Below are 72,089 nucleotides of genomic sequence, written 5' to 3' on the forward strand. Positions count from 1 at the left end.
AGCATGTGAAGCAGGTCCAGATAGTCAGAGCTCACTTTTTGGCAGCATTAGAACTGAAAGAAGGTAAAAGTTCAAGTTGGGTGGGAGCTTCCTTAACTGTTAATTGTTCAGCCTGGACCATAAATTAACTTCACTAAGACTTCCTTAAATGTTAGTAGAGTTGTTTCAGGTACCTCAGAGAGAGTCTATCGCTTTATGCAGTATTTTGGAATTGTGCCCTTTGTTGTCAAGGTATGCCTTTCAAACTTCTAAATTAAAAAAATAAAAAAAAAAGGCTGTGTTCAAGAAGGAAAATAAAAATCCTTGTAGCCCTCCCTGCATGCCCTTGAAGTTTGTAGATCCTGACTTTTTGGCAAGCCCACCTGTCCAGCTCTATTTGCATCAAACCAGTAAAACATACTGTTCTGTTTGAAATGACTAATGCTATATTTTGCTACACCTCTAGTCCCCCATCCATGTTAGACCGTGGCTCATTACTCACTACCATCTCTATTCCCTCAATTAGTTCCAAATGACAGGTAAAGCAAAGCACATGTTTGTAGTGCTAAATGTTCCTGGAAGGGCAGAAATGAATAGTGGTACCAGCAATTCAGTTAATCTCTCCTGGGTTCAATTGAGCATGGACATGTCGTCTTGGTAACCTACCAGTCTAAACGGCGTGTACCTGCTGGCTGCCATTGTTCAACCGGACATCAGATCAGTGACCAGCAGGATACAATGATTGAGACAAACTGAAGATTTGAGACACCTGTTGCATGACTGTCTCATAGCGCACAAATTTTGAAGCCAACACCCAACCTCGTAATGTTCCACAGTTGTAGTTGTGCCTCCTTGGGTGTGACAGGCGACTGAAAAAAATATCTGTCAGTAAAAAAATATACATTCCAGAAGCTGAGTCCTTACCACCAGGGGCTGATGTGCCACAGCAAAGGTGGCAATATCTCAACTACCTATGTACCAGAGTCAGATATTTTAAGGAGCTAATGAAGCAGTGGGGCTTTACCCTTGGTTCAACCACCTGTGACTATGGCACAGAGCACCAGAAAATGCAACACCTGATGTAATGCCTGTTGCTCAAAGGCACATGTACAATGAAAGATCTTGCATAGTACACTAAACAAGAACAAGTATTTGTAACAAAATGGTCAAATGTGGTGTAAAGACACAAGAAGATGATCCTGGTAACAGTGTCTTAATGCCAGTCTGGTGTGGGTATACAGATGATCAAAGGTTAATCAAGCCACAGGAGATTAGTTTATTTTATTGCCTGTAGCTGACTTTGGAAAAGATGCAATTGGTTTTTCTCCAAGTTGGTATGTAATACAAAATACTAGATGTATGTATTCATCAGTTGCACTCATATTTTATTGTACCGTCATAGTTAGAAAGTTCTTCCTAATATCCAACCTAAATCTCCCCTGTGCAATTAACATCTTTTTCTTGTCCTGTCTCCTGCAGCCACAGAAAATAGCCTATCAACAACCTCTTTATAAAAACCCTTCATGTATTTGAAGACTATCAAACCTCACTTCAGTGTTCTCTTCTCTAGGCTAAATAAACCAAGTTCTTCCAGTCTTTCTTTTAAAATTGTGTTTCCTAGACTTTTAATAATTATTGTTATTTTTCTCCACTGGATCTTTCCAATTTGTCTATATTTTAATTGATGTGTAGTTTCCTAAATAGGACATGCTACTCCAGATGAGGCATCACCAGTGTTGAACAGAATAGAAGAATTACAACTTGGTATGGTATTGGATTTTTCTTTTCTTCCAGCAACAGTACACTGTGACCTCATATTCAGCTTGTGGTCCACTATAACCTCTCAGGTTTTTTCCTGACGTGCTGCAGCCTAGCCAGTCATTCCAGTGTGTATTTGCGCATTGGACTGATCTGTCCCAAGTAGACTACTTTACACTTGTCATTTTTATTGAATTTAATTCAATTAATATATTGATCTTTAGTTTGTTGAACAGCTTTATTTACTTTATGAACCGCCTTATTGCTTTGATAATGCTATGTTTGGTTATATAGTTCATACATGAAAACTTAAAAAACTGTATGACCCCTGATCCTGATATGTATGTATATGTGTGTGTCTGATGGAGTTTGTTTTTGTTGTAAAATATTACATTCAAATTAGGTTGTTACCTGAATCATTATTCAGACCTGAGCAAAAAGTTGCATGGAGTGCCATGAAGCTCAAAATTAGTGCACTGAACAGTACTACATAAACCTGTAAAATCTAAGGCTGATTATTGACTGGTTGCACTTTAGATGTCACCTTTGTAATACAGATAAGTGTGGCTTTTCCTTGATCTTAGAGTTGTCAGAGACAACTTGCCATCAGAGTGGCTTTAAAAGAGAGAGATCTTCTGACAGAAAAACAGACACTGGAACTTCAGCTTTGTTTCTTTTGGGTATATCAAAAGCTTGATACCTATTAATCTTCAGAGCAACATATAATTATGTAATGATCTATTATGATTATAGATCCACTGTCACTCTTTCTATTTAGTGTAGGCTTTATCTGAAATTCATGCCACATGTAATTATGATTAGCCTGTTCTATATTCTCATCAAGAGTGACAATTTAAATATAATATGTGAAAAACATGTACTAGCTCTAATGATAGAAATATAGCCTTCCTAGTCAGAATTGAACAGTTTTCTCATAAACTGTACATTATCAAAAGTATTTTGAGGCATTTTTAGAGAGCTACACTATTTCATCAGGATACTACCAGCTACTTTAAATAGCAGAGGCAAGTACACACAGCAGACTTGTAAACCCCGGTAAGTCTTTCTTTCTAGCGACTTCATTAGACTTTGAATCAGGCCCTAAGTGCACACCCCATTCTCCTTGTGAAACTTGTGAAAATTCTGGCTTTTAGGAATAATGCCTTCAATGAAATCTAACCCAGCTATATTTATTAGAATATATGAAAATAAATAAAAAAGGAAAAGCAAAAACTCTGTACCATCAGTTTCAAAATGCAATGTTAGGTCAGTTTATCTCCTAGCTATTATAAAACAGAGGCATGTTTTGCACCTGAAATTAGTAGGGATAGAACTGTGTACTCAGAAGAGCTTTAGCAGTGGTAGAAGTGGTATACTAGTTCTGCACTTATAGCCAGAAATCATCTATTTTCAAATTGGCGAATGGCTGTTACAGTAGTAGGAGAGCTCTACATTTTGTCTGGGTGGTTTCCCCCAACTTCTATCTCTTCTCATTTCATAGCAAAGCATGACTTTCTTCTAACACATTCCAAGAATTTTAATTTTCAAGTTCAATAATAATCACAGTTTCAACCTCCACTGACTCATCCTCAGTGCGACTCCCAGGCAACCTTTTAAAATATAATACAACCTATCCATCCTCAGGAAAGGTCTCTGAAATTCAGCTTCTAGAGGGAAAAGAAAAGGACTATTCCTTTTTACCTCTTTGGCAAATCAAACATCTTCCCACTGTAGGATCAACATTCCTTGCTGTATATACACAAAATAATTATTTTTCATAGGCTATCCCACAGATATGAGCCATTTCCAGATGGTAAATCTCCTATAGCCTTTCCCAGCTTCATCTGTTAAAACTTTAAGACTTTTTTTCAGTGGCCTCCATTTTACCCATTGCCTACCTCCTTACCCATATTTTCTCCCCAGTTACCCCCACCAACGTTCTTTGTGTCAACAGTGTAAAGACGTACAATGCTATAATATCAAGTTTCTCTGTCCTAGAGAAATGAAGGGAGAAAGGACAAGAGAGAAATTTCAATTTAGAACAAAGATGATCTTTTTTGTTCTACATCTTGTACAGTGACAGGCACACTAGAGGTTTGTCATGAACCAAAATTTGTAGGCACAAAGATAATATTTCTCTTGTTAAATATGTGGAAAGCACTCAACCTGGATGGAAATAAGGGCTCTATTGTATTCCAGTAGACTCTTGACTTTTTATCTTGTCTGCAGTTCTTCCGTAAATCTGAGGTCCTTCAAAGTAACATGACAAAAAGCCTGGACTGCCTTTCTCTTCCACTATTGCTATGAGTTCTGGAAACCCTGTGGGGTTGGGTTGTCCCTGGCTGGTTGGGGCACAGTGTGCCTCAAGACAGGGGAGGAGGCAGCTCCCTGCTTCCCTGTCTCGAGGCACACTGAGTTCCAGCCAACTTCTGTGTCTGGCTGGGGTGCACTGTGTTTCAAGCCAGGGGCTTCACAGAGGAGTACTTGCACTGAGGCATGTAGAGACGGGATCAGCCAGTCCACAGCTGCCTGCTTCCCATCTCCAGGCACACTGAACCCCAGCCAGCTAGGGAGCAACTGGCTGGGGTGCAGGGTGCTGCCTGTATGGGGGCTCTGCAGCACACAGAGATGGGAGCAGGCAGCCCTGGGCTCCTCTGTCTTTGTGTGCCAGTCCCTGGCTGGCTAGGGCAAACAGTGCCTCAGCGTGGGGGCTGCCTGCCAGCTAGCCCTGCACAGAGGCACTCTTGTCCTAGCCAGCCTGCCTTGCAGTTCATGAAGTAGCAGGACAATGTGTTCAAGTGCAAACCACATGAGCAGGGACATACACTGAAGCACAAAATAGCGGCACAAATTGGCTGCAAACACACGCCCCTACTTGTGTGGATATGGCCTTAATGTGCAAAGTTTGTTTTTTTTTCAGTGCCAGCTGCTAGATACTATTTCTCTTACACATTTATCTCACATGTAGGTGTGGAACTTACTAGAGGAACCAAGGCCTACTGAAGGATTGTGGGAGGGGAGATGAAACATATTGTAGGTTTCATTAAAGGATGGAATAGAGGTTAGGAGAACCTCAAGAAGTCTAAATACTGAGATAAAGTTAAGCCATTAAATTTTTATGGGCATAATATGTAGCTGGTCTGAATGTCATCCTCCCTGAAAAGAATCACAGTTGGGAAAGGAAAGGCCAATTAGCTTCCATCCTCTTCCAGCTGGCCAGAGAGTGGTGGGCAGTCCCACAAGACAAGATAATAGGTTAGTCCAGGGGTCAGCTGTGTTTTTGGGCAGAGTGCCCACAACCTTGACTTGTAAGATGTTGGCATGCCAGGGGCAGATGGTGGAGGAATCATGAGGGGCCCAATCCTGGTTTTGGCAGTGCAGCCATTGCTCCTTCCCTGCTGTCCACCCCGAGGTGCATGCACCAACCAAAATGCCTTCATGTGCCACACTGTAGCACCCATGCTGAGGGTTGCCTACCCCTGGGTTAGTTCTTGTGTTCTCCAGTACATGCTCTTCTCCTTTCGGGGCTATTTCTCATGTAAAGTTGAATCAAGTCTCTCCTATGATGAGTGGGATAGGTGGCATCTTTTTTTTTAAATGCAGAAGAGAGTGCTCAGATGATTGTGTGGAAGGCTACCCATGTTCCTAGTTACAGATAACCAAACAATGCTGTAAAGCTGTTCAACAAACTAAAGATCAATATATTAACTGCAGTATATTCGATAAAAATGACAAGTGTAAAACAGTCTACTGGGGACAGATAAGTCAAAGGCTGGACTCGTATTTGTGTTGCTTTTTCTATACTTACAAGAGTTTAACATATGTATACATGTATAAATAACTTTCATTGCTCTTGTAGCTAAATACTCTATAGCAGGGGTTCTCAGTCCCTGTGCCATAGCCCAGTCCCAGGCCATGGTGGGTTTGCTGCTGGTCTGCAGCACGATTGGCTGCCGGACCTGAAGTGGCCGTGGACCGGCAAACTGCGGCCCTCCGGAGCTGGGCAGACAGGCTATAGCTCCTTCTGCAGGGCCTGCAGTAGCACAGGCTTTGGACCACCCCCTGCCTATGGGTGTGGGGGTATACTTCCCTATCTTCTGGCTGGAAATTCCAGCTGCGGTTGGCTGTGGCCGCTGGGCCACGGTTTGCCAGGCTGCGGCCAATTCTAGGCTGTGGTTTGCCAGGCTGTGGCAAAAAAACTTTGGGAACCCCTGCTTTATAGTGTTGTACCACTGTGGACAAGTATAGGTATTCACAACAGAGGTAATTTTGTAGTAGAGACACTCAGTTGCTTTCTACTGACTATCACTAGAAGTGTGTTTTTGGCCATATCTACTTGTCAGGAAGAAAATTAGAACTGAGAAACAACATAATAAGGTACAAACTGGGTGAGTGTCCCTGGTGCTAAGTTCATTGACACACATCACTTTCAACTATTTAATAGTGATGAAGAAATTGCAGTCTTTCCATTGCAGTTTTGGAAAAGGTCACCCCTAAGAACAGGGGCCAGGACTTGTTCTGTGATGTGTATGTTATATCATGCAATTAGCACTAGCATTTCATTTCTTTAATCAATTAATTGAAAAACTCATTCTCAATAAAAGATGCAGGAAAGTATTTTCTTTGCCTCCAAAGAAAATGAGTTTCACTCAGTAGCAGTTGCAGGATAATAATGTTCAGTTCTGTTTTATATTTTGAAGTGATTTGAGGAATACGGGCATTTAAACTGATCTTTTCAAATCTTGTCAAAGGATTTACCTGCCCATTTCCCATTAAATTAATGGGAAACAGGTGATAAAAATTCTTAGGTGGCTTTGCAAATTCTCCTTTCATCATTGCAGGATCATGCACAGAAAAGAGTGTTGCTTTCCCTTCCTCACTCATGGTAAATCCAAACAATTCTCCCTCATGGTAAAATCATGTGATTACACTTCATCTAAACCAGAAGCAAACTTATATATTTTTAAACTTTTAATTAAATTAAATATCTTTCCTTGACCCTATCTAGCATAAGACTATAACTTTGTCATTTACCAGTACTGAAAACTGTACCTTGACACAAAGCAATTGCTAACATTCATTCCCTTAACATTCATTCCCTTGGTAATTACACCAGATCCTGTACATTTCTTAATTGCATGAAGTAATATGGCATGCCCTTCTCCTGTCTCCTCGCTCTCTCTCTTCCCCTCCCCCCCACTTCTTGAAATGGCACCTAAAGAACAAATTGGCTCCTTTGTCTGAAGCTTTCTTGTTCACAGTGGGGCTCTTGATCTGACAAACCTGAAGATGTCAGGCTGTATAAACACTCAGGGAAAGATATGTTTCATAAAGGTTCCCTTTCTGGAAAATTATACGCTACTTTCAAAATGCTTTGCCACATTTAAAAGTGTAATTATAACCTTTTTCTTAATGACTGACACAGCATATGTTTACACATGTTTTAGCTGACTTATGACAGTACACAGAAACGCATTGTACTTCTGGTGGCAACATCTAAAACATGATGGGAGCAACATTTGAAACTGTCTGTTAACATTGCTGAAGTATTTTAGAGTACACATGTATCTACTGCCTGTGGAAGTTCCCCCCCATCCCTATCCCCATATTATGTAATAAATTAAATCAACTTTTTTCCCTCTACTCTGCAAATCCCTATTAGTTCAGCCCTTCTGATCTTATTTCAGAACGTTTTTGTTTTATTTTTGTGTTACTTCTTCTTTACCCTTGATATTTTCTGAATGCTTAGTTCCTTCGGGGGAAGAAATCTTATTAGTATAAATGTTGTGTGCCCACTGTAGGCCCGGTTTCAGCCTGGAGTGAATTTTAATGGTTTAGTTTTTAAGAATTGGATGGAACACAGGTTTAGTATCAAGATTATTGGGCCTTTCAACTTTATGCCAGTGACCGAATGTAAGCCGACATCCATAGTGGCTGAAAATCAGTATATTCTGGCTGCTTTGTGGCTATAGGAAATGAGTTGATGGCTACGATTTGATGTGGTGAACAAATGTAACTGTCACTGTTGTCGCTGTTCCTCTCAGCATCCTCAACAAGGAATTTGAGGACTAAATGGGCATGGAACTGATTTACCCCATTCATTTTGCTCATCTTCCAACGTCAAGGTTGAGATGCAATGAGATGTGAGGAAACCTAGTCTGTATTTTTTTTTTTTTATTTCTGGTGTTGGAAGCTTGCTTCATAAAAGAAAAAGAGAAGCACAGTCATTAATCATTTTTTTTAATTACCTGAATGGCATATATATACAACCAACAGAGGGTGCCGCAGAAACCTTGCTTTTAGGAGGCATTTAACATTCAAGCAGAAATAGAACAGGACACTGGTTTAATAATGGAAAAGAAACCAAATATTGGTATATACAGGGTGCATCTACATGTATTATTAGCATGGAGCAATAAACTCAAGGGCATATTGCGCTGGAGTTTATTGCTCCTGGGTACCACTTTTACATGTGTGTCCAGGACCACAGCATGTTGAGCTGGGTCAGAGCAGCCCTGGCTGGCAGGAGGCTTGTGGGGTCAGACTGCGTGGGGCTGCTTTAATCCGGTTCCATGTGCTGTGGAGGGCTGGCTGGGGCATGAGGGTACTCCAGTGCAGGGCTAGCCAGCAGACAGCCCTGCACTGAAGCACCCTCATGCCCCCGCCAGCCCCATCAGAAGCTACAAGTGAGTTGCTGCACACTAAATACCACCACCAAATAGTACTTCTATTTACAGGTACTAACCTGCACTAGTTAATTAGTTTCCCGTGGCCTAATAGGACTGCACATGCAGATGCTGAGACTTTACTGTGGCGCTAATTTAAGCAGCTCTGCAGTAAATGTTTTGTGTAGTTGTGCTCATAGTCTCCAAATTCCTAGGGCCTCAAGGCTAGCATATCTACTGTGACAGGGAATTCAGTCTCTTGACGGAGAGGTTTGGTCACCACTGCAGTTTTGTTGGCATAGCTATTTTGGCTAGATGCAAGAAAAGATAACACCCACATAGCAGACATGGCTATACTAACAGAAGAAGGCTTTAGCTTCTGTCATTCAGGGTGGTGATAAAATTATACCAGCAGCATAATTCTGCTAGCATATGCCACATCTCCATTAATAGTCTCTGCCAAAACATGTTATGAACAGGAATTCATTTCTAGTGCTGGAAATTTCTGAGAAATTTCCACTGAGATACCTTTTGATGGGGAGAGAGCAATAGAGGCACTCATCCTGCCCCTGCTCCCCTGGTCTCTGCACTTCCTCAGACAGAAGTGATCCCAAAGATAGTAGCTGCTGCACTCCTGGTCCCCAGGGGTATGGAGTGGGGATGAGAGGCATGGAAAGACCCTGCCCCCCCATCCCTTCCCCAGACTGGGGCTCCCAGACTGAGGAGCAGGTGAAAAGCAGCCTCTTTTGGGTCTTCAGGAGCAATGAGGCAAATCCCCATCAGTTTCCTAATCAAGGGGTCTGTGCTGTGGGGTACAGGTAGGGAGCAGCAAGAAGCAGGAGGGGAATGGAGTTGTGTAGAAGCATTTGTGGGGGTTAAACCCCATCACATGTCCAAGCACCCACAAAGGACACAGAAGTCCTAGGTGAGTGTCCTGACTCTGGGACTGATGGCTTTTTGAGCATCTCTTTATCAACATAAAATCTATTTTAGACTTCAGAAAGTATTGCCGAAGCTCAAGCATTCCCCTCTTTTTCCTCCAGAATTCTATCCTGGGGATGAGCCAGTTTTGTAGAAACATACATCTTTGGGTGAAAAAAATAGTTTTTAGCAAACCTGTATCTTGTGCCAAAAAGTGTGTTGTTAAAATTCCCAATCAAATCTGCTTTTGATGAACATGTATGCTAAGATATGTGCCTAAGAATTAGCATTCCTCCAACAAAACCTGTTCTGTTTTTCATTCATAGTTCACACACACAAATGTACCTTCTTAGAACCAAAGCAGCAAATGATTGCTTAAACTGAGAACGCACTTCAAAGCATAAGTAAAATAGGATATTAGTCTATGCAGGAGAATCAATGCCTTTTCACTCTTTGGCATTTCTAGATTTGTTACAAAATGTTTTCTTTTGAAAGATTACTTTAGAAAGTTTTTATACCTTATCTCCCCAAACCACTGATGCTTGAGTTTCTTTATAATGTCCACCCTAATGAAATACAAAATGCTTGGCTTCCTAATGATGATAATTCAAATGCACAGGGCCTTTCCATGAAAGAAAATATCCTATTAAGAGAGAACCCAATACAAATTCCTTCAGGATATAAACATCATCTAGCAAACTACTAGGAAATAACCAAACAATGATTTTCCGCTTCATCAGTGTAACTGTCAAGTAGCATTCAATGTAGAAACACAGAAGGATAATTTGGTGTGTGAAGATACAAGGCCAGATTCTTGGTGGAGGTAAAGTTAAGTTAATAAGAAAAATACACTTTAATATAATAAATGCTAAAAACAAAATTGTATTAAACTTTATACAGTTAATGTATTACTTTTATTTAAGCAGTACAGTATTCATGGCTTGCATTTCCTATCCTTCAAAAATACAAGGCCAGTAACAGAATAAGAGAACATTTTTTGTTTAAACAAATCAATAAAGAAAATAGAATTTCTTCAGTTATAATAGAGGACTAGGAAATCCTGTATTTCAATTGGTCAATGCCCATGGAATGCCTTGGTCTAACTTGCTGAACTCAATTGATTTTATTCACTGAACTATAATAATGAAAAAGAACTCCCAAATTAGTTTGAGACTATGGGCCTCTCTACACATGCAGGTAAAAGAGTAATGGGATCTGCTGTGAGGTCCATACATCCCTTCTCCTGCCATGCATTAGATCCCATCTCTCCTTATTGCTGGGGGAAGAACATCTTCACGCACAGGCTAGCTAACCTAGTGAGGAGGGCTTTAAATGATGTTCACTGGGGAATAGAGACTAATGACCTGAAATAAGTGGGGAAGAGGGTGATCTGGAGGAAGCACAAATAGGAACGAGCAACAGGGAGTTCTTATTCTTCCTGAGGAAGCAGGGCAATCATTTACTAACCTCAGGTGTCTGAAAAATGAACACACAGAGCCTGGGAAATGAGCAGAAAGACCTGGAAGTCCCTGCACAAAACTGACATGATTGGAATAACAGAGATTTGGTTAACAGGGATAGCTCGCATGACTGGGGTACTGTTGTGGATGGGTACAAACTGTACAGGAATGACAGGGAGGGGAGGAGAAGACATGGTGGGTATGTACAGTAGACCACCAGACCAGGAGGATGAAGCATAAGAGACCTTCTTCAAACATTTAATGGAAGTTTCTTGATCACAGGCTGTGGTTCTCATGAGATACTTTGAACACCCTGATATCTTCTAGGAAGGCAACACAGCAGTACACAGGCAATCCAGGAAGTTTTTGGAAAGTGCTGGGGACAACTTCCTGTTACAAGTGTTGGAGAGGCCAGCTAGAGGCTGTGTTCTTCTTGACCTGCTACTCAAAAACATGGAAGATTTGATGGGGAATGTAGAAATGGATGGCAACTTGGGCAGCAGTGACCATGAGATGGCTGAGTTCAGGATCCCAGGGAAAGGAAGGAAGGAGAGCAGCTGAGTAAGGACCCTGGACTTCAAAAAAGAAGACTTCAAATCACTCAGGGAATTAATGGGAAGGATGCCCTGGGAGGCCAGCCTGAAGGGGAAATTAGTCCAGAAGTGTTAGTTCTATTTTAAAGAAACCTTACTGAGGAGACAGGAACAAACCATCCCAATGCAAGTATGGCAGAAAACCAGCTTGGCTTAGCAGGGAAGTCCTTGGTGATGTAAAACACAAAAAGGAAGCTTATAATAAGTGGAAACATACAGAAACAACAAGGGAGGAGTATAAGAGTATTGGTCATGTATGCAGGGATTAAATCAGTAAGGCCAAAGCATAACTGAAGTTGCACCTAGCAAGGAACATGAAGGGTTTCTACAAGTATGTCAGTACCAAGAGGAAGATCAGGAAACGTTTGAGTCCGTTACTAAATGGGAGGAGGTAAACTAGTGACAGATGATGTGGAAATGGCTGAAATACTCAATGCCCTTCTCACCTCAGTCTTCACGGGCAGGGTCATCTCCCAGACTACTGCATTTGGCAGCACAGTTCAGGGAGGAGGTGAGCAGCCAACAGAGGTGAAAAAATCGGTCAGAGACTATTTAGAAAACCTGGATGTGTACATGTATGTGTGGCTGGATGCAATGCCTCACCTCAGACCCTGTAAAAATCATGGAGTTGGGTCCTCCAGGAATTCATTTCTAAGCATTTGGAGGAGAAGGTGATTAAGAACAGTCACCAAGGGCAAGTCGAGTTTGACTAACCTGATTGTTTTCTGTGATGAGATGACTGGCTCTGTAGATGTGGGGAGAGCAGTGGACATGATATACCTTGTCTTTAGCAAGGTTTTTGGTACAGTCTCTAGCAGCATTCTTACAAGGAAGCTAAGGAAGTCCAGCTTGGATGACTGGACTGTATGTTGGAATAAAAAAGTGGTTGAACCATTAGGCTCAAATGATAGTAATGGTAGTAACTGGCTGGACTGCTAGGCTCTAATGGTAGCTTGATGTCTAGCTGAAAGCTGGTATCAAGTGCAGTGCCCCAGAGGTTGGTCCTGGGGCTGTTTTTTTTCAATATTTTCATCAGTGACCTGGATGATGGGAATGGAGTGCACCCTCAGCAAATTTTCAGTTGACACCAAGCTGGTGGGAGTAGTAGATACACTGGAGGATAGGACTAAGATTCAGAGAGACTTCAACAAATAGGAGGATTGGACCAAAAAAAAAAAAAAAAAGAAATTTCTTGTGGCTCAGTAAGGATGGAACTTGGGGCTTGCATTAAGATGGAACACATTAAGATGGAACAATCTGGTGCACCAGTATAGCCTGGGTACTGACTGGCTAAGCAGCACCTGTGCAGAAAAGGACCTGGAGGTTATAGTGCACAATAGGAATATGAGCTAACAGTGTGCACTTATTATGAAAAAAGCTAACGTCATATTGGGCTGCATTAGTAGGAGTGTTGCCAACAGATCAAGGGAAGTGAGTCCATTGGTGAGGCCATATCTGAAGTATTGTGTCCTGTTGTGAGCCCCACAACAGAAAGGATGTGGATAAATCAGAGAGAGTTCAGCAGAAGGCAATGAAAATATTTAGGGGGAAGGGGTTACATGATTTATGAGGAGAGGCTGGGGGAACTGGGCTTATTTAGTCTGTAGAAGAGAAGACAATGAGGATTTAATAGCAACCTTCAACTACCTGAAGGGTGGTTACAAAGAGGATGGAGCTTGACTGTTTTTAGTGGTGTCAGATAGCAGAACAAGGAGCAATGGTCTCAAGTTGCATTAAGGGAGGTTTAGGTTTATCAAAACTTTCTCATGAAGAGGGTAGTAAAACATTGGAACAGGCTACCCAGAGCAGTGGTGAAATCTCTGTTCTCGGAGGTTTTTAAGACCTGGGTAGACAAAGCGTTTTCTGCCATGATATGGTTGAGGATGGTTCTGCTTTGATCTATACGTTGAACTAGATGACCTCCTGAGGTCCCTTCCAACCCCAATTTCCTATGATCCCCTATCAGAACACCAGTAGAAGGATGCTCTGGTCTCTAGCACCTGCCAAAAACCAGAAGGATCTCTGTTCCCCAGCTGTGGAGCCCATGCAAGTGGAGATGAGAAGAAAAAGACTCTGTCCACAGGAAAAAGCACACCAGTATCCAGGCAGTCTCTGTATCAGGAGCTTCTAGCAATCAAGGCAGCATTCAAAAAATGGCGGCACCATTTAGTAAGGTCTCTTTCCAGTGGTAGATACTAATTGATCATAAAAATCTGGAATACCTGCAGACCATCCAGAATCTCAACAGAGACAGATCTCATGTTTTCTGTTCTTCACCCGGTTTAATTTCACAGTTACCTACCACCATGGCACCTGGAAAGAGGTATATTTGGAACCTCTGCCTATGACTCGCTTCATGGTCCTAAGTCTAAGGGATTTTAACAGAGCTGTGTTGCTTCCTGTGAGGTTTGGGCTCACGCCCAAAGCCACTGAGCCTCCCTCAGCCACTACCAGTATCAGACCAACCTTGGCACATGGTATGTGTTAACTGTTACCACTGACTTGTCCCCCACTCTACCACCAGTACGCTGGAGTGACAGTGGATTTTTTGACCAAGATGTCTCATTTTGTGCACTGCCCTCAAAACATCACAGCTCCTGAGACTCCGTGGCCATTCATTGACCAAGTTTTCCAGCTGCATGGTCTCCCAGTGAGCATCATTTCAGACTAAGACCACAATTCATATCTTATTTCTGGAGGGAACTCCTGAAGCTAGTGGACATCCAGACACTCACCTCATCTGCCCACTATCCACAAACCAATTGACAGACAGAACAAGTCAGTCAGTCATACTTGAACAGTATCTTTGGTGCTTTCTAAATTGACACCCAAAATAATTGGGTTTCTTTGCTTCCCCTCACAGAATTTGCATACAGTAATGCTGAACATGCCTCCACCAGCTAGTCTCCTTTTTTTCTCTAATTATGCTTTCCACTGTGTCTTCAGCTCTTAATCCCCCACCCTAGCCCCCAGCCCTCCCACACATGAGCCGCAGCTAGATTTAGTTATGCATCATCACCAGGTCCAAAGGGAGTTGAAAGAACACCTGGAAACTGCCAAGGATCCCTACAAGAAATTCACAGGGGTCACTGAGAATCATCAGTTTTCTCCATGGGAGTTAGTTTGGTTGTCTACCTGCTGTATGAGGTCCACATGACCATCCACCAAAGTCAACTACTGGTACCTGGGTCCCTTCCCCATAACTGGATTAACCCAGTTACCCAAAGGTTAAGTCTCCCTAGGAAAATGAGAATACATTCAGTCTTTCATGTCTTATTATTAAGATCTCATAAGGAAAATTCTCTTCCAGGCTGTATACCCACTCCTCAACCTCCTGTGCAGGTCCAGGGACTGAAAGAATTCCTGATCCACCATATCTTGGATTCCAAGAGGATCAGGGGAGAACTGCATTATCCAGTTGATTAGGAGGGGTATGGTCAAGAGGAATGCTCCTGGGAACAGGCCAGTAATGTCCATGCACCAGAACTAATAAGGGAGTTTCATGAGGCTCATCCAAACAAACCTATCCCTAGGGCATTTGAAGGCCACCCTTGAGGGTGGGGCAATAGCTGTAAGGCATCTGTGCTGCAGCTGGGCAACTAGGTCTGAACCACTCAACTCCCTAAACAGAGCCAATTGAGCCTCAGCCTGCTGACTGGTTCCAGGGTTGCTATTGAGATCTTGCAGCACCTGGCCCCCGGCACACAACAAACTAGCTTTAGCCTGTGAGTAGCTCACACCCATGTGACTTTTTGGTGCTTGTTTCTGCGTTCCTGACTCTATCCAGTCCCTGAACTTCAGAACCCTGGTTTGACTTTGGCTTGCTTCATGACATCTGCTTCTCGTAGTGCCCTGGTTCAGAGTGTAAACTCTGGTTTGACTTCAGCTTACCCTCTGAGTACAGATACTGGTAACAGCCCTGGCTCTACCCATTAGGGAAAATGCCTCTGTGGACCCTGATAGCTATGATCTCCCAGCTCCAGGGGTGCATTGATTTCCCACAACTGGGAGACTGCAGCAGCTGTGGTCTTCCAGCCCCAGTGGTGAAGGAAGGCCCCCCCCCCCGTGTGACTGGGAGATCACAGCACCTGTGGTCTCCCAGCTCTGGCAGTGCATTGAGTTTGGTCTCCCAGGGGGCTTCACACACCGCATGGCTGGGAGATTGCAGTAGCTACAATCTCTGAGCAGTGGGGGCTCAGTGTATCCTTGGGGCTGGGGATTGCAGCCATACCTTGCAGCCACTGTGACCTAGAGTCCTGCAGCCATGGACTCTGTATCCCTGCATCTGAGGGGACTCTGGGTTCTGGCAGCTGTGGGGCACTGCTGGGACCCAGAGTCTACAGTTGCTGGGAGCTGCTAGGGTTGAAAATCCCCTCAGCTGCAGGACTCCCAGCCACCAGGGAGACCCTGCTACACATGCAAATTAAAGCTGGATACCAAGAAGCTATAAAGTTCAGACCCTTCTTTGAAGTCTAACTTTATATCTGGTTGCAGCTTTTTTATGGCATTATGGGTACTTTGTATGCGTAGCTGGTCCCAAGGTAATTGCACATTTAACTGGTTAATTGTGCAATATGTGTAACCTATAGACTAGGGACAGACATTACACACAAACTGGCTTAAGTGATCAGAAACTGGTTTAAACCCGTAACAGAACATAAGTTCAATGCACATAAACCATTTTGAAAATGGCTGAAACTGGTTTGAGATAAACCTGGCTGAATGTAGTTTCATACTTAACTGATTTGGGTCAAACCAGTTTGTGCAATGTCTGTCCCAGAACCCTTGCTGATTTAAGATAAATCAGAGTTCCCCAGCATCCAAGCATGCTCTCTGGCTGGGTGGGGCTCTCTGCTCCACAACAGGGCTAGTCCCTCTCCTCTGCTATCTCACTGGAGCTGGGCAGGCTCTGCAGTCATCTGCCAGGCTTCTGTTCCCCCCTCCTCTCCCCACTCTGTGCTAAGCAGGCATTCTTTCATCCCTCACAGACACCTCAGCATTAGCTAGCAGACCACATACTGGCTACAGTTTGTGCTGTGGGAGAGACAGAGGCAGACAGGCTTTTTGGAGCTAATTAACAGGTAGCTTAATGTTCTTCCTTAGAAATGCTGTGTAAGAGCTGTTTGGTCCCTGTCCTTCCCCTCACCACTCCATGCTAAGCAGGAATTCCAGCCTCCCCTCTGCCTTGCTGAGGAGGTATCTCTGTATTAGCTAACAGACCACATGCTGGGTTCCTACTTAATCATCAGGTAAAAATCAACAGTCTTAATGGAGTGATAAACACTGAGATAAGGGTGATAAACATGGTTATCAGCTTCCTACCAGCTCCCAGGCTTTCTTGCTTGTCAGTTTGCTGCAGACAGTATACAGAGGCAGGGAGGGAGAGTGAAAAACTCTGTATCATCAACAGATGCATGCACTGCACATACCCCCTTGCCTCAGAGTGCTAGCCCAGGTCTGCAGGTTGGCAACACTTCTGCTGCTTAAGCAGCCAATGGGGGTAAAAGCCTGGGACTGCAGGCAGGGTGGGGATTCACAGACCTCCCTAATTGGAGCTCTGCTGGGGCCTGGCCACACCCTCCTCAGCCCAGCCTTGCAAAGAAAGGGAGGGCTGTGCTAGTGCCCTCTGGCTTCCAGTATGAGCCACTGCAGGCATGTGCCTGAATTTCCTCAGTCCAGATGGATTGTCTGTATGGTTGGAAACCGGTTCAGCCTAGCCAGGTTAAACTAATGTGCAAAGACTGAATCAATTCAGGATCAGACTTTTTGTATGTTTGTCCCTAGCCATAGAGTGTGCTTAAGTGCTGTGCCTACTATCTAGGCAGGATACAACCTTCCTGAGGCTTTTTTGTTTGCTTACAATTTCCATTGACCTCAGTGGTATTACAGAAGTAGAGAAGCTGACCATGGGTCTTTTCAGACAAAAATACAATAATACAACACAAGTATGTCTGGGCATAGATAGTCTCTGTAGGCTCCTGGGTAATTAAAACTGGCCATAAGGCAATACTTTTTCCTTCAACACCTACCTGCCAGCATCTCCAGCTGTATGAGGCCAAGGATTGCAAACTAGGTCAAGTTCCTTTTGAAAGAAACAGAAGTAATTTCACTGGTAACGTGCCTCAGTTAGTGCATATGTCTAGATAAAAATGGTAATCTAGGAAAAGTTCTTTATTGTGTGAATACTGTTGCAGGTTAGAATTTAGTTTTATACTTTTGGGACTATATATCATGGCACTTTATGGAGGCAAATAGTATGTTCTGTATATCTTATATAGACCGATGAATATCAGAAACTTTTTCATACAAAGAGGGGATGCTTGCCAGGATTCAGGGTTTTCCCCAGAATGCACAAAAAATCCATGGAAATGTAGCTTGTGTTTCAACACAGAGACTTGGTCTCCTTGTATGTCCTGTGAAGTACCACACACTCTCTTAAACCATATAGAAATATAAAATATAGATCCCAAAACTGAGTTGTATGTCTGCTATCTTAGGCCATTCTAATGGCTCCAACCCCTGGAACATTTAAAGGAGGGGGCCTTGGGTATACCAATTCTATATATGGGCAGCTCTATACTGCAATTAGGCTAGCACATGCCTAATGTCCAATTTGCTTTTAGTTGTGGGACTTTCAGAACACAAAGCTTCAGTATCTATGTGAACATGCCCACCAGTAACTGAATTTCACTGTGTTCCTAATCGATTACCATTTTGTTGGAAAGTTACTTGCATGCTGAAAGAACATCCAAGTCTGTTCATTTTTCAGTTTACTTTGTCTTCCGTAGAAGCATTGAACAGTAGGGTTGGAAGGGACCTGAGAAAGTCATCGAGTTCAAACCTCTGCTCAGGGTAGGATCATCCATAACTAAACCATACCAGTCAAGTGATTGTTTAACTTGCTGTTAAAAAGGTACAAGGATGGAGATTCTGAAACCTTGCTAGAGGTAGACTGCTCCAATGATTAACCACCTGCATAGCGAGAAAGATCTTTCTAGTATCCAACCATGTTGCCTCGGTAGTTTTTGTACCTGTCTCTGATTCCATTGAATCTCCTTCTCTTCAAGGTTGAGTCAGAGATTTAGGAAACCTGTCTTTGATGATGAAAGCTTGTGATTTGACTTTATGTAATCATATATGAAAAAAAGACTTTGTGTCTTATCATATACTTATGTACAAAAGGCATACCATATTTACCCAAGTTGACTCTGAATTTAAGAAGACCCCCCCCTCCCAAAATTAGATTCTGTACATGAAAAATGTATAAATTTGTTCTAATTTTCCACATATAGAATGTAATTATTGGTGGATCATGTTAAATGTTTCACCTCCGCAGCAGCAGTAGGCAAGGTAGTGACAATGAGGCAAGTGGTAGGGTGACAGGTGTGTGTGTAAGGGGAGTGCAGGGGGCGGGAGGGAATCAAGCAGCTTGAGTGGAGGGTCAGTCTTAGAGTAATTTTGTTCCCCCGTGTTACTTCCTGGCTTTGCTATTTCTGTTAGGCTAGGGACTGAGGAAGCAGCTAGTATTAGAGCATTTAGCCTAGCTTTCTTCCTACAGCAGCTTTCCACCAGAACAGAGGTTTTTTTATGCAAAGAGAAAGCATCTCCAGGCATCTGCATCTGTAAACACCACAAAGTGGCCTTTTCAAACTGGAGTCTCCCATATATTTTTAGGATTTATAGCAATCTCTAGTAACTGCTGGCAAAAAGGTATCCTTCATTTGACATCTTAAAGACTTCAGCCACATAGAACAATGTCAAAGGACGTCTTATCCTAAAATGATGCTTTTATGACCACCATGACCTGTAAAAATGTCACATAAACAACTACCTTCATTTGGGTTTTTAAAAGTTTGATGAGCTGTTAGAATGCCAAATGAAGCATTCTATTGCCATTTAAGCAAATATTGGGTGCCTAAAGTTAGAAAATGATATCCACACAGTATCTAAACTTATACTAGATATTTTAAGATGATGATGCTTTCTTCTGAAATCAAAGGGAATCAAGAGTGCTCAGCATGTCTGAAATTCAGGCCACTGAGGTGCCTAAATATTGATTTAGGCACTTCACTTCAAACACTTTAAGTGGACAACTTTGCCCCTAAATGCTAGTTTTCCCCCAGATATCTAGCATTAAAAATGTCAGTACAAATAATCTTTCATTTGATTTTTTTCCCCTCCCACTTAGCTTCCTCTATCCCAAAATAGTTTTCCATGTTTCCCTGATGTCTCATTTTTCTTTCCACTCTCACTTATCAGTTTCTACTCTGAAGCATATTGTTGAACATATCAAATGAAGTTTATCCCTCACTTGAAGTGTTTATGATTCCCCAAACAAAATCTGTTTTCTCTATGGCTTGTACTATTGGTTAAGCCATATAGAAAAAAAAAATCCAATTTACTGGACATTTTCCTGTCCTCATTGCTAACTGCCTCTCTGGCTGCTTAGATTGGACATCAGCTTTGATGGTCACATCAGGCTGTGCACAATATGTCATTCCTAAGCAGTCAGCACTGTGCTGCTGTTACCAGAATCGAATATCTTTAATCTTCCATTCTTCTGACATGTAACGTTATGCACTGATTGGATCTGCCCTGCACTTTCGTCAATAAAAAGTGCTCTTTTTATTAAGAAACCTTCTGGTCAGCTCACTGTTCTCTATAGTTCTGGAGCAATGGAGAGTCTTAATTAGCCCTCAGGACCTTGAGGACTGCAAGAGGTAAGTTTCCAGGTTAAAGGATACCTTCTGTTGAGACAGATCTGAGCACTGTATGATGTTTCACATTGAACAAGTGTTGGCTTAAACAGTAAGTTGATAAAGAAGTTGGTACCTCTTCTATTCCTCAGTGATAACCCCAGCTGACCTGCTACCCAGGCTTAAAATCCATCTTGCATTGCCATCCTTATACCTATTTATATTGTAGGGATTTCAGAATATTCAGAATAAGATTCCCGGAACATTTTAGCTTTCAAAAAATTGAAGTAGTTGGACCCAAAAGAGTACTTTTGGATGCTGTTCTTCCACAGAAGGGAGGGAACCTTGTAACAGGGAGCTTAATGCTCCTGTTACTTTAAGAGCAAAAAGTCTTCAAGGAGTGATCAATCAGCATTCTGGGGAGACATCTGACCAGAAAGAGGCCAAGTTTAGGGTATATATATAGCCCAGGTCCTGAGCTGGGAAGGTAGTCTGGCACTGGAGGCTGATGTGAGAAGAGCACCTGAGCAGGCTATAGAGAGAGCCTTTTGATAGAGACCCAGAATGCCTGCAGGTAATACAGACTTAGAGTGGGGTAACACCAAAGGTCTAGGGTGGGACAAAGGGGAGGTGGAGGTCCCAGTAATTCATGGTTCAGGGGACTAAGGGGAGGAGGAGGTCCTAACAGTTCCAGGAGCAGGGCCAGATGCCTGGGAGTATGGCCAGAACCCAGGAACAAGGGAGAGGAAGGGCTAGAGAGCCCAGGGCCCAGGAAGGGGCTGAGATGGATGGGGCTACAGTGCTCAGCATCCAGCAGGAGGCAGGGAAGAGGCTAGTGGGCCCAGGGAGGGGCCAAGAGAGTGCTGTGGACCAGGGATGAGGTCCAATAGATTGATTGAGACTAGAGCTGAGGGCTCATGGAAATGGTTGGCGATTCATTGACTGATTGGTGATTATCTGTGAGGCTTGGGCTGGCTAGAAAGGATGATGATGAGGCTATAAAATTGCCCTTAAGGCAGTGAGCAGTAGACCATGGCTTGTAAGCAGATGAAATCTTGCTTAGCTATTGATAGGAGAACCTCCCATTTCTACATACATGTTAACATCAAGGCATGGCAGGAAAGCAGAAGGGGAGGCTGCTTAAAAGATGGGGTGAAACGGGCTGAGTAGCCACCAGTGGGCATCACGGGCCCCTGTGGGGCCACCCTTTGTTATAACTTACACAGCAGAGGATGCAAAGAGAGGGACCTACTGACCAGCTCTGCAGGGAAGCAGCAAAAGGGATAGGTTTGGGGGAACTTCTTGAACATCATGGTGGAATTCTTTTGAGGGGTATGAGTCACCTGAAATCATACAGTGGGAGATACTATGTAGAAACTCTGCCCTGTTGGAGTGTGAGATGCAGGGGGTAACAAGGTTGATCCCTTTAGCTGTTGAACTGGACCCAACCTCTGAACTGTTGGAGATGGATCTTGTTAAGTGGTAATTGCCTATAATAAAACAGTCCACATCTTTTTCTCATCTTTGCTTTTTCTTTAATATGTAGGCTAGATTTTAAGTTCCAAATAGTGAAACACATCAGCAAACTGTGCTTATTCTATATATAGAAATGTATGAATTCCTAGGTAAGCTGGTTTTACCTTTCTCCCAGCCTTTATGGAGGAAAGGCAAAGTACATGTATAACTTTTTGTAAAGTACATGTGCATGTATTTGTGTATTTACCTTCTTTCACTTAAATCCAAATGTAAATCCAAATTTAAGGAGATATTCACCTTGGGATATTAATTTTGAAGAAATTTCAGTATATATTATTTCCATAAAACAAAGATTTGCAGGGGAAACGTAAAAAAGGCTTACAGCCATCGCTGAAGGTAAGTGATACCGAAGGAATAATGCAGAATATATTCATATTTTGGATAATTCCATAAAGGGAGAAAAAGGTGTTCAGTGTGAAGTTTTCAAGCCATAAGATATAATTTAAAAATGCACTTCTTAAATATGCGGAAGTTCATAAAGTAAGGAGGTATCTTTTCTCTTCTCTATATTCTTTAATAATAATATTTACTACTTACTGCTTCACATGCTGAAAGCATTGTGTATATGAACAGTAGTTTTGGATGCAATACTTCTAGATAGGTAACTTTGGGCTCTTCTAATGCTCAACCACTTGAGAACTTCAATATGTTGTCAACCTAATGTAGTTAAAATAAAAAGGATTTTTCACATTTTTGGTATGATTCATCTTTTCTCTGTGCTATGGTATTGAATATACAAAACAGGAAACAACCCTTTCCACCTTCCCCATTAAATACAGAATCAGAGTAAAATTTATAATGTATAATTCTGTAGCATGAATTGAGAATGTTCCTTATTAAATCAGCCCTCTGGTCTGCAGAGAAACAGTAAATGCAGCACATGTCACTATGAGATATATTCCTTCAGTAAAATCTTCCTTAATGCACTGTTAAATTTAAGAATTTATCAGGAGATTTTCAAAGGCAGAAAGGGGAGTTAAGTGTCTCACTTCCTTTGTTAGGTGCCTAATATCCCACCTTATGCAGCTAATTCCCATTTATGTTTTTAAAAATTCCATGCTTACCTTCTCTACCTCAAAACCCTCTACTTAATTTTCCAGGTATAACATTATATTATGTTTAATAAAAAAAAAGCCCTGATTCCTAAACCTCTAAGAAACTTTTATGATCCTTGGCCCATCCATTTAGATGCTTCATAGGATATTTCACTGCATGACCACACAACACAGTAGCACAGACTGCTGTATCTGTACCATATGCAGCTATGGAAAAAATTAATTTTCTTTGAATTGTATCGTATTGACTAAGATGCACCAAGCATGGCAGGCAGAATGGCTTATTATCTGACTTCAGTTGTCTAGAGTTTCAAACTGATACCATGTACATGCATAAAAAAATCCTGTTGACCAATGTATAATGACCTAAAAGAACAGTTCATTTTTAAAGCTGGATATTTAGGTATGCTTCAGAAGATGTGAACCAATTTTGGGTGCCCTTCCTATTAGGAGTTCTTTCATGTATCTAAAGAGATAAATACCTCAGTTAGTTTCAGGGAAGCTTAGCTATAGAGAATGACTGAATAACCATAATATTAGTACATAAGCAGCAGCACATTCAGCTGCAACTGGTGTACAGTTTACACTTAATTTAGGTTTCGGCACTACCTTTCATATACCTTAGTCTGAAATAGGATATGCGTGCACACACGCGCGCGCACATACAACACAGTGGCCAGGTACAGACATCACACTTTTATCAGTATAAGTGATGGGAAACCAATCTCTGCCTGTAACAGAACAGAAGTTCAGTGTACAAAACCGGTCTATACCCATAACAGAACAGCAGTCTGGCACACACAGATTGGGTTCTGCCATTTTTAAAAAAGTCTAAGATTTGCACTCCCACCAAAGGGCAAATGTGTGTTCTGTTCACTACCAGTCTAAACTACACTACTTTTAGAAAACTGCATAATGGATCGATTCTTTCTCAGGCTTTTTGAATGCCTGTACCTACCCACAGAGATAGCAAAAGAGTATGCTTAACTATAGGAATAAATGCTTAGCTACTTTGGACGGAAGGAAATGAGAGAGAAGAAAAGTAAACAGGTGAAATAATAGTACTGGGAGTATAAAGTTGATAGGGTACAGAAGATAGAAGAATTAGTGGTCCAAAAATATATCTTTGAAAGTCAAGCATTCCATCATCCCTACCAGGGATGGGAAAAAAGGACTTGGAGAATCAGGCTCAGCTTCTTTGGTTGTTAAATTTCTAGCTACACAATGCATCCAACAAAAAAAAAAAAAGGAAACCCACTGATATCAGCCTAGTGGTATCATCTGCCTCCAGGACTCATGAATGGCAGTAATTGTAAAAGTTAGTGAGCTCCATGTTTGTTGGTGTATGTATATATTGAAAATCTGGCTCTTTGTTGTATCCTCCTTCTTGCTCTTTAAAGGAGTCAGTTGGGCTTATAAAAATCATAAAGCCCATTTATTTGTGACATTTGATAGTCTTAATTATTTTTCATGTACTGTGTACTTGAAATTTAAAAGAAAAGATTAATAGTAGCATTTTTATCTTGTGATATACGTATGGCAGCAAGCATGGGAGGCTTAAAATGAGGGCAAGAGACCAGGAGATTTCTTGTGTCAGTGATTTCCTTTGTCATTTGGCAAGTCGTCATCTCTTCGCTCCTCAGTTTACCTATCTGTAAAGTGTAGAATAGTAACAATAAAGACTGCTATTCATAGTACAGTTTTTTGAGATCTTTGGATAAAATATGCTATAAAACCCACAGGGTTTGTAAAATTTATTTTATCATAATTTATTTTATTACCTTTTTCTTTCTCTGCTGGAAAAAGGAAAAGACAAGAACACCCTAATTATCTCCTGTGCAGCTCTGATTGAGTTCAGTAAGAGGCACAGGTATGTATATACATAGATAAGTCAAAATATTGTACATTTCCATTACATTCTGTGTAAGACGCATAGAGGGTCACTGGAGCCAAGTCTGAGAGATGAGTATTACTTTGTAGTAATTTGTTGATATTCACGGTACATATAATTGTCAGTTAAACTGCACATGCATAAATTGGGAATAAAATTCAGCTTCTGCTATGGAATCACCAACCTTTGACTTTGGATTTAAAGAAGAATCTTGTAGATGGCTTAGTAATAATGCATTTCCCCAGCCAATAGGAGCTGAAATAATCTCAACCTGATAAACACCTGAAGGGGGTCAAGGCAATCCATTATAATGTCTCTGGGTACCCTAATCTCTTAGTGTTTCAGGTTTCAGACCTTGTGAAGATCTGTGACTTTTCTTTCTTGTTGTATGCAAGCATAACCTCATTTCTTCCCTGGTGGGCACTCTTCATCCTTCTCTCTCCTCTCTCTATGTATATTTAACCTTGAACCTGCTTTGCCATCTGCTCCTGTATAATTTCACTTATTTATTTTGCTATTGAAGTGGATGGCTTCTTCTCTGTGTGTTATGTATTGTGCTGTCCTTTCTATAATCCACCTTATCATAACCAGGGCTCTGCTGATCACATCATGTTCAGTAACTAATACTGATGAGTTTCAATAAAACTGGAAGTGCCTCCACCTATTATGTATATTGCCCTCCCTGTTGTTGTCTCCATTTCTTCCATTGTAGCCAAACATTCTTTCTTTCTGCTTGCATAATTTATTTTCTCTTGGCCATTTGGAATTTCATTTTTATCCTTCACTGGGCATATCTACACTGCCTCTGGAGTGAGCCCAGCAGTGTCACTGAGAAGATATCCTGCTTAGCACATGCCAGAGCACATGAATTAAGTAGTATAGTTGCTCTAGTCTGGTCCTCAGATCAGTCCAAGGATCACTTACAACATAGGGAGCCTGACTGTGGCCTTGGATAGATGCACAGAGTCACACTAAACTAGTCACACTGCCCAGTTTTTTTTTTCATTGAAAAGGACTGACTTATTTGGAAACTCTTACTGAAGAATAAGTCCCAGAGAGTTCAGAAATCTACTCCAGAAAGTACAGCATGGTAATGCAATTTCTTTACACATTCTAATTCAATAATAGTGGCTGTATACTGGAAACTAAAAGCAGAATTTCTCATAATGTGTAGAGGATCCAAATATCTGACACATTCACTTTCATAAAAACATATGCACCACTTTCTTTGTACCTGATACATTTCTACTTGTAGATGGCCTGTCTGACGCATGTCTGTTTGTGTGTGGCTATTTATGCATATGAGAGTGTGTTTATCAACAAAAGAAACTTCCAGGTTTTATGTATATCAAAAAGATTGGAAACAACTTTTTTCTTTAAGTTTCAACTAAACACATCCTTCTATTCAGCTACACATACTCGCACAGATATTTCCAGTCACTTGAGTCTCCAGGGTGTTTGAAAATGTCTGAAGTCTCTTTAAAGAGCAGATTAGCATGTATCCTAAAAGTTAGACTGTAATACTATTTAACTGCTCTATTTTTCCATTATGGGCCTGTCAGCAGGAATATGTTGCCCTATAGTACATGACAAGTGAAAACGCTGGTAACATTGTTTTTCATAGACAGAAAAAATACCAAAGAAGCAATTTCTTAGCTAAAATGTCACCTGTTAGATGTATGGGGCTCACTATATTTTGTTGCCCTGGTAACGAATGGTGTAAAATGACTCCTTTGCACAGCTCCATCAGAATGATTGCATCCTGTTTTTTCCATCATTTTACAAGAGGCTGTTTTCATTCTCCCTTCCTGACCATATTAAGTGTAAAGAGATTGAATTACTGTGCTGTACCCTCTCCATCCGATGTGGATTTAAGAGTTGATATTGATGTACTGAGAACTGCGTTCTTCTTCAAGAAAAAAAAAGCTACAAATTATAATGAATTTGACTTTTATGTATCGACCGCTCAAGTAGTGAAGTAGTGTTTCTGCACCCAGGGGATAGACATGGCATGATCAGCATTTTTCACTCGAACGAATCCAATTGATAAAGCAATATACTCAGTGTCACTTTGCTTGATCTCCAGGTTTAACAATAGTCATGCTAAAAGTAGATACATTACTCCATAAATTTTACCCATAAAAAATGTGCTAGCCATTGCTTTATACAGCTGCACTCCTTCCAACTTTTAACTGAGCAGGGCAGAAAATGGCACGTAGAAAAATTTGTGCTGAGAGCATGCAAACCATGGGCAAGTGAGATACACATGTCTGTGCAGCTAAAGAACCAAACACCGCGTTATTATATAGGTGGTCATTATTTTGGCTTTAAATACCTGCTCATCTGGTGAAAAATACTGTAATTATCACACCAAAATTCAGAATGTGCACCTGCGTGTAGCTGAAAAGCCCAATACAGAATCATCATATAGGTATTCACACGTGTGTATATAATATCTCAAAACAAATTAGTGTGGGAAATCTGTATGTCTAGTACCTACCTTGATGCTGTTGTAATTCTGAAGTTGCAAATACCTAACATAAACAAACAACCCCCCCCCCATGTGTGTCTAGGATACAAACACTACAATCTATTATTATTTTAAATAATAACATATTATTTAAGAATACTGAGAAATAGGATGCATCTATCATTAACTGAAAACTATTTTAGCACCTCATAAAGAACTTGAAGTCTAATATTTGTCTAATTACATATATTTTTTCCTTTTAACCACTCAATTTCTTAAAACAAAAAATTGCTCAAACTAATGCAAGTAGTTTAGTTTGACTGTTATCACATGGAGAATGTTATTTCTGAAAATATTTTTCTATGTAGAATTATGGTCCACAGGAAGATGGAGTGGGGGGTAGAGATTTTATGACCACATAGTAGTTGCCTTTTATATTGATGGGAAAAACAGACACATGATCTATTTTGCTCTCTTTGTTTGGTTAGTCTAGATCCCAGTCCTGAGGCATGTGGCTCCATAAATTCTAGATGACATTAATGGAATTTTAGAATACTTTCCAGAATTATACCTTATGTTTTATGCCTCTGGCAAATACAGGACAACTGTTCAAATTTTCTTTTTTCTTTAAGAATGAATTTGTTTTTGGTAATTTCATTTTTGAGGCATATTTAAGACTCAGATACATAAGTAACAGCACATAAAAGATACTGCTGCAATGAATATCCACAAGCCCTACTTTAGGTCAACCGAAGGCAAAAAAACCAAACTAAAAGAACCATGGATGTATTGCCTTAAGCCATACCAAAAAAGCATTATTTCTTTTATGAAATATTAATGAGCTTTTTTAAACGATGAGCTTTTTCTAAACAACCAGTGTGTCCTGAGATGTTCTCTTATGGGAGTCACTTTTGAGTGGAGTATTTATTAGCCATCAGAATCTGCAGTGCTTGTTGTACAAATATAATCACTAAGTTTGAGCTGGATCCACAGGCCTACCAGAGTTTTGCATAGTTTCTTGGGCAGCAGGGGAAAAAAAGAGGTAGATTATGTCACCTCATCACTTCTCCATTCCCTAACTATGGTGGTAGGTAAGGTCTGATTCAGATTTTGGTGTAATTTATGAGCTGCTGAGTGCTCTAACTTTCACAGGCTACAGGGTTCTTTAGAAGCATTTGGCAGAAAGCTGACTATGTGAGTTTTTTACAATGAAAGGGTTCCTTAGTGAAATAAGAATTCCCCAGCTCTCCCTTTTGAATGGCTTTAGGTCTACTTTCTATCACTAGAATAGCATACAACCTGGGACTTGAATCTAGTACCTCTTGAGGGCAACAGCAGCAGCAGGAGAAAAACAACAAGAAGACAGTAACATTAATTTGTTATTTGTTACTAGCTAAGTAAATTATTGTTGATTTTTTTGGTCCCCTTGTGTGGCTGCCTATTTTATGCTCATGCTGCCTTTCGAAAGAGAGGAGTGTAGATTGGAACAAAGCAGCCCAGTTCATGTTTTCACACTTGTGTTTGGTTTAATAAAAAATCAACTTGCCCAAGAAAACTTAACTCAGGCACGGCCTCAGCATCCAGAAGCTGATTCTAACCACAGACCATATTATCTTTCCTCCATGTGGAATCAGGTGTCAAGGGAGCTTGGACTATACCTTATGGAAGTAAACCAGTTGTCATACCAAGGCTAGCCTTCATCTCTGCAGTGAGCCTATGAAGGCTAGAAATCTGTTGCTTGGCAATACACTTCTTTCCTGTTAAACTGTTTATTAGAGTGTCATATGTCTTGGGAATCCCAGGTGAAAGATAGGAAGGGATACTCATTAGCAAAATAAGAGTAATGATAATGACTCCTTTTAAAGAAAGCAGGCATAACAGCTGCAAAGTGTCTAAATCACGAATGACTGATACAGTGTTCTTTATAGTATGTGCAGTTCTCTTCAAAAGCTGTACTAGCTGCAAAGTACTGTCATTTTTTTCCACTATGTTGTAATGATGACCTAGAGGACAATCCACTTTCTTTTGGGGGAGACAGTGTAAGAACTTTTTCATTTTGTGCTCAATCATTGAAACCATTCCTCATCCATATTTTAGGGAAGATGAAGGCTGCCACGCATTACTGCCCTGTAAAAATATTTCCTTTGCAGGATTACAGCACAAGGAGGAATTGACAACCATGGAAAGCCCTTTCTGGAATGCGTCACACCCAGAGGGTTCAGCCGGTCATCTGGGAAGTTTCAGGGTGGTCGGCGACCAGGAGCTAAGCTACATTATCGGGGGGAAAGAAAATGCTATAAGTCACTAGAAAAGCAGAAAAAGATAAGGCTCAGTAAAAGAGAAACACCTGGTGAAATCTCCTTTGCCTTTGAGATACTGTTCCTATTATTCTCTTGGCTGAGTGAAGATTCTTCCTTCCCTCTGGATTAGTATCATGATCATGAAGGCAATAATTTATATTTTAGGTTGGTGAACATAGACCAAATTGTATGTCAGCCCTCCTCAGAAACAAAAGGCTGAAAGCCTCCTTTAGATAGGCTAAGAGTTAAATTTCTATTTGCCATTTTTTCCTGATCTAGTTGGTGAGAAGGGGGAGCGGGAGAGGGAGAACAAGAGAGAGATTTTCCAGAGTAATTGGACCACCTGCCTACAATCATCTATGACCTTTGGATAAATAGAGTACTCCACTTTGTGTTCTCCCACAGTCCTTCAGTGTTCATGAGCATAAATAATATTAATTTAAAAAAAGGAAATCCCTGTGTAAGGGTAATTAAATGATAACTAGAAACCCTAGTACAACAAAACTCCTCACTGCAAAATGAACTTTGCCGTGTGTGTGTGTGTGTGTGTGTGTGTGTGTGTGTGTGTGGATATAGATGTGTATATGTATTCCTCATATAAACACTTTGACAAATTTATTCTTTCCTCACCTCTGTTCACTGCAATCTTTCACAGAAAGGCCATACAATTGTCTTCCTGAAACCTCAATATCTCCTCTCTTCCGCCCTTTTCCCCCTGGAAGGTCATTCTAAAATCTCCTTTGACAGCTCTAACTGATCTTATCATAAATCATCCAACACACACATGCACACGCAGCACCTAATCAGGATGTTGCTGGCTAATTTAGCCCTGCTGATTTGATATAACTGGATAGAATTTTATGATACTCTCTGATTGTAAATATGTCTGCTCTCATTCACAGCCTGGGAAGGCTGGAGACCCATTACATCTTAATTGGGTAATTTCTTTTTAAATCTCTGAAAGGAGAGTTGCTGCTTCTGAGGCAGCCCAAATCGGAGCATATATCTTCTGCTTTTGTCAGGTTTCAAAAGATTCTGGGTATATATCTCTCGACAGTTACTGGTATTTTGATTCTTTAAATATGTTACATTTTCTGTTCATTTTAAACTACTGTGATTGGCTTGGTTTTCTGAAACATCCTACTGTAGCGGCAGGGAAAAATATATTAATTTTACTGAGTTACTGAGACATGTGGCCTGTTCAATACCTTACCTAGATATAGGGAATATGAGGAGTTGGCTTTGAGGATACGGTGCTCATGAGGGAGGAACCTTTGGAGCAACCATACATAGGAAGTATTGGAGTATTGCTGTAGCGATGATGGTACAGGAAATATGCAGGAGGCAAGGATTTTTGTGAGTGATAACTTTTATTGGACGAACAGCATGTCTATCTCAACCATGCAGTTGGACCAATAAAAGATATCACTCTCAAAAACCCTTGCCTCTCGCATGGGGAAAATGTTTATCTTACAGTTTTCACACTGCCAAACCCCAGCAAATGATTGCACTTGGCCTTTACACAGTGTGAGGAGAATAGTGCTTTTAGGAAAGGAAGGGAAAGGCACCTGCTCTGAAAGATTTATCATTTAAAATGTGGATGAAAATTCCTCTTTTTTCTTTACATTTTGATTTTTAATAATTAAACAGAGATGTGAATGCCCAAGGAATTCAGGATCTGGCTCTTTGTTTATTACAGAGGAGAGAAAGGAAAAATAGAATATTTCTTTTAAAAAAGTTTACAGACTTTTTTTTACAAAAAGAGAACATAAACTTAGCATGAGTTATGAAAGAAGGGCTTTTTAAATAATTCTAATAAATCAGAATTTAATGCAATTTTAGATTGAAACAGCAGAAACCTGTGAAAGAGAGGTTTGGGGTATTTTTTGTTCAAATAATTTTGAGTTGATTTAGTTTTGGAGAAAGGAACCAGACTGACAGGTTTTTAATCTTCTGTACACAGGAAAAAATACAGCATACTACTTACAAAGCGGATTGGGACCTAGCAAGACCTGGGTCTATATAGCGTGATTTAGACTGCCTTTAAAACGGTACCATTACATTTGAGACTTGAAAAGGAATCACTCATTTGAGCTTAAATGGCTCTCCCCTTTTGGCTTCCCATGGGTGTCAACATTTTGTTTGCATCCATATCCCCTTTTTCGTTTCATGAAATCTTTGTGTGTGCAAGGAATACAGACCTGGCTCAACGCTTATCGCATATGTTCACTTTTCCCACCTTTCGAGTGCATTTTATAAATATTCTTTTAGGAAGGAATTAATCAACCTAAGGATTTCAGTTACTGATTTGTTACAGAAAATTTGTTTTTGGTACCATTTCATATTGAATGGATGAATCTTGAGTGTATTAACTGCAAAATTATTTTTTTCTAAGTAAATATAACTGTGTAGGTGAGAGTGGAGTAGGGGGCGACTATGAAATATGATTCCTTTCAAGGCAAGGAATGAAATCTATTCCATGTTGACAGTGGCTGAAAGTCCTTGCATCTGATGACCCTTTTGTGATTTCAGTCCAGTTCCCATATAGCATCACAAAAGCTATCATCACAATTTACACTCTTGAATAAAGATGATAAAAAACTAAGACTGCAGGGTTTGAAAAGTGAACATGTTACACCAAATGGTGATGCCCACTTCTTTTTCACCTTGTTTTAATATTATGGCAAATATTTTTTTTCAAACAAACAAACAACATATCTATTTAGTTAACTGTTTCAGAAAAAAAAAACAAACTTCCCTGATATTTCAGTCTAAATGATTGAAAAGCCAGAAGATGAGGAGGAGATTGTGTGCACTGTTTTCTTGAGGAGGAAGGCAGACAGAGCAGTGGGAAATCACTAGGTGTGATTCCCACCACCACTGAATCTGCTCAGTAAATTATCTGTCCTTTAAAAAGGCAGCAATCAGTGCTGATTTGAAATATCTTTGAATGCAGTTATAATGAAATTCCATTTCTCACCCACATCTAAAGTCACAGACCATTATTGGTAATGGTCTCCTTAAGAGCTATACAGTAGCTGTTGCATTGTAAGATACCATATGAAGCAGAGGCAGGGGATCCCTGAATACAAGTTAAAATAAGAGTTTTGCAGTAGAGTTATGTTTGGAATGATTTACTATCTTAAAAAGGAGAGAATAAGCTATACCATATTATATGGGAATAATAAAGAGGCACACAATACAGTTTATCTTTGCTCTGTAAAAAAAAAAATAAAAAAATGCAGTTTGGGTAATTGCATTTCGTTACCCAAATTCCCAATGTTGCCTTATAGATCTACAGGAATCTTTGTTTTAAATATTGATTGCCTAGAGTTATAGCAGGTCTTATGTCAGGTCACATCAAACACAGCTTGATATGATACGACATAACATGACCTGTTAGAGGAGTCAGAAAAACTGCTGCTGCTTGTACAGAGGAGGATCAGAAGCACTGTTCTTAGCACTGTAAACAGTTTCCTTGTGCTTAGAGCTGCTACCAACCTGCAGCAAGTCGCATGTGCTTTTTTATTTTTGTTGGGCAGGGAGGAGAGAAATAATGTGATTCTCTAATTTAGCATCAGATGTAAAGGTTACCACCTGCTGCTAGGATTTGTTGGTTTCCAATATGATTACAAGCACAAAAAGCTTGGGATGGCACTCCTTGTGAAGAGGTATATCCAGCTGTCAGATTTCCAGACCTGAACATATGAACGGAGTCCCTTGCATCAGCTGCCAGGCTTCCTCCTCCATGCTTTCTCCATTATGAGGCTTAACGGAAGCAGTGATCCTGTGTCCCCTTTCAAATCCAGTCACTGAAGAAGAAAGAAAATATATCAAAAGGAAGATTCCTCAGCCTGGTTGTTCCCAGTGTATGAGTGTCTCATTTTGTAATGGGTTCTCTAGGATCTTCTTTTTTTTTGCCTAATAAATGAGCATCTCTGGACTGAAGATTAATACTAATAATGCAATTTCCTGTTCAGCTGGACATGATCTTAACCAGTGGTGTCCAAATCATCTGATCCTGCTGGCCAGATCTGCAGCACAGAGCTGTCAGCTGGCCCATGGGGCTGGAATTTGGTGCTAGCAGTGTTATTCGCTGTGGCTCTTGAAAGCTCTGGTAGCTTCTGCTCCTCCCACTGCCAAATTTCTGGTCCTGTGGGCCATATCATAGACACAACTCTATGCTCCAGATCTAGTCTGCAGAATTCCTCACGGGTCGCGAAATTCGGTGGCAGGACAAGCAGTGGTAGAATGAGCAGTGGGGATTGCCACAATTAATGCTATCACTGCTTGCCATGCCACCAAACGTTTGGACCCATGGGAAGCCCCGTGTGCTGGATAATACAGCTTTGTGGACTGTGTTCCCTGCTGATCTAGTCCACCAAGAATTCACTAAGATGCTAGGACTCCTTTCAAATGTAAGGAAAGATCGAACTGGGACCAAGAATACAGAACAGCCCAAAGTTGATATCAATCAGAGGATGTACAAACTGAGGCTTCCTCAACAGGATTCCAAATGAGTGACTCCAGTTAAAGGAAACTGGATTCTCAGACTGAAACTCTGAGAATGCTCTGCTTTAAAGGCTGTCAAGATAAATTAGCACAGCTGAGAAAACATTTTTTATTGCAATTATGTTCTGTCTAAAATATTTTATATTTGGATCTGGTGCTTTAAAAGAATCAGACTGGCATATGTGTGTTTTAAACTAAGTGCTGCTACATTGACTTCTGGCAGCAAGAGAAAAAGCTTAGCATGAATTTTGAAAGGGAAGTGAGCATAAGCAGAGTTTGCTAGTCAACAGTCTTACGACTTTAGAGCAGGACCCAGGGTCATCACTGTACAGACAGATCATCTACAGTAGACTTTTGGTTTCATATTTTACTAGGTTTGGTGAAAGAACACTGAGCACCATACATATATTAATGAATATCGCTAAAGAGGTGGTAAGGATTTTCCCTTGTACATTTTAATAATCATGGTTGTGGCTTGCCTTCATGAAGCTGTGTTTTGAATAATGCTTGGAGAAAGGAATTACAATCACCAGTAGATGGAAGCTGAATTGGAGCAATTTAAGTTGGAAATAAGGTAGAAATTTCTAACTATAAAGGTGATTAATGCTTTAGCAAAAACGCAAGATTTGGTTTAGTCAGGCATAAAAGTTGTTTAGTTCAATACGTAGGTAACTGGGTGAAATTTGTGGACCTGTAATGTATGGGAAGTAGACTAAAAGGCTTAGATTAAATGACTTCTTTCTGGCCTAACACTGAAGTATTTTCCAAAAAAACACGAGTCAGTAACCTTAGGGAATGGACTCTGAGCAGATCTGGTGCTGGTTTCCTTCAGCTACTGTCATCTTGTTTCCCATTCTGCCAGTAGCTCCTTGTAAAATAAAATCTTGCCTCTTCTTGTAATAAGTCCTTCCATCTATGTCTGCTCCCTGGGTGATGCCCAGCTGAAGACAGTGGAAATCTATTTTCCATGTTGTTCTTTCAAGGATTTTGCTGCATGCCAGATGGATCTTTATTGATGATTCTCCCATATTTGTTTTGCTAGTACTCCTTGGCCACGTCTACATGATATTAATTCAAAGCAATAAACTCTGGCACAATTTGTGCCACAGTTTACTGTCCCAGGTAGAGTGTATATATGTGCACCCAGGACTGTAGCACATTGAGCTGGGGGCCTTCTGCCCCTGCTGGCACTGGGCCCAATGCCAGCCGGGAGCTACTGTGCCCTGGCTGAGTGTGCTGCAGAAGGCATGACAAGGGTGGTACAGTGCAGGGCTGGCTGGTAGGCAGGCCTGAACTGTAGCACCCTTGTACCCCAGCCAGGCCTGGTGACTGTCTATACGTGCATTGCCGTGGAGTAAATAACTCTGCCATAGGACAGTACTTGTGTCAGGAGGTACTAACCTATGGTGGAGTTAATTAGTTGGCTCCGGCCTAATAGGGCGCTTTTGGTGGTGATGCTTTATTACGGAGCTAATTAGGTCCACAGTAAAGTGTCTTGTGTTGATGTACCCCCTGACCCTCACAATCTGAGAGCTGGCCTGTGTGCATTGCTCTAAGTATCTTTCACTTCACTAGATACTGAACTGACATAGCATAGGAAAGGAGTGGGCCAAAGAATCCCATTCTGGGCCTTGACTTCTTGTGTTAATGAACTAACTTCTCTGTCAGTTCATTAATCATGCAAGGCTGACTCGGATCTTTCTACCTTGGAATGTTCAGCCCATGCTATATTTGAAGACTTAAGAGAATCACAGATCAGTTGCCCGTAGGTCAGTATAGAAAGCCATATAATAATGGATCATCACATTGCATTGATTTCTGTGGCATGCAAGTGGAACAGACCACATATGGTACAGAATCAGTTGCAAAAGCCTTTGACAAAAGAATAGCCTCTTTGTGGAGCTCATTGAAATGTGGCAAGTTTAGCTTTATTGACTCTAGCCTCCACCCCACAGTTCTGCAGAAGTAGTTCATAGCCAGTCTTGTGGAAAAGAAGTTGAGAAAATAGCATCATCCTCCCTGTGTCCCTTTTGGATTCTGTGAGCAAGTTGTTTCAGTCTTCACAGGACACAATGCAATGTATTCAATGTCCCTCCTCTTCTCCCCCCATATCCCTTATACCTTGTCCGCTGTTGTTCATCATGAAAGATAACCCAAATGAGAGGTGTATTGGTGTTACTGTGGGAGAGAATGATTAGACCTTAATGAAGCTTGGGAATGGTCTCTCCCATTATAGTTAAGGGGGAGGAAAGATCTATAAGGTTCAGACTAGAAATATTTCCATACCATCAGGAGGGCAAGGCTTTGAATGTGGCCTCATATGCTGTGGGTCCCCTTTAAAAGACTGGTGCAACTGTTGGAGACCTTGTTCTTTCATATCAGTGCTAGGCCATGGTGCACTTTTCCCACCTTGACCGTGACTTAAAAAGGGACCTATGGGATATACAGCCTCAGGACTAAATAAGCTTTCTTTTATATTCCCTGCAAAACTGGTAGGAGGACATCTCCGTAGCTCACTGCCCTTCTCAGCATATGAAGAACACTGTATGAAGAGTACTCTGTCACTAGATCAGGACTGGTCTACATTAACACCGCCCCTTCACTGTGCAGTGCTGAACAGCACAATCTGGTCCTAAACCTCTAACCAGCTAGATTACAGTTCTTAAAATTGATCTCACTCATTTCCTGTTGGATTTATGTGATTATTAGCCAATCTCAGGCCAGCTGTAGACACTTAGGTTCATCAGAAACAAAAGGCTAAATTTTTGGCTAAATTCCAGTTGCTTCATAATCTTATTCCTGTTTAACATTCCCCCTGCAATTTCTTTTGGATAAGGTATTTGTCTTTTTCCCCCTCTATTGCTCTTTTGTGTAGCTGTGAGCTGTGTTGCTCTCCATCCCAGAAGTGGCAGCAAATCCATGATAAATGAAGTCAGTTCAATGTTTTTGGTGTGAAATCCAGTGCAAGTTTTGCCAATGACTTGAGAAGGGCCAGGATTATACCCTTTGCTTACAATCAGCTTATGAAGTCTGCCTAGTACTTTGGTCTATTTTGATGAAAGGTGCTATATAAATGTCAGTGGATACAAAGGACATTTCTAGGGGTGGATTTGTGAGATTTCCAGAAGAACAAACCTTTTAAATCAGAGGATAGAGTACTTGCTGTCAGCTAATTAGCTTCCCAGGCAAGGCTTGGTGGTCAGTACTTTGTGTTCTAAGAGAAAATGCAACTCACTTGCAATTGAAGGATTGGTTTCCCCCTATTAAAAGATATTTTTAAGTAACATATGATATAACGCCTAAATTAGATTTCACAAGAATGAGGCACACCATGAGTAATCATATTACTCTAGGCATGATGGATGCTGTTCTGTGCAACATTATTTTCTTCAGCTTCATGGATTGTATACAGGCATACAATGTAATCTATAATTGAACTAAACCGTGTGAAAGGGCCTGTTACAAGGCTAATATGGTAATGAGTTTAATCTAGGAGTTTCTAGAAAAGACAGCATATTTTTTGCTTTTTTGTGACTTGAGGATAAAAAGGTCGGGTGGGGGGGAGGGATCCTCATTAAATGTGGTTTTAAAGGCGATAATATTTCCTCACTCTTTCTTTCAGACAATTTTCACATACCCAGATTATATAATTTGCAATTCTGGTGCTTTGATGTGGAACTGGACTGATCAAGGTATTCCCAGAACAGCAGAGGGCAGTACAGAGCTAAAACTGACACTGAAACTTAACTGATGGCAGTAAATTTTGCTTGTTATTAAATAAAATCATAGGGCTAACTTAGCCTCAGAGGAAATTAAACTGCTAATTACATGTGTATGAACCACTGAAAATGGGCCTGGTTGTTGCACAAAAATTCAAAGACACCCAACTCCATTTCTCGTATTTAAAACACATAATTATGGTTAGGAACAACACTTCCGGTAGAGGGTGTGTGTGTGTGTGTGTGTGTGTGTGTGTGTGTGTGTGTGTGTGTGTGAGAGAGAGAGAGAGAGAGAGAGAGAGTAATCTAACCATTTGCACAGCCCATCTCCTGCTGAGTAAACAATAGTGCTTTTTTTTCCCCTTTCATTTATCCAAGCCAATGTCTTTATAAATGCTGGATAATATGCCCCTGGGTAACATAAGGGCAGAGCTCTAATTGAATCAGGTCAAGACTCCACACATTATCTCTGATAGCACTTTTTAAAATGTAGCTTCCTCTGTCAAATCATCTGCCTCTGAATCACTAGATTGGAAGTAATTCTGATGTTAAGAAATTAGCACCAGGGATCTTATGAACATGAGACGAGGAAGAATTATTGGTTTGTGACGTCATGTTTGCACTGATCTGCTTTTAATCCTGACATAGTTGCTAAAAAGCATCTTACTGAGCTCAGTCAGTGTCTGGTGATTTTTTTTTCTCCATGAGTACAGTTAAATTACACGAGAAAATTAAGGATATTGAGTATTTTAGATCACTTAAGACTCTAGTACCATGATATGTCTAATATATATGTTCCTTTATGATTATAGGAGACCGAGTCCAATACAGAATCCAAAGAATTAAAATAGATTTTTTTTTAAATTGCATGCTGCATATTTAGTTTCTTGTATAACTGAAAGACTAGGCAATAAAATGCCTGAGCCCTTGTATGCATGCATGAACACTAAAATGCACAGGCACACATGTGCCTACATATACGTGTGCAACATACATTTCATGATGTTTGCCTCATTTCTCTCCCTCCCCCCCCCCAAAAAAAATTAAAAAAACAAAAATTAAAGGCATAATTCTGACCTCAGGGTCTCATTTTGATTGTCCTGTATGCCCAGATTTTCTCATAGATACCCTTGAGTGTTCTAGTCATGGGAAAGATTTGCTGTGTGTCTCTAGGAGCAAAAGTGAGCCTGTTTTGCTCTCTGTTTTGTTTGTAGATAAAATAAACAAAACCACCTTTGTAAGCATGTGCAAATTCATTCATTCGTTGGACAAACCACCCAGTTCTGTGTAGTTCAGCTAAGTTACATAGGCCAAACCATTCATCTGCCAGAAGGTGTTATGTGTGCACTGTTTCTTAGATAAAAAGATTAACATTTAACAATTGCTCATTTCCAAGTTGAGAAACTCTGTGGTCTGAAAAAGCAAAATATGATCTGTGCTAAGGCAGAATTCTGGAGGTACGTCACTCACTTTATGTATATTTTTCAGTTTATTCTACTAGGCCTTTTAAGGGTTTCTTGAAAAGATAATAATGATCCATTTTACTTATCCATCAAGAGCTTTGAACTGAAGGCTTTTTCTTGAGTATATAGTTAGAGCATTAAGGGCAGTATGGGTAGAACAGCCAATCAGAGTAATGAGTCTCCACTGCTTGGGAAAGCGAGATTAATCTAAATCAAATACTTTCCACTATAGCAATTTTAACTAATTCCCTCATGAAAGTACAAGAGATATGTGAAACCCCTACAGTCAGCATAAACCTCCTGGTAGGGCTAGACAGGTAATACCTTTTAAGCTTGTTAATGTCTTATCCTGCTGGTTTCTACAACTGACTCAAAGAATAGCTGAGTACTTCTCAACCTGTCATTACAGAGAAATGCAACTTTCAGCATGGAGGTGGAAGGGGCAATATTGTGTTTTAGATATTACAGCTTCTGCCTTTGTCTTGTCCATAATTTAAGTAATGCCCATGTTAGCTTTCCCCTACTCTTTCAAGACATGTTTCTAGCGGAGGAGGCTCTAAGATAGGAACCTGTCGTGAAAGGTGACATATATTATTTTTGGTCAAGGCTTTTTGTGTTGTTTAAGCTTATAGGAGAGGAGACTTCTTGGAAGAGAGGACCCACGTGCCTATCTGGCATCCAGAATAGCAAGTACTTTATATCTAATAAATGAATAGCTTAGATGTGGCTCCTTCTAGTTTTGTTGCAAAGGCAATTCGTATTTGGATTTATATGTGTTACAAGTCACATTCTGGTATTGTTTTCATGGCTTTAATTTTATAAACAGTTGGTGCCACATCCTCAGCTGCTGTCTATTAGGGTAACTCCAGTGAAGTGGATGGAGTTAAGTTGATTTGCATGGTTGAGAATCTGGCCCTTAATCTTTGAGGTTGCTTTATTCAGCTGTAGGAATGTACCAGTGAGTATGAACCCCCCTGCACCACAGACTTTGACCGTCACAGACCGTTCATGCTACCATTGGGCTCATCTAACAAGACAAGCCACTTAAGAAGTGTAAAAATAGCCAAGAATAATGCAGCTGTCATCCTAAATTTTATGTTCACGACCCCACATTTAAAAGTTCTAAAAAAAGTTCTAGTGTTCGTTTCAGAGTTGAAATATTTGGCTGTATAAGCAACAAACTATGCTATGTAAAAACCTCTGTAGTCATATTTCTGTGATATAAATGTAATTGGAGCAGAGCATTATGAAATTGTTGTTTTTAACGGTGGTTGTTGTTAGAGACGTCTCATGCTCCACAAGAAAGACTGGTACAGACACTTTGATGGTAATAATAATCATACAGTACTGTGTTAAAAGAAAAGGTATTATTAAGCACCTAGTAATTTATCACAGTAAACTCAACTACAGATATTCTATCTGTGTTTTACAGAACAGAGGACTTAGGCATCCAAATGCAAAAGATATTTCCCACCTGTCATCTCTCCTGACTCTTAAAAAGGTAAAAAATAAGAAAGTCTTTTAGAGGCCATGTCTAGATTATATTTAGCAGAGAATGTTAAAATCTTAAACCACCCACAAATTTCCTTCCTATCCAGTAATCACAATCACAGATTGCCAAACTACTGTCCAAGCCAACATGAAATCAACAAAAGCTTGAAGCTTAAATACATCCCCGAATGTATTCTGCCATTTGTGTCCTCCCACCCAATAATGCTCCTAGGTCCATTTTAGTTGGCAGGTAACTTTGGTATAGTATTGAGGTGGGCCCAGACCAGAACCTTGAATCCAAACACAGTTTTTCTTCTCTGAATGGCTACACTAGCTCCTAGATGTATGTGTAATCTTGATTAGAACAAAATTACTAAAGCCCAGTTTGCCCCCTTTCTGGGAAAATTGTGCTACTTAAAGCCATAACCTTTCTATCAGAAATGTTATCAACAAAATTGTAGGGACAGATTTTCACGTACTGAAGTCATCATCATTCCATAGATGTCAATAGTACCTTATTTTACCTCAGTTGAAGCTTCAGACTTATTTGTATTGGAAGCTGGGGTATGTAAAGGGAAAATGTTTTAATTGGTATGTACCCCAGATTATTAACTATCAGTATATTGCAGAACACCTGCACTTAGCAGGTGCCTCTACAGATTATTTAAACAATGGATGCAAACACAGAAGATTTCAACACTAAGGACATGAGAAATAGACCTGAACAAATCAATTACACGAGTGAACGTAGTTCAATGAAATATTTTCCTTTCATTTGTCAGCAAAGTTATATCAGCATGGTAGCTGTTACTTGGACAAAATTAGGTATTCAGCAAGCTGAAAAGCTCAGAAAGAAGGAATTACAGATGTATTTTTTGGCTTTTGATTTTGATGTTATGTTACATGTGAGATGACAACATCCGTAAATAGCATTAAGGGAAACAGCAATACTAACTTGGGTGACAACAGGCAGTGATAACCCTAGTTTCAGTTGCTGAAATGAGACCGAATACAACCTTGGTAACACTAAAGTAAATAGCACAACTTCAGTAAGAACAGGAATACACTCTAGTGCTTCTGGCTATACTTGGTAGCAAAAGATAGAAAGGAGTGAAGAGGGGAATTCTGGTAATGAGTTTACTTTCCTGAGATGGCAACACAGTTTGATTCATTTTTGTCTATCGCCTCCCCACCTTGCCACAGAATATAACAGAGAACCAGTGCTTTAAAATGGACAGAGAGGCACATACAGGCAGTGAAATAACAATGGATGGAAAGAAGGGAGAGACAAAGAAGTGTACTTTTAAAAACAATACAATATGTGAATTTTTTAAAGCTAGTTACAGTGAAAGGAGATTGGAAGGATACAGTAATAGAGAAGGGAAAGCTGAATGGGTCTGTGTAAACTTTTGGGTAGAAGTTTTGTATTGGAGTGATCCAGTGACTCAAAGGAATTGCCATTGCCATACAGGTGGGCAACATAAGTGAATCCCTCCCACCCAGTATTCTGATAAAGACAAGAGGAGGCCAAGACTGTGACCTGGAAATAGTCGAGCAGAACTTTTGTCAAACAGTAAAGCTGGAAGGAAATCAGAATACTAGAAGAGCAACTCAGAACTATATTTGTAGACAGATAGTAAGGCAAACAATGTACAGACACTGCTTAGCTAATAGGTACATCAAAGTAGGACTGCTCTGTTACTTGATCTACCTGGCATTTCCGAGTGCTTTAACTAAGCACCTAAAGCTAAAATCATTCTCCTTGCTCCACAGAAGAGCAAATTGTACTGATTAGACCTTTTAAGTCGAAAAAGACAGTAAATCTGAGGGGAGGAAATGTAAAAGTAAACTGGGGTGGGGGTGGGGTTTGGAGCTGGGCGGGGTGCTCCCCGAATGCTCTGGCAGGATGAGGGGTACTGTGGGTCAGGAGCGAGGGGCAGCAGCGGGGCTGAGAGGGGTGTGGCTTGAGAGTGAGGGGCATGCACAGGTGCGTGCACATGTGCGCACACACACACACACACACAGCAGGTAAGTCTGTGGAGGAAAGGGGCAGGAGGAGAGGATAGTGGTGGGGAGGGGGCAGATCAAGGCTCCCACAATGAGGGAGAGAGTGGGACAGGGGTGAATGGGACCCCAGGGCCAGGGTGGGTTGTGGGACAGAGCTGCAGGTGGCTCATCCAGGGGTGTGGCTTTCCGCTGCTGTACACACCCCCAGGGGAGGCATGGGGGGGGGCACGCCGCCCGGATTTGTGTTCAGGGCAGAGGTAAGCAGCCTCCTGTGGGCTGGGGCTCTGAGCCCTGCTGCCGTTGCCCTGGGAGCCACACAACACCATGTTGTGCCTCCTGCTGCCAGGTGGGCAGGGGATACACAGTGTGGCCTGTGTGTGGCTCCAGGGACAAAGGCAGCAAAGCACAGAATCCCAGCCTGAAGTGGGTAGCCTGCTGTTGCCCCACACACAAATCCAGGGGGCATGTGCCCCCCATGCCTCCACCAGGGATGTGTCCCCCCACACCCCTGGACAAACTGCTCAAAGCTCTGTCCTACAACCCATCCTGCCCCAGGGGCCCCATCACCTCTCCCCCTGTCCCACTCCCTCCTTCACCATGGGGGCCTCAATATGACCCTACAAGACCCTTCCTTCTCCCCCCACCCCTGCCCTCTGCAGACTTACCTGCAGGGTGCTACTTTGCACAAAGCTGGGATGTGTTCCTGGCTGTGTGCAGGCCATGGCTGCTCATCTGTGCCTGTTCCTGTGTGCGTGCCCCTTCCCCCCCACCCTTGCTGCAGCTACACACAGCCCTGCTGTCCTCTGCACTGCTACTGCTAACCCAGAGGTGGTGTTGACAGCAGCAGACTGGAGCCTGGGTGCAATCTCCAATATCATGTGCATGATTAACGCATTAAAAAAAATTGTGCAAGAGCTGATTAACGCGTTAATTGTGCACGTTAACTGCAATTAATTGACAGCCCTAATTTGAATGGATTTGGCCTGTTAAGACAAGTAAGCAGCAACTCAGAAGGAACATAAGAGGAGAGTAGTTATAGTTGAAACAAGAGTGAGCCCAGCAGAAGCAGAGATTTCTTTCTTACAATGTTCTGACAGGCAAGGATAATATATAATAGGGTCCTAAGAATATCGGACTTGTACAGGAGAGAGGACAAATTACTGTAAAATGTAAATTAGAAAACAACAGCAGAGACAAAACGATTTGACCTTCACAAGGAAGCTGAGCAGAGGTTTAGCTGATTATAAGGCAAGGCCCTTTGCTAACACAATCCCAAAGCTTGGAAGGATAATTAGCTAAGAATTGATCATTAACAGTAAATAGTTTATCCACATGCGAGTGTTGGAAAGCCCTTTTGTTTGTGCATATGTTTTTTCAGAAGAGTTATTTGGTTTCCTTATTAACAAATAGAAAGTTATATGGAATTTCTACCTCTGTACCAATAGTGCTTACTTGCATTATTACATTTATCCTTGCATCAACCCCAAATCAAACAGGGATTGATATTTGCACACTAGCATGTAACCCCATTTTATGTATAGAGAACTGATAAAAGAAATCAAGTTCCCTGCGGTTGCATAGGAAACCTGTGGCAAGGCCAGGAGTAAAATCGGCACCTCTTGCATCTCAATATAATATTTTAACTACAAAATCAGCCTTCCTGACTCGTGTCCTATCCAATATTGTATCCGCAAAACACTTTAATTCATTGTTGCGGTTAGTCCAAGTTGACCAATACTAACCTACAAATAAATAAAATGCATGTCTTCTGAAAAAATGAGTATCCCACCTTTTAGTTTAATAGGTAAACATAATGCACATCACCTTTTTATGAGTAGTTTTATCAGGTGTGATTGATTTGATAATTGTGGGTTTCATTTTAATATCAATGACAACAGAGGGAGAAGGGAATAAGAGAGTGGTACAGTATATCAGGTATTTAACGAAGACAGCCTGAAAATCAATAATAATCCTTCACTGGTGGCTGAAATTTTCAGACAACTTAAGCAGATGAATGGGCCATAATGTCAGTCAGTAGTATTACTCTATTCATAGGCTCAGTCTTCCAGTAAATGAGAACTGTTGTTGATTAAAAATCCATTCTAGGGATGCCCGCCAACATATTAAGTAGTTCTCATCTTACCAGCAGAGGGAAAGTATTCCTCTTTTTCTTCTTCATTCTTTGTTCAGCATTATCAATCTTTCAATACAAGCTTTATCCTTCCGACTTCCGTGGGCCACACAGCATGAAATCTTGCCCGCCATGTCACATCAACTCAATGTGGTCGTTAGTCTTGTAAAGTAAGATCTTGTATCCTCATTTTCTAAAGTTTTCTCTCCAAAACACATTACACAGTACTATGAGTGACCACCATGGTTAAAACTAGAGGAAGGCTCTCTATTCTAGACACTTATATGGTCCCAGTAGGAAAGTATTTTAGCACCTCACATTTGTTTAAATATTCAGATGGGTTTTTTTTTAATTAGTCATTTATTTTTATTTTTATCAAAGTCAGTATAATGAATACATTCTTGTACTCATTATTCTGAAAGCTGGTAGAAATGTTCCAAGTTTCCTTTTTTTTTTTTTTAATTTTGATTAGAAAGGGGGAAGGGAAACATAGTTTACAATTAAAAAATCCTATTGGTTGATCACTGATTATAACAGCAGGCAAATTCCATAATCAGGTTCAGCCGCATGGTTCTGGGAGTTGTCTGAATATGCATGAAAACAGCTTTTGCCCTGAAGAACATGATCGAAGGTCCTGGAAAGACTTGTGACTATGTGCTTAGCTTTATACCCTTCAAATAGTCCTGTTGAGCTCATAGAGACATTTCAGGGAGTACTTTGCCACATATCAAGTTAAGCACATTTAATTTTTTGATACATGAGGGCCTAACTAAGGAGAGAATGTAATTGATAGGTAACAGGCAGGGGAGGATGGTGGAAGAAAGGTAGCATGTAATTAGAATATGTGGTTGCCTAGATCAGCTGCAAGTTTCAGTTTCACCCCAAAAAACGAATCATATATAATTAACAAATTTCTAACAGGTCATTTGGCCTACTTATTGTCATTCAACAGTTTACTGTGGGCAACTACTATTATATGGATGAGCATAAAATGGTGGACAGGTAAAGAGAAAAGCAAAGTATTACTATGAGAGAAGGCAAGGATTGGGTAATGTAATTTGGATTATTTCATATTTAATTAATGAACAGTTGACTGAAGAGTCCTCCCTGAAGTAAAATAGGATTCAACCTTTCCAGTTCTCTGCCTGCCTTTAAAGTGTCCTTATCTTACCAAAACCTGAGAATAAAAGAAACTATTTCACTTCTTTATGACAGTCCTAGCCATTGATCATATTTCTTATGAATTTCTTTCTATTGTTCACATTTTCTTGTCCAGTCCAATGTCAATTTGTCAGTTTCCCTGTGATTTATCAATAGCAGCTGCCAGTGAGGAGGTTATTACAGTTAAGGTAGAATTAATGTGGCAAAGGAGGTCTATGGGCTCAATGAGCAGAAAGATAAGATTGACTTTAGCCAAGGGATGGTAGTCTCACCCCCACACAATTAATTCAGAATCAAGTTGATTTGACAGCAAAAGGCCAGATTAGCACTACCTCTAGTTTTTGCTGTGAACTCCAAACCTTTCACAAACAATACAATCTGGAACACTAACTCAGAAGGAAAAGAACCTAAAACAAAACCTCAAGCTGTTCATTGACCTGACCACATCTTCTACAGTTCAGGGTATATATATATATCTATATATATATATAAAAAAGACAGTTAAAATAACAGTATATTAAAAGTAAAGTGTGCCAAGGGAAGTATACAAACTTACACAGGCTTTGTGAACTACTTACTCATCTTTAAACTCAGGGACAAGGAAATAGCAAAGCTCAGATTTAGCATTCCCCCCAAAATGATTATGAATCTTATATTTCAGCAAAAATACAAACTCCATAATATGTGACTTTACAAAGTGTAACACAGTTGTTGGTGACTTATCAAGATGGACCTAGGATGGAGCAATTTTATAGTTCAATTGATTAGTAGTATGTTATGAGACAGGAAGGTGGGGGCATCTTTTCCATTGGAAGATGAAATATTACACTTGATCTGAGCCTTCAAGTGGCCGAGAAGTGACCCAAATGTTCTATTGTTCTAGTCATAAGAATACAATTAGGATGTTGTGGGCCAAATATTCTGCAATCTCCTAAAAAGGAGCAGTAGAAGTACAATGACTTACAATTAAAAAGAAATCTGTTATTGGCAAACATATATCTAGATAATTCATTTTATCAGCCTAATCATGATGCTTTTTTCATTCCTTACTGTCGCTGACCAAGTGAAATGCATAGAAGTGACCCAATTGTCCTTTTGTAGTAGAGTCTGCAGTGGGGTTGAATGAATGAATTGGCACCCACCAGAAGCTTCCCATCCCAGGTGAATAATAAATCCTTGTAGTCATCCACAACTTGCAGAAAGCAAAAATTTCTAAAGCCTGGTAAACTTTACTTTCAGTATTTCTTCAAAATTTTATCTGGCTGTGTGCATCTCTGAATTTTAAGGTTCAGGTCATATCAAAGATGGAAGTAAAGAAATACAGGAGAGATTGTTTTTATAGTCATTTCAGATCTGTTACAACCCCAATACATAAAAGACAAGGAAACTTTTGTAGCAAAATCACAGTACAGTGTTACAGATCTAAGATAACTATCCAGTGGCAGGTGGGTGAAATAAAAAAATTAAAACAGAATAATTTAGATGAAAAAATGAGATAGAAAAAAGATACAGAATACCAAGACATCTGATGAAAAGAGACAGCACATCCATTTGCAAATCCATCCCAAAGGGGTGCTGCATCAGAGAAAGATTGGGAGCTATTGATCTAATTTCCCTTGTGGGAAATTTTCAAAATGGTGGAGATAAATATACCATAGTTCCTTCTCTAACCTTTAGGCCAGTGATAATCAAAGGTAAGCATAGCACAAGAAATGAAATTGTTGTGAGTTAATCATTATGAGAAAAAATGAGATAGCAGCCCTCCAGTATTACATTACATTAGCAGCAGGTCACGGTCCCTTCCCTGAAGATGGGTTGAAAATCAGTCCAAGATACTGGGGAAGTTTTATCTGGCTGTTTTCACAGGGATTAATTCATCACAACTGCATTTCTCACACCATACTTACCTCAGCTGGCTTGCTGGGGTTTCTGTTTACTAGATTCAGAAATGTCTTGTCTCATAATCCTCCAATCCTCATGTATAATCCTGTGCTCAACTCAAATGTTTCTTGATTGTATTGGATGTTATCACATCCTATTGACTGCCTGTGTTTGCTGTTATCTCCAGGGGGTGCTCATCCTTTTGTAATTAACAGCTTATTTGATTCAACAGTAACTGAGGTCAGGATGTGTGTTTTTTATCATTTTGGCTTTGATGGATTTTTTCCCCCTTCCGTATCTCTTCTTTAATTACTTTTACATATTAGTTTATATTATTAATTTTTTTCCACATTCACTTATATTTGATTCACTTCTGGATCCTTCTATAGTGGCCTTGGGAATATTTCTTCTTAACTTTAGAAGAAGCATAATCTTTATTTTTCAGATATTCCTGATTTACTAAGAAAATTGTACTGTCTATTGGAAAATGATTGAAACTCCGGACTCTGTTTCTGATTTTTTTTTTAAATGGTAGTGTTTTGTTGTAGTCTTTACTGTAAGGGAGAAGAGAAGGCAGTGGGCCCCGAGGAACCCCACCGTGACGCCCCCAAGAATACCCCACGCGCCCAGGCTCAAAGAGCGCGGTGGGAACTTACCCTTTGCAGGGACACAGCAGGTGGGAGCATTGGAGAGGCCTGGAGCAGGATAAAAGGGGCACCGGAGCCGGCCCAGGAAGGGGCGGATCCGGAAGGAGCAGGTAGAGGAGTCGACGCTGGTGGGAGTGCTCTCTGGCAGATCCGAGTCACTTGGAGGCGCAGTCGGACTTTCTGGGGTAAGCGGGGCCCCCCAGTGGGACTTGGGACCCAGGGCATCAGGCCCAACAAGGCTGAAGAAGGCTAAAGGCCGTGGGGAGCGGCCAGGACCCTGTACGGGCCGGAGACGTAGGGGACGGCAATGGGGTGGACACCGGGACGTGGGAGTCGCCGGTATACGTGTTTGTTTTTTTTACTTTCCCTTCGGGTGATATGGGCGGAGCAGCCTGTTCCAGAGTAAAAAGGGGGAATTCCCCACCCTTTGGCAGATGGGGGAGCACTGGGGTCGGCGGTTGAGAATTGAAGCCGGCGGCACACCCCAGGTGCCCTCGGCCGTGGTTTTTTTGTTGGCTGCACCTTGTTTTCCTTTTTGCTATCCTGGAACATCATAAACGAATGACCGATCCGGTTGGATGGTTGCTCCCGGTGGATCGGGTGAGGGTGTAGGGGTGGAGGAGCCCTCATCAACCTGGGACCCCAGAGTGAAGGAGTCTCATTTCTGGACTGTACGTGCCGGACCAACTGAACCTATCTGAATCATCATCAAAGTAGTGGCAGGCGAGACAGGCGCATACGAACATCCACCTAGCAGTGAGTCACTCCTTTGACCTCCAGTGGGCGGTCCTGAGACAGGGAGGCGGTATGTACCGCGGCTAAAGATTCACTCCCCTACATTTACCTTAAAACAACATGGTGTATTTTTCATTTACATATCACGTAAGCCTGGCTTTTGAAGTCTTTGCTCAATCAAAACTTCCACTGTAGACAATTACAGAACTGCCCAGTTGCCATAGATTTTAGCTAAGTCTGTGTAAATGGGCACATCCTAATTTTCTTTTGGGAATGTAGGGTCTACTAATCCATTAATCAGCACAGTCAACCCCAAGTGTTCAAAAATCACAAGCTGGCTCCTAAGACATCATGAGATTGATTTCAGAATAATAAACTTGAGGTTCTTTTCATTTTCCTTCTAGGTACTAACTCTTGAGGATCATATCTGCAGGTTCAATCTGCAAACATATTAGAAACTTTCTGTTCCAATAAATTAAAACTGAGATTCTTATATCATTTCATGACTCTAGAAACTGAAGTTTAAAGAACACCACCAAAAACTACAAGACATTTTAAAATTTCAGGATTTGACAACCTGCTTCTTCCCTTGTATGTACATCCCATTTGTGTCGCAGCAGGCTGGGAGCTTTGAGATCCTTTCAAGGGTGTTGCAGCGTGCCACATAATGTTAACCCTATGAGGTGTACAAACATGATTCACAGGATAAACCCAGACATTTCAAAGAGGAATTCATAGTGTCAAAAAGATTCTGACTGGAAGGATTGCTGTATTATTTTTCTGTAGTTAAAAAACAAGGGAAAATTAAGAGCTGGCATGTTTGGAGGGGTGCCTCAAATCTAAAAAAAAGTGAGTGGATGCATTTCCTCAGCTGAAGTAAATTGATGAAGCTTCACCTAAGTCAATGGAGAACTGATAGTTTATACTAGCTAAGGAACTATGTAATGTGCCTGAAATTAAATTCATATTTGAAGCCATTTCCTCCTTCCACTGAAGTCCATACAAATACATGTTACCATTTTTAAGCAACGTGAGTGGCCATTGTCTTATTGTAAGAGATTAAAAATTAAAGATCCAGGCCTGCTTCCCATCACACGAACTTTGGCAATGCTATATGAAAAAACACATTCACAAATACAAAGCAAATGCATCTTCTTTTAAATCTCACTGTGCATGACTCCTTGAGCCACAATCCTGCTACCACTGAAGTCCATCTTGACATCACTAGCAGCAGGATTGCGTCAAGGGGTTTTAAATCTAAGTGGTTATATGGTCATCCCTTAAAATGTAAATTTTATGACAAATGAGCCTTGCAGTAAATGTTTTAGCAGATTCATTTGTTGAAGTGTATATTGGGGAAACACATTTTTCATGTAGAATGAACCTTAAAGAAATTTGTGAATCTCTTTTCTTTTGATTTAAGCCACTAGTTTTGATGGTAGAAGTATAATATAACTGAAAAGAAGGACTATTGGTAAAAAACATAGCAATACAAATAGATATAACTTTTTAAAAGTTTAAATAATACGATATATGTTCCATGAAGGTAGCACATAGCTTGCAGTATCTCATCTACTAGCAGTGGAACCAACTAACTTCCAGTATCTGGTTCATTCACAAATACATTTGTAGATAAATGAAGACTATTAATTTTCCTCTGGGTCTTGACTCAATCACCTATTGCATAAAATCTCTGAAATTCATGACCTGCCATTTGGAAATATGTATGGATGTTGTTTAGTTTAGTCTTGTTTTCGGTGTTGGAGGTGAAGACTGCTTTTTCATAGCACAATTGTAAACCCATGTCTGTTAGTCATGTGCGTGTGTTGACCTTTCTAGTCCTGCATGCTTTCCTGTTATTTTTTTTAGTGCTTCTGGCCATTCTTCTGCTAAATTGTGATTAGTTACACTTAGATGAATTTCAGTTTTAAAAGTGTGGAGGGATTTTGTGACTTTGCTTTCTATCCTTTCATTTTCCTCTGGCCATCGCTCTGGCTTCAGATGTGCTCAAGAGATGCCTGGTTTTTATTACACCTTTGTCAGTTGGGAAGTTGAATTTTATCTATACAATACACTTGGACAAGGGGTGGTTAAAAGACAATAACTTGTACTCCAATTATTACTGTTTCCTTTCCCTGCTGTGATAAGGTTTTACATCTGCATGTTTCTACAATTGGACATCCCTGAAGGCACATCACAGTTCAACTTACCTCAGAGTTCATGGCCCCAGTATTATTAAGTGCCTCAATTTAATTTTTTAAATATCCTTTCTCCTAATATAAAAAATTACCCTAGGTCTAAATAACTGCAAATTCACTACCACTTCAAGCCTTTGGCAAAACTGGCTTACCTGATGCAGAATCAGGCCTCTAGTAATGGTGTCGCTTAGTCAACTGTGGCACTGGTTTAAGTTTTTTTGAATTAACATGGGCAGAGGAGATAAAAGGCTAGAATGGTATTCAGACAGTTCCAAGCTGTGATATCCACACCTTTGTTCAATTTATAACTCATATTCCTTCTGCTTCTTTTGACTGGAAGGTGCATATGAACTATTCAAATATTTGTGCTGAGTACCGTTATGAAGCTAAAGGCACCTTGTCTGAGGATGTGAATTTATGCTATTCAATTTCTTTCTATTAATCTAACAGACAAATAATCAGATAAAATAGAATTACTAAAGTGAATTGCTATTATGTGTGCTCAAAAGAAACTCCAAAAAGGCTAGAGTATCATTCCCCAACTATCTTGGCACTGTGGCATTTCTAACAAGTCCTTTGCCATAGTAACTAGGTGGATGCTACTAAGTTGGCCATTGTATCCTGATAAATAAAGATAAATCATCACTATTGTGTAAATTCCAGTATGATCATATACATTTTAGAAATCCTTGCTAAATGATTGGGTACTACATACTTACATAACTGCTTAACTGAAGAGGAGTCTCTGTTATTATCTACATTATTTGACTGTCAATGGAATTATTTACATGCTTGTAAGCATGTCCTTGAGTGCTTTGTCTTTATAGTCACCTCTCCTTCAAGTCTCCTTCTTAAGCTTCCTCTTTTCAAAGTGCTCAATACTCAATTTTACTTTTCCTTCCTAGAAAAGAAAGGAACATAAAATATAAACTAGTAGCATGATGCATTTGATAGAGAGAAAAACTGAAACTGAAAATGGGTATTCACTTCAGTTTTATGAATCGATCAAAGGCTTGCATATTATTCTTCAGCTATGTATTGTTTATTTAGATTATAATCTCTCTAGAACAAACTCTTATCTTCTTCCAGTTCAAAATACCTCTCACATATTTGAGACAATACAAATAACAATCAGATAGGACATTAGCTGTTTAAAAGGGTCAATATCCCATTTGTATCCATATAGTCAAACTTGATTTGCTTCAGTCATTGTAGTAGCCTGTTGATTTTTAAATAATCATAAATTAAAATATTTGAAGGTAACAAATAGGAAAGTTTTTTTTTTTATATGTTAGGATGTTTTAAAAGCCATCCTAATAATTTAAGGCAAGAAATGAATGGTATGAGTTTGAAACAGGAGATGACAAAATCTTTTGCTTTCCATGGTGACAAAAGGAATACATTAACAGTGAGGCATCATGGATTAGCAATTTATGCCAAGTAATCCATAAGGTAACATTAATGTGCCTGAATATCTATTGGCCTTTCCATCTGTCCACAGGAATGGTGCCTAATTACATTTGTAAGTAGTAGAGAAAGAATAAAGAAATGACTAACTGGAGAATGATAAGTAACTGTGTTTGTTCAGGTTCTGGATTAATCAGATGAAACAGATGCTAGATATGACACTAAAAGTAAAATGAGACATTGCAAAGAAGTAAGAGAAAAATAGGGGACAATATTTCAAATATTTGGAAATAGTGTTTAAATTAGTGTTGAAGTGATGGTGCCACTATGGTCCAGAAAACATGAGTATCAAGAATCCTTATGGGTGATATCTCTTATTGGACCAACTGCATGATAGGGACAGACACAGACATGCCTCCATCTCTTCCAATCATGCAGCTGGTCCACTAAAAGATATTGCTCACAAGAACTCAGGCTGCTCATATACGTGAGCCTATTTTACAAGCATGTTCATTAAGGCCTGATAGTAGAAAGTTTTGAGCACTTACTAAGACATTTCTGAGAACTCTCAACTGTTGTTGACTATAATACAATTTGAGGAAACTCAGAACATTCCTTGTGGTGTTTATATTCTTACAGGATTAAGTCTGTAGTTACTAATTTCCATTGTCTTAAAATAAAAAGAAAAGCTCATTGCCAATGGCAGCAAATAATAGCTATACCATTTCAAAGTATAAGTTTAACACCTTTGTTAGTAAATCTAAGAGAGGAATAAAAGAATGAACAAAACCTTCACAAATCACTAATGAAGGGATTGGCATGCAGTATTTACTGAATTATATGTAAGCATTGAATTTCTCGCCTATAATAGAAAATGCAAAGCAATTAACAAGCCGCAGGTTTTCACTAAGGGTTCACCCATTTCAGCAATCACTGCCAAGATCTTCCTAGCTAATTTAAAATACTGTTCACAAGATAGGTGAATGATATTTTCATTAGCGTTAAGAAACAGGATATAAAAGTTACCTCTAACACTTTTCATGGATGCCTGCCAAGTATCATTATGTTCATTACAATGTGAGGAACAGAAAGAACAACTTAAATGAACAAAGCTGGAAAAGTGTGAGATCGTCACAAACAGCTGCAAAAAGCTAGCTTTTTTACAAGGAAGTGTTTTTTCCAATGTTCACCTACACAAGAGAATCGAAGAGACTATTATATGTTATCTACTGGTAAAATAGCTTCTCTGGAAGCAGCTGAAGATTTAAAAGTGGAGTTCAGCATGTAGAAGGCTATAATCTAGACATACCTGAGCTAACTTTCAATTAGCTAGTTTGGGTACTGGTAGCAATGTGAACACAGCAGCACAGAATTTAGTGTGGGCTTCTCATAATGGTAATTTCACCCTCATTTTGCTCCATGTTGCCACAGGTAGACTGCTGCCAGACTGAGCCACGTGTACTTTTCTTCCCATGCGAGTCTTCTAATCATTGAGTTACAGAGTCATGTTCTCTTTCTCTTCAGCTCAGTGAAATAGTGATTTCTTTTCTGCAAAGTGCTACAGTTTCAATTGGAATGTGTAAGAGTGCCCCCGCCTTAAGATCTCCTATAGCCAGGGAAGTATTCTGAAACTCACCTATTGTATAAAATAACACTGCCATCTCCTTTCAATGTGTTTTAATTTAAAGTGGTAGCAGGAGCTGCATTTTGTGCAGTGATCGCTCCTATAAAAGTGTGTGAAGTGTGCTTAGAGCACAGCTACCAAATATGGGTCTTAGCTAGCTTGGAAGATCCTAATCCATTTTAGGCATGAGATAAGACAGCCACTGAAACGCTAAGCCTAGCCAAGATGGAGGGAGCTCTGGGCCTAGGCAGAAGCAGAACTTCAGCCACCTCTGAAACCATGCTACAATGTGTAATTACCATTGCTCCAGCACACTCCAATTTTCCTCTAAACTGCTCACATGCATGGTCACGCACAATAAAAAATCATGCCACACAATAACTTTTCAAGGCCACGCACACAGTGGCATACTGACAGGGGGCGGGCGGCAGCAGGCAATGGCCCCCGGGTGCTGGCTGGGGGTGGGGCGCTCAGTGCTGTAACAAGGGGGCACCGCTGCTCCCTCTGCTGCCAGCTTCACATCCAGCTGCTCGCCATCTGCCCCAACCCTGCAACAGACTGCTGCAGGAGGGGAGGGCGGTGGTCCCACAATGATACCCGTGCACTCCCAGCCAGGATTGTTCATGGATCACTAAACCTTAGAGGGAACATTGCCCACAGTGTCCCTGTGCTGAAAAATGGTGGTGGGGGCACTTTAAATGGCAGCAGGGGGCACAACTGCTCAAATTAAAGTGCCCCCCACCCATTCCCAGAGTACGTGTATAAATGCCCTAGGTGTCTAGGTTCTAACTAGCCCCAGTTTTAATCTTAATTGTTTTTCTGGTCAGGTTCTCAGTTCCTGATCAGCAGGATGAAGGTAACAGGCAGTTTGTGAAGATAAATATGTTGGAGATTATGAGGATCTCAGATCTCATGATGCCTAAATTCTGTTATAATTCTCCATGTACGTAACCATAGGTGGAGGGAGACATTTTTTTTTTTGAGGTAGGAGGCAAGCTGACACAGGTGTGCATGAGTGTGTGCCCCCAGCATGAGTGTGTGTGTGGGAAAGTCTGCAGGGGAAGGGGCAGGGGGAGGAGAAATAGTGGTGGGGGAGGAGTGGGGCTGGGGCTGGGGCTGGGACTGAGCAGGAATTGGGAGGGAGTGTAGTGGAGCTGGGCCCAAGATTGGTGCCAGGGCCTGCTGTGCCTGCACAGCTGCCCCTTCCCCCATGCCTGGGGTTGTTGCCTGGCACCAGCACCAATGAATCTACTGCCTCTGGCCTTGTACCAGCCCTGACTGTCTCCTGGCCCTGGCTCCACACCACCCGAGAGGCCTGGAGCCAGGTGCTGGAGTGGGGCCAGCCTCGGCTGTGCTGCTGGCCTGGAGGGGATGGAGCCTCTGGGACACCCATGCCCACAATGCCCTGAGTTGGAGTGGGGTGTGGGATGAAACTATGGCTCATCTTGGTGGCAGCCCCCACCAGTGCATGGATCCTGGGAGATATGGTGGGGTGTGTGCCTCCAGCTCTGCATGGGGAAGGGCATGCTGCTACTGTGGTCTGGGGCCAAGGCAGTGCTGGGCTGTATCTGGTGGGGAGGGTGTGTTGTACTCAGGGCAGGTGTTGGTGGTGCTAGGAGGGGGGTTGGGTGAGCGATGGTGAATTTTGGGGTGGTTGCCCCCCCCCATAACCTCCTCCCAGCACTGCTGTTGCAGCCCCAGCCCCAGCCTGCAGCGGCATCCTGCCCTGCCCCATGCAGATTTCGAGGCACCCCCCCGCCCCATACTTCCCGGGGTGTAGCAGCAGAAGCTGCACCTCCTGGATGAGTTGTTTGTGGCTCAGTCCCACACCCCACCAGCTGTGCAGAATGTGCCCCTCAACCTCCCCACCCCTGCTGCAGCCACCAGAAGTCCTCAGCTGGGCTGCCTTGCAGCCCTATCATTGCCTCATGTTTGGGGGTACTAAGACCCATTAGCCCTCCCTTTCATCACTTATGTATGTAACTACATATAAAGTTGCAGGCACTTAATAGCTATGAGTGCAAAAATGGGAATGAAACTTTAAAAGGAGTTTCTGAAAAGATGGCTGTTGGATAGTATTTATTTTCTTATTAGTGCTAGTGGAAAAGACATTCTTATCAACCCCTCCTGACAGATGTCTTCAATTTATCCACTTAATGGGTAGATCATGAATGCTAGCAGCATAAATTGCTTCTTACTAAGCAGTGAGATGGGGGATCACTTGTAAATTTGAGAGCATTTTAATTTCTAATCCTGCTTTGGGTTGTTTGTAATACAGATCCCTAGTCCAAAAGGAACTAGTTGTTGACCTATTTGTGTGCTCAGAAAAATGTCATGTATAAATAATAATATGGCTTTTCATTCTATTTCAATTTGCATGCCAGACTTCTGAAAGCACTCTACAAATAAGAATGAAATAAGTCTTACAGTACATCTATGTTATGGGGTTATGTTCCTACCAAAATCACAGAGAAGCAGTTACAGATTGGATTAAATTCAAAACTGGCATTATGGACGTCCACTTTTAGACACCTATGGTCTTATTTTTTCATTAGGATGGAGTGACAGTAGTGTTCAACACTTCCAAAAATTGGATGTTGGGGCCAGAAACAGACATTATACTTTTACCAGTATGTCATTGGAAACTGGCTTATACCTGTAACAGAACAGAAGCTTGGTGCACAAAGATGATCTATACCCATAACAGAAGTTTAGCACCTATAGACCGGTTTAAAAATGGCAGGACCTGGTCTAAGATTTGTCCCTCCCCACCAAAGGTCAAGTATGTGTTCTGTTCACTACTGATGTAAGCTACACCACCTACAAAAAGCTGTGTGACATAGATCGATTCTGCCTTGGGCTTTATGAATGTCTGTACGTAGCCTGGATGTCTCAGGGAGTTCTGTGATGCATCTCTCAGAGTGCATCTATACGTTGCCATACGGTGATGTTGCTATGGTGTTGTGCTTTAGTACTTCATTTTGGAAGTACTGTAGCATGGCACAGTAACCATCCATACTGTGCTATGCATGCAGTACATGGTTAGATTGCACTGCTACATTCCCGTAGCGGCACGCTAAAATGGGGGAGCTGCTGATCACATGTAGACTCATGTGATTGCTACGTTGCCATTGTGAGAATAATGAGAATAGTAGAGAATTTTCAGATTAGGAAAGGGAGTCTAAGGTTCCATTATGATATTTTAGTGCCACCTTAATTTGGAGCTGCTTTAGGGATGAAGGTGCCCTCAGTGTAACTTAGCTCCTGAGAGCACTGTCTACATTACAGCAGGCTGTTTCAACCATCTGATGAGCAGCAATGCTGCTAAGAAACTCCATGGCACTTGATGCTGCAAACCTCCCCTGGCATAGGACTTGAGGTATCCTAAAAAGCTTTAGTTCGCTTCTCCACCTGCTCAATGTACACAGCAGATACAGCATTTAAATACAAAAAAAAGAGAAATGTATATCTAAATAAAATGTATGTACATAGACCATGACTAACTCTTTGTATATGGCATGTAATAATTTGCATTTAAACAATTTATATCAAAACTCACTTTTTATTGTTATATTTTTCTATAATGCAATTTCATTGTATAATATAACATTTAATTCTCTCAAGCTTTACATCCTTTTGTAAACAATAAGAGTATACATCAATGAAATTTCCATACACATTACACTAGCTGCTAATAAAACCACCACACAACAGAAACAGTAAATAAAACTTACTCAAGAAAAAGCTCACCACCATCCATTCTCTCAGTGACTTCTCTTGAACCTGCTGGCTACTCAGTAGCACTTTTGAAGATTATACCAGGTATTCAGGAGACTAAATACAGAGCTAGGAGTATCACTTTATGTACCCAGCTTGGAAAATCATAATCTGTGGGTGCAAGAGACATTTTGAGCATAACAGACTAATTCTGGGCAAAACCCATGGTGATGCACTAATGTGTAGGAGATTTAGTTAATTGCTCATTAACATAAAAAAAAAGTAATTTGCACTAATGCGCAGTAGCACCGATTATGGCACATTAACTTAGTACCTGTCCTTACAGGTACTAACTTAGTGCGGTGTATTAATGAATGTGTAGACATGCCCTGTTGCATCTATCCTTAGACTGTCCCTGACTAGTTAACCAGCTTTAAAACCTTAATGCAATAAGCATTCAAACCCTATGGAATAACAGGGTTCGTGATAACAACAAAGGATATAGAAGCCATCTAGAGGGCCCAGTCAAATGAGTAAGGTGAGATTGGATTCAGAATAGTCTCAATTGAAGCTATGTAGCTCAGGATGCTTTTGTCAGTATTAAAATTACCAAATAGATTTTCTTTATCCCAGATTTCACTATCAGATAATATAATATTCTGAAAATTAACAATTCTTGGGATAGCCCTACTACCTTAGGCATATTCAAACTCATATATTAGTTTACCCTGTAAAGTAGTTGATCAGTATTCTAAACAGCATTAGCTTTTAATCCATTTCAACAATGAAAGGAAACTGTTCCAACTTATTGATTTTCAAAAAGTGATGAAACCCTTTTCTTCAATGAGGCTTGATTCAACTCTTAATGTAATTTTTTTGGGAAGTCACACTATATTTGAAAAAAAGAGTCGATAAACTAAAAGTCATGAATGTTTATATTCAGCAAAGAAGCTTCAAAAACAGATTAATTTTATTTAATGTTGTTTTTTAAAATCAACCAAAGATATTGTTCCAAATTGTGGTCTCTGTCAGTAGTAGTTTTCAGATGTCAAATATGTTTGGTCTTGCCTAAACTTTAAAATATTCATTTTCAGACGGAGATCAACCGTAAAAAGTTACAACCCCCAAAGTGAATGTTCCAGCGAGGTCTGAGTGTGTAACAGCATGGAAGTCAAAAGCAAATTGTTTTGCAATTTTAAATATAGCCAGTGCTATCCAAAGCCCTGCATAATCATATAAAAACTTTGGTATACAGAGGAGGGAAATTATCAGAGGGTTTTTATAAAGCAGATTAATGGCAATAATATTTGTGAAGAAAATTTCAATGTTACTCAGATTTGTAGTGCTCTTGAATACTCATTCAAGTTTGCCCCAGCAGCTGCTATCTGTTCTCTGCTTTAACAGCTCTTTCATGCCTGTGACAGGTTGTTACATGGAAGGTTTATATTCACTGTGGTTTTTTTCTGTTTCTTATTTTATTGGCAGTTGTGTTAGAAATAATGGAGTTATTTCTTCATTTCAAAATCAGGAGAGCTCATTTTTGTCATACTTTTTAAAGTTTACAATAGCCAGAGCTTTGTCCATACAGCATGAATGAAAGATGGTGGGGGGTTTAAGGTGTGGCTTTCTGTAGAATTGAAAGCATGTATTCACGTGAATTGCATTGGGCTAGATGGCTCATGCTGAGACAAAGCTCTATGATGACCCTTTCATGGACCATGGATCATTCTCCTTGACCTTTATATTAAGGGAACTGAGCTTAGTAAACTACAGGGTTTTGGTACATATCCTGGGGACCTGTGAGGTACATGATAAAGTAAAACTATTTGTGTGGCTCTGAACCAGTTATGTGTCCTGACTACCTACTGCACTCAAGCAACATCACATAAGTGGCTGTGGTAGCTCCAGAGTCGGCCTTAGGGGGACCTTCACCTTGGAAATGGTTTTATAGGAAAGGTAAAATATAGACTGAGAATCTGTGCTCATATGCTGACAGTGCTCACATGTCCCACCTCTCTCCAAGCAAGGGCCAGCTTCTCTTGGCTGTCACAACTCCTGTTCTCTCTTCCCTGGAGATCTCAGCTCAGGGGCAGGGAGCAACTCTTAGACCAGGTTCTGACATTTTAAAACCAGTCTGTGCTGGAATTCTGTTCTATTATGGGTATGGACCAGTTTGCAATCATTTACACGTTGTAATGTCTGTACCTGGCCTTTATGTGATTATTCACATGCAAGGATTTGTTAGACCAGGCTCTATTTTGGGGGATAGAGCAGTAACTATTATTTTTAAAGCACTTTGGACCAGTCACATACTTTTATTTGGTGAAGTTAAATTTGAAAGAGTCATGTTTGATTCATGTAATATTGTATCCAACTGTATTTGGGAAGTCAAGTACGATTGTTCCTTCTGCTGTTGGCATAGGTCCATAATCTTTATTTATATTTGTGCAAAAGTTACTGTATAGGAACAACCCCATATTAATTATATAAAAATACTGTTTACTTTCTTTACTTTGCATGAGATACACACTTTCTTTCTACATAGTGAGGATAAAGGTGTATTCCCTTCCTGTTGTTACATGCCTTCTTGGCTGGAGTATGTCAGAGCAATTGCTGAAGAGTAGCTCTACAGCAGTTTTTGCCAGTTTTTACCATGAATGTGTGGGGGAAACAGGGGTTGTTGTGGAGTCCAGTAAATTCCAGTGAGATCCTGCATGGGTGGGTGGTTTGGAATTGCCCACTGGACAGAAATCTACTGCAATATCAAGATCTACAATTACTTGTTAAGCACTTATCAAATGTTTGGAGCTGTACAAAACACTGTTTTACAAGATACTGATACGTTCAGCTGATATGTACTGCATAAAGGATTTTATCTTATATCTCCTAGCTGGGATATAAAAACGAGGTGTTTAATTTCAGCCACTAAAGAGATGGTACAAGCTGTTTGTAAATATATGAAAAAAGCAGTGGGCAACTATATAAGAGTTTAGTTGTATTTAGAAGGAGAAGAATTTTGTACTTAAATCCCATTCTTAGTTAACAGGATTTGTCCTGTAAACGCTTGTACTTGAGAAATGCATTTTCTTCATTGTATAAATAGAGTCTGTGTGCACAGCTAATTTACTCCATCTTCACTGTGGGGGTAGGAGGGGGTGGGAGAACCCAGCCATATTTTTAACAGTGTTATAAATTCATGCATTACATTTTTTCAATTAATAGTTGTTTTAACGGGTTGAACAATTCTATCATTAACTTGAGTTTTCATTCATTTTAGGTTTTGTTCCCTCATTAAACATCCTTTAAGAGGATTTCACTTGAGCTAGAATATTTAAATTACTGTGAAATAAATCTACTCTTTTAATGAGTTTATTCCTTTTTTAAGGTATTAATTAAAATTGGTTGTGGAAGAGATAGATATAGTAAATGGATAAAGGAGTGTCCAGGCAAAAGGTTAAGGATTTGCTGTCATTATATGAAATGAAACTCATTCTGGAAGCACCTCATTAATGGAAAAATCTTCCTCTCTTACATGCACCAACAAGAAGTTCATTACTCAATGAACCTTTGCTTATCTGGGATTACAATTTCTTTCTTTCTTTTTTTTTTCTTTTTTCTTTTCTTTCCTTTTTTTTTGTAAGAGACTTTATCCTTCAGTAACCGACGTGTCCATGTCTGTAGTGTGAGCTTGGCTTAACAGTGTAAAATAGTCATGGATTCTGATATTTTAGTTGAAAGATTTCCTCTGTGGACTGGGGCAGGATGTGAAAGTAAAGGACAATGTTGGTAGAGATAAAGATGAACTTTCAAAGTGAAAAAAAAATCTTGCAAATTTAATTCACAGACTGGGAATGGAAATGTCATTGCCTTACTCAGAGGGTTAATCACTTTCTAATTTAAACTGGCAAATTTTATAATGACACTGTGAAATTAGCAGCATTTTATTGTGTTAATTATCTGCAGGACACTACATCATTACTCCTAATAAATGTAAATGAGATTGTCTCTCCTAGGACAATATACAGGCAAGGTGAATTTTTATTGGCTATTTACTGGATTTCAGATAAATCCTTCCTTTTTTACCCTGTAAAGTACATTAAGATGCAGTTTGCTGTGATGCACTATTTTCTCTGCATTTTATTCTATGAAGTATATAGGGTTCTTTTAAAGGTCATTACAGTTACTTGCTTGTTTGAGCTAATTTTCACTCAAGGCAAAGCTGACGGTAAAAATCATATCAAGTGTATTAGAGCTAAGATGTTAGGAACGTAGAGTCTAAGTATATCAATAATTAAATATTCAGCTTTTTTGACAGACTTAAAATGCCTACTAGCATACATCTTTGTCAAAACAGACAAGATAGTGCCTTTCTAGAAGGCCTGTCACTCAAAATCCTGATACTAGAAATGTTAGGCAATGCAATGAATAGTAGAAAAGATATTTACAAAACTTTATTGAGAAGCATCTAGTTAAAGCATTACTTTTCTACTTTAGTGGGGATTTTTTTAGACAGACATACTAAATTATGTAAAAATAATAAGATACTGATTTTGGTTATAGTAGGATAGATTTTTTCCATCTAAGACAAACACATATGCATTTTTCTACTATAATTGGAGTGCATTCCAGTGTGGCAAATCATAGAAGCATAGAGAAGTAGGCTTGGAAGGCACCTCAAGGAGTCATTTAGTCCAACCTCCTGCATGAGGCAAGATCATCCCTACCCAACACCATCTTGTACAAATCAGTTGCCTAACCTCCTAGCAAAACTGCACAGTCCACCCAGACACAACATGAGACATAACACTCTAATATATCACAGGTAAATTGGGGGGTGGGGCACAACAGTCAAGTTCTTTCAGCTGCAAAGGTTGCTCAAATATATTGGGATCCCTAGGGATCTCAGGAAGAGGGCCACATTCCCTGCTTCAGAAGAAGGCAACCCCCCCTACCCCCCCACAATTCATACCAATCTGGCCATGGGGGATTAGTGTCACATCTCCCAGAGCAGAAGAACGGCCCTGGTGAGTGATAAGCTTAGTGGGGGGAAGTGTCACAGGAGCACTGAGGTGCTCTGTGCCTTAAGGAAAGGAAGTAAGGAGAGCTGCCAATCAATGGGGCGGCTCAGGTGTTGGTTGCTATGGCAACCAGCTGGTCAGGTGACTGGAAGGGGGCAGGGCTGGGCCCTTCATAACAGCTCAGGCCTGGGCCCAGGAGCAGTTCCCTTCTGGTGGCTGCAGTAGCAGGAGCTCTGTGGCTGAGCTGAGCGGCCTGAGTTGGTGGTTGCAGCCTTACCTTGCTGACCGGCTGCGATGACGCCAGGGATGAGAACACCCTAAAGGGAGGTAGGGTGGGGAGCCCTAGAGGGGCTCGGAGTTTGCATTACGAGCGAGAAGGCTCTTTGTTGGTTTTGTTACAGCCGTTTGGGCTTGGCTTGTGTTATAGTTTACCGGAGGACCAGGTGAGGCTGTAGGGGTGAGAGGAGGCCTCATGGGAGCTCCCCAATAACTTGGGGGTCCTGCATGCCCAGTAGTGGCACAGTCAGTGGTGCCAGTGGGGCACTACTGTTTGTGCTGGAGAGGCGCGGTGTGCGGGGTTTTGGACCCCAGCCCGTAAGGGTGGTGTTTTGCCCAGTGGGGCAAACGACCCAGAGAAGGGTCAAGGGGCCAGGCATGGCTGCGGCCACCTGAGCCCCAAATGCATGAAGAGCGCGGCACAGGCCCCAGAGGGGGGCAGCGGGCACGAGAGGTGCGGCACAGGCCCCAGAGGGGGGCAGCGGGCTGAGTAGTAGCCCAAGAGTGTAACAGGCCCAGGAGCGCTGGTAACAAGGCGGCGGCTACGGGCCAGGCCCAGGGGCACAAGGTGGGTGACGAGCCCAGGGTGCCAGAGAGGGCGCCAGAGGGCAGGGGGCCACACAACGTCCCAGGGAACAGCTGCGAGGCTTGGGGCGTGCTGAAGGGGAGGTTTGGAGGCAGGGGTGCACAGAGGTACCCCATATGGAGTACGGGCAGGAACATACGTATCGTTCACCCGGGGGATAAAGGCAGCCTCCCATCTAAACGTATTTATTATTAAAGTCGTGGCGGGCGAGAATCAGAGGGTGCTGAATTACCTGAAGTGACAGTAGGGGGTGCTAGGGAGTACAAGGCCGCTCCTAGGCCCCACTCCCTCACAATTAGTCCTTCCTGATCCCAAATATGGCTACTGATCTGACCTTGAGTGGAGGAGGAAGACCCTCTAGCCAGGAATCTCTGGCTTTAAGTCCCAGCAGGAACACTGGATGCTCAGCCTTGGCTGCAGCCAAAACCCAATGCTTCTTAGGAAGGTTGAAAAAAACAAACAAACTGTGACGCATGTAGCAGTGGGAGGGGGGAGTTTCCTCCTGGCCCCATGTAGCAACCAACAAAGGCCAGAAGCATGAAAACTACAGATAGGAGAACTAGGCGTAGGTACACCTGGATCATTCATGATTAATGCCTGTTCAACCTCTTCCTGAATATGTCCAGTCTGGGAGAGTCCACAACTTGCCTAGGCAGTCTATTCCACTGCCTCACTGTTCTAACAGTAAAAAAGTTTTTCTGCCTATTCAATCTAAATTTACTTTCCTGAAACTTCAAGCCATTGGTCTATGTCCTACTTGCTGCAACAAGGAGGAAAGGTGTTTTCCATGTTCTTTATGGCAGCCCTTCCAGTATTTAAAGATTGTTATCATGTTCCCTCTTATCTTTTCTGCAAGCTAATCATACCTAGCAACTTTCAAGCTCTTTGTCACCTTCCTGTGCACCCTCTCTAACTTCCTCATGTCTTTTTTTTAAAATATGAAGCCTAAAATTGTACACAGTACTCTAGATTAGGTCTAATCAGTATCCTTGCACCTCATGTTTCTATTGCTGTATCCCAAAAGCACATTCACCTTTTGTGTAGCTTCATCACACTGCAGACTCGTATTGTGTCTGTGGTCTGCCCAGACTCCTAGATTCTTCTCTGTAGTGCTGTCATCCAGCCAGACGTTACTTATTTTCTATTTGTATTTTTTGTCAGTATTGAACTTCATCCTTTTAGCACCAGCCCAGCTTTCCAGACTGTTGAGATCTTTCTGAATTGTACTTTGGTCCTCCAGTGTGTTTGCAGTGCTTCCTGGTTTTGTGTTGTTTGCAGACATGCTTGAGAAGACTTCTATGCCAGCATCCAAATCATAATAAACACACCGAACAGAACTGGGCCTAGGACAGATCCCTGTGGGACTCCATTTGAAACCTCCTACTATTCTGGCATGGATCCATTTATAATTCACAGTCACACAAGTTTAGGGTTGAAAGGGACCTACTACTTACTGCCTGTGGCTATTGAGCCAGTAGTTCTATCCACTTTATAACAGTTTTGTCTAGCCTACATTTCTCCAAGGTTTTGGGGTTTTTTGAGGAGGTCATGTGGGACCTTGTAAAAAGTTTGCTGAAATCCAGATACACCATATGCACAGCATTCCCTTCTACACAAGTAGCTATTTTGTCAAAGAAGGAGATCAAGCTTATCTGACATGATTTGTTTTTAGTAAAGCCATACTGAGTGCTTATAATCAGTCTTTCCTCCTCCAGATGCTTGCAGATAGACTTTCTGAGGATATCCTCCAATTATTTCCTGAGTATTGAGGTGAGGCTAGTTGGTCTACAGTTCCCTAGATCCTCCTTGTTGACCATTTTTAAAGAAAGGCACTACTCTGACCCTTTTCTAGTCCTGTGGTACCTTGCCCATCACCCACAACTTTATGAATATTACTAGTCAATTGCCTGTCAAGAATGGGGGGTGGGCAGGGATGGAGCCCTGTGGCCCTTCCCTCCCACCCCCTGTCTGGGCCTGCTACCCCCTTCCCTCCTGCTGTTTGCGGTCCGGGCCCATTCCCCCCCTCCCCACCACAGCCAGTTTCTTCAGTATGCTGGGATGAAGTTCATCAGGCCCCACTGACTTGAATTCTTTCAGGGATCCCAGCAAGAGCTCTCTGACTCTCTTTTTTTATCTCATCCCTCAGCTTTTCCCTTTCCTTATCCAAACGGTCTTTATTAGGTGTCTGGTTGGGCATCCTCACACTGCACCCTGACACCCAATGAGTCTGCCAGGAGCCACACACTGTTGTCACCAGCCGGGACTGACCAGAATTGCCAGGTATGCCAGCCTGTCACAGAACACTTAGGTGCCCTGCACCTGAAAACAGAAATGACACAGGAGAGACCCCTTGTGGCGAGAAGGGGGAGGCGCAGCTGCCAGTCACCAGGGCAGCACAGGTGCTGGTTGCTAGGGCAACCAGTGAAACCAGCTGACAGGAAGGGGCAGGGATTAGCCCTTCTTAAGTCCAGGCAGGAGGCCAGGAGGGCAGTTCCCCTCTGGCGACCAAGGGAGGAGGAGCCTGGGTAGTATAGACGGAGGGGAGAGCTCTGATGGTGGGAGCATCCCCTGGTCACTGCTGGGGTTGGAGTGCTCTCTGGTAGGGATTGAATGTTGTTTGACTGGATGTTCTAGCTTTTATGTTGTAGCCTGGGGGCTTCGTGTTCTTGTGTTTACTATTTTGACCGGAGGGCCGGGTGAGGCTATGAGGGATTGGAGGAGGCCTCATAGGAGCTCCACAGTGGCGTGGGAACCCTGGCACCAGAAGGCATGGTATTTTGAGGTGCACTGACCCCAGCCCCCGAGCAAAGGAGGGGCAGTGAGAAACCCCAGGGAGGTAAAGGAGAGGGCCAAATTACAGCAGGGCCCAGGTCAAAACCAAGTCAGTACCACCTGTGAGGCTTGGGCTGCAGTGTAGGGGAGGAAAAGGAGCCACGGATAGTGCCCCCTGGCACTGGGGCGTATAAAGTGGGCAGCATCCTGCTAATTACATCACTCAATCAATTATGATCAAGGCATGGCAGGTGAGTAAGCAGGCGGCTGGCCCATAACAGGAGGGTGGAGTCACCACTAGAAAGATTCCAGTATCGATACTCCTGTCACACAGCCCCACCCACATGGTAAGCCCTGCGCTTACCCCAGGAGGACACGCACACAAACCACATTGTAATCAGTTTGGATGGGGAAGAGGGTGTTTTATTGTTGTTGGATAGTGGAGGGACTGGTGTTGGGGAGGGAAGGGGGACAGGCTTTGTTGTTGGGGAGGGAGCAGGAGGGTCCGTTTGATGTGAAAGCAATAAAGTGTTTTTCTGACTACTGTCTGCAGTGAGCATGATGCTGTATGAGCCAGGGCAGGAGCAGGTAGGTGGGATCCCTGGTGAGGAGGGTTGGAATCACCATAGCTCCCAGGCAGCACAAAGCACTCTTTCTGCACCAGGTTTCGGAGGGTGGAGTTCTGAAATATGCAGGTGTCATGGGCAGTGCTTGCCCAGCTTACATGCACATTGGTGAAGGTGCCACAGTGGTCAATGATGCCCTGGAGCACAATGCAGTGAAACCTCCTTCAGCCCAGACAGCTGTGGCCCAGCAGGGCAAGCACAGTAGCCAGCAAGAGCCCTGGGTGCTGGGCGTTGCTGCCATGGGCAGGGGCTGGAATAGTCATTGTGCAGGGAGTCAGAGGCTGCAGCACAGCAACTGTCATGTGCTGCTTCTGGGCTGTGCATGCTGCTCCTGGCCAGAAATGCAACTGACCCAGGGAGCAAGGAGTGGGGCTGCCTTTTAAAGATGGCCTCTAACAACAGGCAGGTGTGGTTGGAGGTTCCAGTTCCTCCAGTGGTGGCAGGGGCCCATTGCAGGGCCCCAGGAAACAGTTTGCTGCTAAGCAGAGGCTTTTTACTCCCAGATCCCTGCATGCGTAGATGCCTGCTCGGGAGCATTTACTCACAAGTGGTTTACTTGTTAGTAAACGGATCCTACATTAAATGTATATGTAGACACATCCTGTGTGTGTAAACTTCGTTTTTGTGAAAGGTGCAAGATCACAGACCTTGTGACTAAATTCCTCTAATTTCCAAGACTGCCTAGATAAGGCTCCTGGCATTGCTCCACCACAATATTTCAGTTTTGTTCTGTAAGGGGTGCTCCTAGGGTTGAGAAGGTAGTTTAACTGAGTTCAGGACTTCAGGTCTGGAGTAATGCTTTTACATCTGATCTTTAACTGTAACTGCCAAAGAACATGCAACATGAAGGATGGGCCTTGCATAGAGGCAGATAAGTCCTACAACTCATCTCATAAAGAAGTGAAGCTGAAGATCATTAACTGGTAAAGAACAGGGGAAAATTACAATGACCTGGTGTATAGGGGTGTTCACCAGGTATCCAACAGATGAGTGTGATTTCTCCACATCAGAATTTTAAATGAGAGCTGTTGGGTTGTTGGGTGTAGTTATATTGGTTTAAAGACATAAGCAGACAAGGTTCTTTGGATAAATGTGATTTTTTTTTTTTTTATTAGACCAACTAAGAATTGGGGACTAGCTGTGTGCCAGATCTTTATGCAGTCCATCACCCTTATACCAAGGAAACTGCAATTCAGAATACTGAAATGAAAAATGTTGTTATAGAAATATTTTGAGAAGACCTTTGACAGCATAATTTGAAAAAGATTTTGTGACAAAAGGACAGACCTTTTGCTATATATCTGGTATCTGAAATAGCTATACAGAACAGGTTGCTTAGTCAGAAACTCTGAGTTCAACATGTGTCCCATTCTGAGCAAAAATATCTGCAAATATAGATGCTAAACAGCATAAGTACTTAAAGGGAATCTGCTGTCTCCTAATGATGCTCATGATTGCTTTATTGATTGGCCATAATAACAATGGCTTTTCATGAACCGTTTGTGATCTCCCCTCATTGTAAAGCTTCATCATAATGGGGAATAATTTCTGAAGTCAAATAATATTTGTCATATTATTAGGGTAGCCTGGATGCACCCAACTAGGCTGGTCATGGCTTAGTACACCCAGTTCCCCTGGAATAAGCTCCTTAAGCCTTTTCCTCTCAGAAGCATCTTTAAGCAGTTGAAGGTCATGATTGTTCACTCTGCAAGATCAATATACCATTAAATTGTGACAAAAAGCACAACTAGACTATTAAGTCTTCAGTCATACCCCCAATAATCCTGATAAAATGATGAGCTACATTAATCTCACAGTGGCTGTTAACCATTGGAAAAAAGTCCAGCGACTTGCATAACCCTTTTGGTTACATTTTAAAGAACTTTTCTTGCTTGCTTTCACCCTATGTAATGAACTTCAGTAAACCTTTTTTATTTAGCATAATTAGGCTGGAGTCCTGGGCTAAGAAGCCAACTTTAACATGGAGGTCAAGATTCAAAGGTTTATTAAATCTATCTTGGATCCACTCTGTGATCCTTGGCTAGCTTTGTGTCCCTTTGGTACCCAGGTGCAATTTGGCAGCTTGTCATGGCTGGGCCATTACCAGGTCCATCCTACCCACCCAAACTCTGCATATACATGCTAAGCCTGGGAATATGCCCAAGAAGATTCTCTAAGATTCTCCTTAACAACTGCTCTGTAGCATGCCAGAGACCAAGGTCTTCAGAGTGGCCTCAGATAGACGGAAATGTCCAGAGGGTCTCCATCAGTGTGTTTCCATGTTTTGATGTGTACAAGTGGATAGGCTATACTCAGAAACAAATTAATAAGGTCACACTAGAGTATAGAGATATCTTTAGATCAGCCTGAAGGCTGCTCTAAATTATGGTGACTCTTATTGACCTCAGCTGCAGTAGCAAGGTGCATGGAGGTGCTGGAAATAGTTTGCAATTCCTCCCTTATCCCCATCACAAATCCTATGCTGATTCAAGGAGGTAGTGGCAGAGGAGCTAATATGTTGGCTCTCTGCTCCTGGAGGATCTTCCTGTGCTGTTTTGTTTTTAGGGACACTTTGTGCTAATGGCATAACAGATACTGCAACACAAGGGTATATCTGAACCTTTAGCTCTAATTTAGTACTTCAGAGTAGAAAAGTCACTGCTGAAAGTTCTGTTTTACTAGAGGTCAATGGAACAGCAGTGTACCTAGCCACACCTGACAACCTTCGGTACAGAAAAGTTACTTTTCCTCCTTTGCCTTATGAACAAGCAGCATTAAAGCACTAAATCCTAGTTGCCTTACCCATACAAGTAATCTCATTACAATTGACCAAACAAAAATATATCCGGTTAAATATTAGGTAGCTCTAGACACCACCCACTGCAAAACTATGCTAAAACCTCAAAGGCTGCATAAGCTATTAGACAGCCTACAGACAGCACTCTTTTATTAAAACATCCTCCAAATGAGAAACCAAATACCTGAAAACTGGTGGACACACTGGTAGCTAAGGAAAAGCCACTTAATATCTCTTTCCAGCTTGCTGTCCCTCAGTTTGTTAATACCATAAAACTTCTGAAGGGTAACAACAGAACTTCAGGTTAATCAAGCTTTTCAATGATCTACTAGTGTATTACACATAGAATAGCAGCCAAAAATCTCCTGTTTCCTAGGTACTTTCTTACATACTTTAATTAGGAAAATAAGCCCTCTCTTAACAGTCCTAATAAGTATAACCTAACCTAATGTATCTATTTTTAAGAGTTTAGACAGGGGCAGAATTTCAGATATTGTTCTGAAATCTTTTATGATCTCTTTACTTGCTTTTCTTTTATCTGAATTGTATCGGCCTGATATCATGCTTAATCAAATGTTCACTATGTTGAAACTCTGGACTAGAGTCTGTAGTCCATTCCAAATATAGTTAGTAGCTCTCTTCCTGGTTTTTGTCTTGATTTGACAAACAAGGTTTTAGGCCTCTTGTTTTTTGCCTTGAGATGGAATCACATGAGTTGCACTCCAGGCCAGGTGCTGGGTGATAGCCCCAATATACCAACCATAATTGATCAGCAGTTTTGGCTCGATTTGGGACCTGCAAATATTCTCTGCAGGAGGTGTGACCCAAACTTAGTAAAGTTGCTGCAAACCATTGTTTCAAAAAGTACTGTTAGCCTCAAGGATAGGATCAAACATAAGAGCAAAGTCCTAGAATCATAGAAAATTGGGGCTGGGAGGGACCTCAGGAGGTCATCTAGTCCAGCCCTCTGTTCAAATCCGGACCAGCCTCAACTCGATGTCCCAGCCAAAGCTTTGTCTACCTGGGCCTTGAAAACCCACCGAGGATGGAAATTCTACCACCTCTGTAGGTAATTTGTTCCAGTGTCTTACTACCCCCCTAGTGATAAAATTCTTCATAATATCTAACCTAAACTTCCCTTGCTGCAACTTGAGACTATTTCTCCTTGTTCTGTTATATGCCACCACTGAGAACAGTCTAGCTTCATCCTCTTTCAAACTTCCCTTCAGGTAGTTGAAGGCTGCTATTAAATCCCCTGTCAGTCTTCTCTCCCTAAACTAAATAAGCCTAGTTCCCTCAGCCTCTCCTCAGAAGTCATGTGCCTCAGCCCCCTCACTATTTTTGTTGTCCTCCTCTGGACTCTCTCCAATTTGTCCACATCCTTTCTGTAGTGGGGGGCCTAAAACTGAACACAGTACTCCAGACGTGGCCTCACCAGTGCTGAATAGAGGATCTACTGGCAACACACCTACCAATGCAGCCCAGTATGCTGTTCACCTTCTTGGCAACAAGGATGCACTGTTGGCTCATATTCAGTTTATAGTCTACGGTAACCCCCAGGTCCTTTTCTGGTGAGCTGCTGCCCAGCCAGGCAGCCCTCAGCCTGTACCTGTGCATGTGATTGTTCTGTCCTAACTGCAGGACTTTGTACTTGTCCTTGTAGAACTTCATGAGATTTCTTTTGGCCCAATCCTCCAATTTGTCTAGGTCACTCTAAATCCTAACCCTACCCTCCAGCATATCTACTGGCATAACAAGGAATAATGGCCACATTATTGGAGAGTAGGTTGAGATTAGACATCCATAAGAACTACTTCACAATTAGGGTGGCCAGGATCTGGAACCAACTTCCAAGGGAAGTGGTGCTGGCTCCTACCCTGGGGGTCGTTAAGAGGAGGCTTGATGCCTACGTAGCTGGGATCATTTGAGCCCAGTTTTTCTCCTGCCCAGGCAGGGGGTCGGACTTGAAGATCTATAAGGTCCCTTCCAACCCGACT

This window comes from Crocodylus porosus, unplaced genomic scaffold, assembly GCF_001723895.1.
Source record: "Crocodylus porosus isolate Cpor-Errol unplaced genomic scaffold, CroPor_comp1, whole genome shotgun sequence".
Taxonomy (NCBI): Eukaryota; Metazoa; Chordata; order Crocodylia; family Crocodylidae; genus Crocodylus; species Crocodylus porosus.